The 61,843-nt window shown below is 33.2% G+C and overlaps 7 protein-coding genes, 1 long non-coding RNA gene and 1 pseudogene across 9 annotated transcripts; 8 read left to right on the plus strand and 1 right to left on the minus strand.

The window, feature by feature from the left end:
• Positions 1-4,238: 4,238 nt before the first annotated feature.
• LOC107472720 (subtilisin-like protease SBT5.4) lies at positions 4,239-7,509 on the plus strand. Its single transcript, XM_016092242.3, has 9 exons — positions 4,239-4,334; positions 4,472-4,581; positions 4,678-4,775; positions 4,865-5,032; positions 5,262-5,367; positions 5,487-6,033; positions 6,110-6,204; positions 6,291-6,865; positions 6,968-7,509. The coding sequence occupies exons 1-9, from the start codon at positions 4,239-4,241 to the stop codon at positions 7,507-7,509; spliced, it is 2,337 nt and encodes a 778-aa protein (XP_015947728.1).
• Positions 7,510-12,638: 5,129 nt separating this feature from the next.
• On the plus strand, positions 12,639-16,262 carry LOC127744796 (putative disease resistance protein At3g14460). Its single transcript, XM_052257204.1, has one exon. It carries the CDS (start codon positions 12,789-12,791, stop codon positions 16,260-16,262), a length of 3,474 nt encoding a protein of 1,157 aa, XP_052113164.1. The 5' UTR covers positions 12,639-12,788.
• A 3,949-nt stretch (positions 16,263-20,211) lies between these two features.
• Positions 20,212-22,174, plus strand: LOC127744727 (pentatricopeptide repeat-containing protein At2g46050, mitochondrial-like; annotated as a pseudogene).
• Positions 22,175-23,129: 955 nt separating this feature from the next.
• On the plus strand, positions 23,130-24,671 carry LOC127744797 (putative disease resistance RPP13-like protein 1). Its single transcript, XM_052257205.1, has 2 exons — positions 23,130-24,372; positions 24,457-24,671. Exons 1-2 carry the CDS (start codon positions 23,469-23,471, stop codon positions 24,669-24,671), a joined length of 1,119 nt encoding a protein of 372 aa, XP_052113165.1. The 5' UTR covers positions 23,130-23,468.
• A 127-nt stretch (positions 24,672-24,798) lies between these two features.
• LOC127739706 (putative disease resistance protein At3g14460) lies at positions 24,799-26,988 on the plus strand. The gene has a single exon (XM_052257206.1). It carries the CDS (start codon positions 24,799-24,801, stop codon positions 26,986-26,988), a length of 2,190 nt encoding a protein of 729 aa, XP_052113166.1.
• Positions 26,989-30,028: 3,040 nt separating this feature from the next.
• On the plus strand, positions 30,029-33,266 carry LOC107472721 (calmodulin-binding receptor-like cytoplasmic kinase 2). Its single transcript, XM_016092243.3, has 6 exons — positions 30,029-30,378; positions 31,031-31,260; positions 31,359-31,527; positions 31,644-31,733; positions 31,820-32,121; positions 32,558-33,266. The coding sequence occupies exons 1-6, from the start codon at positions 30,126-30,128 to the stop codon at positions 32,816-32,818; spliced, it is 1,305 nt and encodes a 434-aa protein (XP_015947729.1). The 5' UTR covers positions 30,029-30,125; the 3' UTR covers positions 32,819-33,266.
• A 3,628-nt stretch (positions 33,267-36,894) lies between these two features.
• LOC107472719 (uncharacterized) lies at positions 36,895-43,337 on the minus strand. Its single transcript, XM_016092241.3, has 14 exons — positions 43,075-43,337; positions 42,002-42,060; positions 41,638-41,755; positions 41,309-41,382; positions 41,103-41,171; positions 40,225-40,836; positions 39,430-39,965; positions 39,182-39,246; positions 38,773-38,852; positions 38,515-38,619; positions 38,121-38,260; positions 37,865-37,993; positions 37,483-37,635; positions 36,895-37,400 (listed from the first exon to the last, which is right to left on the minus strand). Exons 1-14 carry the CDS (start codon positions 43,274-43,276, stop codon positions 37,256-37,258), a joined length of 2,487 nt encoding a protein of 828 aa, XP_015947727.1. The 5' UTR covers positions 43,277-43,337; the 3' UTR covers positions 36,895-37,255.
• A 3,131-nt stretch (positions 43,338-46,468) lies between these two features.
• Positions 46,469-49,840, plus strand: LOC107472882 (uncharacterized). 2 transcript variants are annotated; one of them, XR_008005702.1, is made up of 5 exons: positions 46,469-46,619; positions 46,711-46,765; positions 46,856-46,984; positions 48,467-49,409; positions 49,527-49,840. It is a non-coding gene; the product is annotated as an uncharacterized LOC107472882 (long non-coding RNA). The 2 variants fall into 2 exon arrangements; XR_001588854.3 differs by having other exon boundaries at positions 48,467-49,840.
• Positions 49,841-57,376: 7,536 nt separating this feature from the next.
• LOC107472724 (uncharacterized) lies at positions 57,377-58,609 on the plus strand. The gene is made up of 2 exons (XM_016092245.3): positions 57,377-58,191; positions 58,309-58,609. The coding sequence occupies exons 1-2, from the start codon at positions 57,835-57,837 to the stop codon at positions 58,354-58,356; spliced, it is 405 nt and encodes a 134-aa protein (XP_015947731.1). The 5' UTR covers positions 57,377-57,834; the 3' UTR covers positions 58,357-58,609.
• The last annotated feature ends 3,234 nt before the right edge of the window (positions 58,610-61,843 follow it).

Genomic DNA, 61,843 nt, shown 5'->3' on the forward strand with positions numbered 1-61,843 from the left:
GCTTTTTTTTTTTTAAGCTTTGTGTAGTAGAAATTCTTGCTGATTTGATTGTCTGCTTTGATATTTTGATGAAAGTTTTTTTATGTTTGAGTTCTCTCAATACCTGTTTAAGGATCATGTTGAGAAGAAAACTATATAAAGAAAAAAGAAACTGTTAAACGTATAATCTTTATAAACTCCGATGCTAAACTCTCAAATTTGGGGACTAATATGGTCACTTTAAAAAAGTTGGTTTGGATATTTACATAAGTGTATTAATAGTCATATTTTTTTAAAAAAAAATGATTTTGATTAATCATAATTACAAATGATTTACATCTTAAGATTAAAAATTAAAATATTAATATATAATTTTATGAATTTAATTTTAATATATAAATAATATAAATCAAATTTATGTATTTATATAATTTTTTAATAATATTTTTTAAATAGTAAATTTAAAAATTCATTATCTTTACTGATGTAATAATGTATAATAATATATAAAAATTAAATTCATATTTTTGCGTAAAAATTAGAATTTTTTTGTTTTTGTCTGGTATATATGGACATGGATTTTGTCACTTTAAACTTGTGAATTAATATTGAGATATTGAACCATTACCGTTCAACTAAACTAAAGTAGGTAAATAGTTAAGGCACGCTTTGTTCTTTGTATGTATTTTCTAAAGAGGAGTGTTAGGGGTCAGTAAGTTGTGTGATTTGTAGTTATTAATTAGTTATTATTGATGATTTGAATGGTGTGAGATTTTATCTAAGGGTAAGAGATTATTCACTTTACTTTTACTGGTTAATTGCCGGCCAAATTTCAATAAAACTGCTGGCAACTTTTCTTTTTTTAAAACCTAATTGACTGAGAATCAGGTTTTACCTTGGCAAATAAATCATCTAATAACTCTTAAACCATCAAAGAGATAACTACATAATATTAAACATATAATTAAATAAGAAAAAATGATCAAACTTAATACTTTTTTTAAGTTTTGAAAGATCAAATTGCTATATTGATTAGTATATAAATAGTTTTTGAAGTCATTGCCATCCATTTGCTGCTTGAAAAGTTAGGACACTTGAATTTTGAAATGTTTGCTTTAAAAGTTAGTTTATTCTTAATCACTCTTAACTAATGGTTCTTATTAGGTACTATTTACACTTATTAATATTCTAAATAAACTAACATTTTAAGCAGATATACATTCCACAACCCCGCCCCATCTCTAATTTTGGAACAAAATACAACTAGTATAAATTTTTATTTTAGTATAATTTTTTTATGCTTTACTTTTCCTTTACTAAAATACCCTTTATTAAGAGTTATATACCTTTTTTATGCAAGAAATATGATATTGATTAATTATAACTGAAAACTAATAAATTCAAATTAATTTCTCTCTTTAGATAACCGATAAAAAAATATTATTTTGTTCTTAACTATTAATTTTAAAATATTAATGTATAGTTTTACGCTAAAACTGAAATTTTTTTCTGAAATACTATATTGTTGTGTAGTCACTCATATGACTTTGATAATTAAAAAACATTATTACGTCATCAAAGTTATCATATTTTTTTTATTGTCCAATTCAAGATTATATCCCTTGGACTTGCTTTGACGAGTATTCGGTCCATCTCCTCCAAGTATATTTTATTAATAAGGGGAGGTAATATTTCATATCATAATTTTATTGTACTTCGTATCTAGAAGAATAAGTCTTTTCTATTTTGAATTTTTTAACTTTTTAAGTGACACAATAAACAACTAACTTTTAAAACAAAAAACAGAAATATTTTTTTTGCAAGAATGAATTTAAATATCAGTTGTGTAACTTATAATCTATAAAACAAACATTTTAAGGCTTTGTTTGGTAAAGATTTTATTTTTTAAAAATAGCTTATAAAAATTAATTTTTAAAAGAAAGACTTTTAAAAAAGTGTAGTATGTATATTTAGTAAATCAAATTAAAAATGACTTTTAATAAACATAAACAACAATAATTATGTTTGATAAAATAATTTTTAAAATTTAAAAATACTATAAAAGACATAAATTTAAATATTATATTTAAAAATTAGTTAATATATGATGTTATATCAAACTTTTAAATTTTGAAAAGTACAGATTAATTTTAAAAGCTTTATTTTAAATGTTTTTAAAAATACCCCAATCTTTTAAAAATTGTAAACACAAGTACAATGACATCTTATTATTTATAAATTTCGGTTTCATGACGAAGGGAAAAATATAGGGCTAATAAAAAAAAATGCATCTAATTAACTAGTCATCTTGATCATATATAAACCTAACAAGATCAAACTGCATTGAGAATTCACTCATTGACTGTATTCAGAAGCTTTGACCATGGAAAACATGATAAAGATTTCACAAAGCGAGGTTAGTTTGGTGACCTGGTTGAAACGACGGTTTTCGATAGCGTCAACGATCCTATTGAGATCGAAACCGCCTCTAGAAGTTTCGAGGACGGTGCCACCTCTCTTTTATGCTAGTACTTGCTAACCTCTTAGAATCTTGCATGCATGCATGGATACACCTTACACCTACATTTTTCTAAATTTCTTCTTCCTTTACCTTTTTTTTTTAATGAATAACATTGTATATATATTAAACTACTCTTTCACCTTAACTCATGACAACAATAAAAAAGTTTCATAAATTCAGCCCAACAGAATACATAAATTCAATTATAATTTTAATTTTTATTATCTTATCTTATCTTTGTTTTTATCTTTCATAGTATAATGTTTTATATATATTTAATTTTATCCTCATAGTTTACAACACACTTCAATACAATTCAATCATTCAATCAATCAATAAAAATTCACATTCTTTTCTTTTCTTATTCTTTCACAATTTTATCAATATATTTACGCAAATAGTCGTCACTATTGGGTTCAGCCGTTCAGGTGCATTCCTTCGATGGCAAGAGCAACAACAACATTAACAATAACAATAGCGCAATAGTAACAGAACAACAGAATTAACAACATCAACCATAGAGCAACAAAGCAAATTAATGACAATAACAATTGTTTAATTAATAAAGACTGATTACTTCTTACTTGGTAAGAATAAATCCATGATTTGTATCCGGTTCAAAAAATAGAGATAGGAAAAAATAAAGGAAAGCAAATTTTGGTAATTTAATAAAAAGAAGTAAATAGTCCTACATACTAAATTAGAGTTTGATTTAGATAGTTTTCTTATTTTTTATTTTCCCAAGAAGGAACTTTGACGCATGAAAGGAATTCCTTTCTTGTTTGTAAAAGAACTTGTTCTAAGTCTAGAAAAGGTAAATTTTAAGAAAGAAACCACATATGAAGTATAATTAGAGTAGTAGAATGACAATGAAAAGTATCTTCATTCACACCAGTGCTAGCATGTATATTTCGCATGTGTATTTCGGGCAATCAACCATATCTCATACTATTATTATTAACTTAGCCAAATTTAGAAGGATATCAACAGATTTTGTAATTTATAACCATTAATTAGTCATCAATAGTATTTTTAATAGTGTAAGATTAGATTTAACAATAAAGAATTACTCATTTTTTTATTAGTTGAATGATGATCAAATTTTAATAAAAATGCTAATTCCTTAAACTTTTTTTATTCAACTGTAGTTTAATTTTAGGGAATACCCTTGTATTCATCCATTAAGATATTTAGACAAATTAGTTCAATTATAACTTAATTTTAGAGAATACTTTTATATTCATCTACTAAGATATTTGATACATCATTCACATCCTCATCAGCTTATGGATCCTATTATGATTATCACTATTTCTATTAATATCAATACTGACACAATTTGAAAATAAAAAACTAAAAATTAATTTTTTAATTTAAATGCTTAACATAAAAGTTGGTTGAAAAAAAATAATTACTAACAAAATAGTTTTTTTAATATTCAAAGTTTACAATTTTGTTTTAAAAATAAAACAAAACAATCTAATCACACAATCCTGACTACCTTCTTGTATAATCTCAACCACTTTTCAAAATTCAATCCATTCATATCTATATTTTTCTTAACATTCAAAGTTTAAAATTTTCTTAACTGATCAATCTGTTAAAATTTTCTTTAACAGTTTTTCAAAATTCAATCTATTCATATCTATATCTGTATCTATAAATACACACCATCACTCTCTGTCTATTATTTATTATTTTTTCAAAGGGAGAGATTGAAAACAGCATAACAGAAAAAATGTGGCCCAAAAAGTATTCATTTTTTCTGTTATCAGCTTTAATTTTCTTTTCTCTTTTCCAAGTCCCTACCGGTGCTGCTCTTGAACCCAAGAAGGTTAGCATGCTTTTATGTCCCTCCTTACTCATTCACTCTTCTATTATATGTTTTCGTTTTTTGTTTTGTTACAATGACGTGTTACATTTATTTATTGGTTTTTTCACTTTCTTTTTTATTCATGACAAAAATAAAAGTCATACATAGTGTACTTGGGATCACATGAACACGGTGAAGAAGCCACAGATGCTGATTTCGAACGAGTCACCCAAACTCATTATGATTTTCTTGGATCCTATTTGGGAAGGTACTTAGTATTTATTAATCAATGTTTAATACTGTTTGAACGTACTAATACTGAATATTATGCGTGAAAATTTGACTTGTATTCATTGCTATGCAGTTCTGAGAAAGCAAAAGAAGCAATGATTTATTCTTATACAAGGTATATTAATGGCTTTGCTGCAATGCTCCGAGATGAAGAGGCTGTTGAAATTGAAAGTAAGATCTCAATAAAATAGTTGACGGCGAATAGAAAAATATTCAAATTCTAATTTTTTTTTTCAAAATTACTGTGATTTTTTATGTAGAACATCCAAAGGTTGTGTCGGTGTTCTTGAACAGAGGATTGAAGTTACACACTACACGGTCGTGGGAGTTTATGTCAATGGAGCACCAGAGTGGTGTGATTAGCCCTGCTTCGTTGTTTAGCAAAGCCAGGTTTGGTGAAGATACCATAATTGGGAACTTTGACACCGGTAAATTTTACATCTTTCTGCCATTATTTTCTTTTAGCACGTCAATTTCAAAAGTGACTAATAAAAGTACCGTATACTCTGTCCTTGTTCCATTGGCAATCTGGCTGTCTTTAAATAAAATATAAAGACAAAAAAATGTGCAATCACAATCCATTTTGTGAAATGCGCTGTGATTTCTTTCATTATTCTACATGCTTTTTATGAAAGTTTGATTAAAATTTACGTGTAGGTGTATGGCCAGAATCTCCTAGCTTTAGTGATGAGGGCATAGGTCCTATTCCTTCAAGATGGAAGGGATCCTGTGAGGATGGTGGTCCTGGCATTCGTTGCAACAGGTGAGATTTTAACTTCTTTCTTTCTCGCCTTTTATTCACTCTTGTTTTATTCTCTCTATAAAGAACAGTAGTAGAAATCTTAAAACAGTAACAGAAATTTAACCATATCCTGATTACAGGAAGCTGATAGGAGCAAGGTACTTCAACAAAGGGTATGCTGCATATGCAGGGCCTGGTACGCTGAAGAACGCTACTCTTAACACGGTACGAGATTATCAAGGCCATGGAACACACACACTATCAACGTTAGGTGGAAACTTTGTCCCCGGCGCTAACGTCTTCGGCTTTGGCAATGGAACCGCGGAAGGCGGCTCTCCCAAGGCTCGAGTGGTTTCTTACAAGGTTTGCTGGCCGCCAATTTTTGGCGACGCTAGTTGCTTTGCAGCTGATATCATGGCGGCTTTCGACATGGCTATACATGATGGTGTGGACATTCTTTCCCTCTCCATTGGAGGGGTACCCATTCCATACTTCAAAGATGGTGTTGCTATTGGCGCATTCCATGCTTTCAGAAAGGGAATCACCGTCGTGATTTCTGCTGGTAACCAGGGACCAGATAGTGGATCTGTCTCTAACGTTGCGCCTTGGATGCTCAACGTCGCTGCAAGTACCTTGGACAGGGAGTTTAATGCTGTTGTTGAACTCGAGAATGAAGAGCGCTTCAAGGTAACAAAAACTTTCAAAAGGTTCAATCTTTTACTTAGACGAGGATATCAATTCTAACCTTGTATATACTCTCAAGGGTGAAAGCCTTGCTCCTGGTATGGCGCAAAAGAAATTTTACCCACTCATCAGTGGTTTAGATGCAAAATTGGCGAATGCAACTGACCAAGACGCGTAAGAATCCAATAACCTACTTCTTGAATTTAATTTTTCCAATTTCGAAGACATAATAAACTGTTTCTTGTTTGGTTGTGGTACAGTCTTATGTGCAAGATAGGAACAATTGATCCAGAGAAGGCGAAGGGGAAAATATTGGTTTGTAAGAGAGGCGATACGGCGAGAGTGAAGAAGAGCCTTGCGGCTATGGAGGCTGGTGCAGTTGGAATGATTCTTTGCAACGATAAGCTCAGCGGTAATGAGCTCATCGCCGATCTTCATTTCCTTCCATCATCACATATCACTTATGAAGATGGCCTGCAAGTCTTTGCATACCTAAATTCTACAAAGAATCCGATGGGATATATTGTTCCACCCGAGACCAAGTTGCATGCCAAGCCTGCTCCATACATGTCATCATTCTCCTCCAGAGGGCCCAACACAATCACCCATGAGATCCTTAAGCCTGACGTCACGGCCCCGGGAATCAACATCATTGCTGCCTTCTCGGAAGCAGCTAGCCCCACACAAATGTCCTTTGATAAGCGCAGGGCTCCATTTGTCGCACTGTCCGGAACATCTATGTCTTGCCCTCACGTCGCTGGAATCGCCGGCCTTCTCAAAACACTCCACCCTGAATGGAGTCCATCAGCTATCAAGTCCGCCATCTTGACATCCGGTAACACAATAACCGTATTCATCTAAATAAGTCGACATTTTTCAAAATAACTAATTATCAATTGATTATTTAATTTAATTTTCTGTGGTGTACGATTTTCAGCTGGGACAAGGGACAACAAGGGTGAGCCAATACTTGATGGGGATTTTAAATCAGCAACACCATTTGAATATGGTTTTGGTCACGTGAGACCAAATCGTGCCATGGACCCTGGCTTGGTCTACGATACAACCATAGATGATTACCTCAACTTCTTGTGTGCCATTGGTTACGACCAGAAACGGATCAAGGTGTTCTCCGGGGCTCTTCATCATGAGTGCCCTCATGGAATGAGTGTCTTGGATTTCAATTATCCTTCAATAACGGTTCCGGTGCTGTACGGTCGGGTTACTGTGACACGCAGGGTGAGAAATGTGGGTTCGCCAGGGACTTACGTTGCAAGCTTCCACAACATTCCTTCGGGGCTTTCTTTGTCCGTGAATCCCAATGTGTTGAAGTTTGAGAGCGTGGGTGAAGAGAAGAGCTTTAAGGTCACAATAGAGGTCGCTAAGCCAGGTCGCGCTATAGTCTTTGGGGACCTGATTTGGTCCGATGGAAAGCATTATGTCAAGACTCCAATCACCGTTGGTGGAATCAAGGCTTAATTAGATTAGATTTTAGTAAAGCAAATAGCTTATTAGGATGACATTTTTATTTTTATTTCCATTTTTTCTTTTTTATTAGCTTAGTTCTCAGCAATAATCCGGAGGTTGGAATAAGAAATTAGAAATAATGGAATTTCTAATGTTATTATTTTATTACTGCGCTCTTCGTCTATTAAAGTATGCATTAAGTTAAACTAGTTTAGTACAGAGAAAAAGTAAACAATCCTATTAATTATAACTTCATCTAAAAAATACATCTAATAATTAATTGGGAAAGTATAAGGAGCCAATGAAATATTTGTACAATGTACACAATGAAGGTTTATGGAGTATTATAGATATATATAATCATTAGTGTTTCTAAGTTTTTGGGATGAGTAGTATCATGACATGGTATTAGAGCGCTAAATCCAAAAGGTCAAGAGTTCGAATCTTGGATGGTTATTCTAGATGGTATGGAGGATGTTCATTTTGTAACTTAATAGCCCATTATACAAATAGTTCATTATCTCTCTAATGAGATCCATATTAATTATATATTTATGGATTAAAGATACGTAAGTTTAAGTTTAACATTAAAAAAAGTCTACTACAAAAATAATCAAATTATAAAAGTTAATCGTACAGTAAAAATATTTAATTAAAAAATCATACATCAAATCCTAAACAATATATAGGTAATGAAAATATATTTATTTATTATAAATATTAAGTCTCAGAAATTAAATATGACCCAAACAAATAGATATCATTAAACATTAATAAAAAAAATCACATACCAATCAAATGTTAATAAATAAGCATTCGACAAATACCGATGATTATTTTACATATAAATTATAATATAAGATACAAAAGATAGAATTTAGTATTTCAATTAAAATTTATAAGACAAAACAGTGATAAATAAGAAAATAAATAAACTTCAACAAATATAAGATTAATTATGAAATTAACAAAACTACAAAAGTAAAAATAAAATAAATAAGAACGAAAAAACCAAACAAAAAATATTTGAAAGAGTTTAAATAAATAATGGACAAAACGTAAACAAAAAAAACCAACCGCACCAATTAAAAAAGAGGATATAGCTTGTATTTACGATTGATGAGTAAAAAGAAAAGTTTATAGTATTGGTGAGTTAGTCTCGAAAGTTTTTTAACCGATGGATAAGAAATTGACCGTTTATAGAAAATAGTCCTCTAATTCGGAGAAAACCTTTCAAGTGATCTAATTGTATTCAAGAAATGCATATCAAATTAAATACGTAGATACTAAAGTCGGGGTTAAATATATCAATGAAAAATATTTAAAACAGTATTGATGTTTTTAAAATAGGACTTAACTCCAAACTAAAGTCAAAATTTAGAGTCAAAATTTAAAGCATTACAAACCAAAGTGAGCAAGAACAAATTAGTTACAAAAGAACTTGGTATTCCAAGCTTTTAAATGTCGGGTTCTAGTAATTCTTCCAACTCACATAAAAGACGCACACTTTTTTCATAAAAATAACTATAGGGGCCAATTTTTTCGTGCTCTTCAAGTTGCAATTTCTCATATTTTTTTTAGAGCAATGTTAGGGCCAGCAGTTTTATTGAATTTTGGCCAGCATGTAACCAGCAGAGGAAGGTGAGCCATTGGATGAAATTTCATACCAATCTCACACCATCAAATCATCATTGATGGCTAGTTGATGGCTAACAATCACAAAAATTACTGGCTCCCTAGACTTTTCCTTTTTTTTTATGTCAGCTTAAGTGTTTTCTATCTCATAGAGATCTTGAAACAAGTTTTTTTTCCTTTCTTTAGCTTTTAAGTAAGAGTCTTCCAACATAGCTTCTTCTTCTTCTCGAATTTTGGCGAGTTTTCTTTCGAGTTTTTCTTTATGTCGAGCTAGTTGTATTCGAATATTGGCAGCATGAGCGACATTGACTTCGTATTTTCTATAAATTTTTTCTGTCGAGGCATAAGAAGTTTTTAGTTGTGCACCTTCTATTTTGAATTCTGCCATGTTCTTCTTGAGATCACCAAGTTTATTGTGAGAAATAAATAAATTGTTGGCGATCTTCTCCAATTATTTTCTGGGATAACTACTTATTCTAACTCGGGCACGAGAAGGAAAACCACTTGTGTTGTACCTCGCAGTAGGAAATCGGACAATAACCTCAGCACTGGTCAGAGAGGACGAAAGTGGACAACAACCTATATACTTCATCAGCAAAGCACTACAAGGGTCCGAACTGAACTACCAAAAAATAGAAAAATTCGCCTATGCTCTCATACTAACGTTTCGACGACTTCGCCCATATTTCCAAGCCCACATCATCAAGGTTCGGACCAACCAGCCTATAAAAGGCATCTTGCAGAAAACAGATTTAGCAGGAAGAATCTTACACTAGGTAGTCGAGTTGTCCGAATTCGACCTTCAATATGAAGTTTGGACAGCCATCAAATCACAGTATCTGGCCGACTTCATTGCAGAGTTTACTGACACCCCGAAAATCCCTACAGAATGGAATCTCTACGTAAACGGCTCCTCGAACAAAATCGGAAGTGGCGCAGGCGTGATACTAGAAAGCGACCAGGGAACCCAGATCGAACTTTCCCTCAAATTTGGGTTCCCTGCTTCAAACAACCAAGCGGAATATGAGGCATTACTAGCTGGTTTGAAGCTGGCTAAGGAGGTCGGAGCTAAAAAACTTATCATCTTTAGCGACTCGCAAGTAGTCACCTCCCAAATAACAGGGAGCTACCAAGCCAAGGATCCCACCATGAAAAAGTACTTGGACAAAACCAGGGAACATCTCGGACAACTCGGGGAATATAAGGTCCGCCACATACCTCGGGAACAAAATGCTCGAGCTGGCGCACTCTCAAAACTAGCCAGCACCAAACCAGGGGGCAACAATAGAAGCCTCATCCAGGAGATACTACAGAACCCGTCAATCTCGGAAGAAGAAAAGGTCCTAGCCATAACAGGTCTGGATCAAGGGTGGATGACCCCTATAATTAACTACCTCAAGACAGAAACACTCCTCACAGATAAGAAGGAGGCGAAGAGCTTAAAACGGGAGGCACAATACTATACCATCATAAACAATACTCTATACAAGAGAGGGATTTCAACACCCTTGTTAAAATGTGTGCCAGCTTCCAACACAAAGGAAGTTTTAGAAGAAATACACAGTGGCATCTGTGGCAACCATCTCAGAGCACAAGCTCTCACCAAAAAAGTACTTCGAGCCGGATTCTATTGGCCGACTTTACAAAAAGAAGCAACAAAATTTGAGGGAGTCTATCTATCTATCTATTATTAATATATTAAAACAAAATACAAGGTAGTCTCTAGATGCATTGTTAGCCTCCTTTGAGAAATATCCTCAGTTATTCTCAAAAAAGGTCATTCTTATAAATTGGAAGATAGGGAATATATATGTGCATCTTTGATATTCCCTTGGAATTATATGACACAAAACATAAAGATTTCATTAAGAGAATGGTATACTTTTAATAAATTGATCATTTAAACTTTACAATTTTGTGATCATATTTTTGTTGACTTGCTGTGTTCTATGGTTCATGCCAAACAAAAAGCTTAGAATTATTTTTTGTTGATTAAAACATGCAATTATTTACAAAAATATCATATTAAATGAAGTGTAGATCCTATACTAACTCTTTCTAATATGAAATTCTATGCTGCCATGTGGTTACTATGTAATAGTTTGACTGATATAATAAGATATTCTTTGCAACCCTAATTTTGGATTCATTGGCATATTATCGTTCTCTTACTAGTTATTTTTTGTAAAATAAATGTCAGCCTCAACTTCCGTTGCAGTATTGTTATATTGATGTCAAATTTTTCTCAAGCTGAATTTGTGCCTTTCAAGTTTCAATTCTGTTTTTGAATCTAAAAAGGAAGCCAATAATGTTGAAGAAGTGCTCTTTCTCCATTTACTAAATTGCTCATATGATTGTGTATTTATCATGTAGGTTCTGGTCATTTTCCTGTGTGGTAGGCCCAAGCCAAAACTTTCTGAAGTGTGTCTACATTCCCGTTAGTGTATGAACCTAATCAGATTTGGATTAACTTGAGTGGACACGACCAATTGAGCAAAGAGAAGAAAAGTTGAGAGGAGATGCTAATTTTGCAGGGGCAGTAACTTGTTTTCATCAAGTGAAAGATCGGACTGTCAAATCTTATTGAGCTGATTCTTTAACTAGAGATTCTTCATCCATAGTTCTTCAATTTGGAAGGATTGATTTGAAATCTGAGCTCTGTAATATATATAACAGCCAGAAATCATGAACAGCAGCTGCTTTTCTTGTTGATGCATTTAGGTAACCATTTGCTCAGTGTAGAAGAGATTATGAGTACAATAGTATGATGAGGTTGTTGCCAAACCAACCTATGTACTGAATATTATTAATGCTGTTAGTTTATTGGTTATTATTTTGTACGATGATCCACCAAAATTCATGGTCTTTATTATTAGTTGGTTTACTAAAAATGATATATCATTCATACTAATAAACAAATATATACATAAGTTCTCATTGTTTTTCTAGGCTGACCTAACCTTACAGTTCACACTAATAAATTCTTATTACTATGATGCATATATGTGCAGAACCAGCAAAAAAATATAATACAATTGACATTTGCAAAATGAAAGACCAAAATGTCATGATCATGTTTCTATGATTCAATAAAATAAAATTGGTTCATCTTACTAATCACCTAATATGACTTGGATATGCCTTGCATATTCCCAAGTCATGACTCATGCAACAGTTGAAACCTGCCTCAACTTGCAGTTTTGTTGCATCACTCAGATTTAAAAACACAAATTAAAAGCTCCAAGCAAACTATTAAACTAAGACATAGACATTAGCAACGTACAAATTATTAAAATAAGACAACAACATGCATTATTGTTATTAATAACCTCATAATATGTTACCATGATATCCATACAAAAATGTGGCGCCAAAACGTTCCTAGTTTTATATAGTTACACGGAAACAGCGTCACTTGCAAGAAAGAATTAGAAAATGAAAAGTTAGAGCAAATCCAATTAAGCACTCCAAGCTATGAATTTTCTAAGTTATCTCGGAGACCGATACCATGTCTTGTTGCTAAGGAATCATTGACTCCTCCTTGGCATACACTACTTGATTGAGAAAAACTTAGTAGTTCACTACACTGCAAACCATTGTTCTCTTACCTTTCTCTGAAAATCCATTCACTTTGCTGTTGTTGAGATCATATCATCATGGCTGGTGCACTTGTTGGTGGAGCTTTCCTTTCTGGCTTCATTAACGTTGTCTTTGACAGGTTGCTCACAATGGATACGGTCAACTGGGTCTTGGGCAAGAAACTTGGCCCTGACTTGGTTGAGAGGCTGAAAATTTCTCTGCATGCTGCTGAAACTGTGCTTGATGATGCTGAGTACAAGCAACTGGGCGACGAACGTGTGAGGGATTGGCTCAACAGTCTCAGGGATGCTGTTTATGACGCTGATGACTTTCTGGACTCTGTACACACCAAAGCCGCCACTCAAAAGGAGGTACGTTCTTCCAAGCTTAGTTTCTTCCTCAACCGACATAGGAAGATGGTAGATTACATGGAAGGGGTGGTTTCAAGAATAGAATTTCTTGTAAGGCAAAAAGATATCCTTGGTCTTCAAAAGACTACCAAGGATAATAACTTGTCATCATCATCATCGTCATCATGGCGAGAAACCACATGTCTGATGGAAGGAAACATATATGGCAGGGAGGATGAGCAACAAGCTTTAATCAAAACAATAAATGACAAGAGTGAATCTCAGTTATCTGTGATTCCTATTGTTGGCATGGGTGGGGTTGGTAAAACAACCTTAGCCAAATGGGTGTACAGTGTCGTGGAAGAATTTGATCTCAAAGCATGGGTCTGCATCTCTGAAACATTTCATGTTGCTGAGATTACAAAGAAAACCATTGAGGAAATTACAAAAACTACTTGTAGCCTTGGGAGTTTAAATTTGCTTCAAAATGAATTGCAGAAAATCTTGTCAGGAAAGAAGTTCTTTATTGTTCTAGACGATGTCTGGAGCGATGATGCCGATAAGTGGAAGCAATTTATAACTCCTTTTCACTGTGGGGCTAAGGGTAGTACAGGTCTTCTTACAACTCGCAATCAAGAGGTTGCTTCAGTAGTTCAAACATGTCCCTCTTGCACTCTTAATGAGTTGTCGGAAGAGTCTTGTTGGTTATTGTTTGCAGCCAATGCATGTTTTCCAGAGTCAAACGGGAACCCAGCACTAGAGGATGTCGGTAGAAAGATTGTGAAGAGGTGTAAGGGGTTGCCCTTAGCTGTAGAAACGGTTGGGCGTTTGTTGCGAGGAAAGGATGATGTTAAAGAATGGAATGTTGTTTTAATGAATGACATTTGGGAATTGAAAAATAGTAAAATTATTCCAGCATTGTTAATAAGCTACTTCCAGCTACCTCCTTACTTGAAGCGTTGTTTCGTTTATTGTTCCTTGTTTCCCAAAGATCATGAGTTTGAGAAAAATGAACTAGTTTTGCTGTGGATGGCTGAAGATCTTTTAAGGCTACCAAAGAGAGGAGAGAGTTTAGAAGAGGTTGGTTCTCAGTGTTTTGAAGAATTAGCTTCAAGGTTATTTTTTAAACCAGCTGAGTATCCTCGTGACACGTACGTGATGCACGATCTCTTGCATGACTTGGCAATATTCCTTGCTGGAGACTTCTATTGTAGAATAGAAGAGCTTGGTGAACAACAAAAGAAGAAGGTTCTCACTCGTCATTTGTCACATTTGCCATATGGAAGCTTAGATCATCCAATCTCAAAAGTCTTTAAGTCCGTTGTGAAAGCAGAATCTTTGAGGACATCGTTGTATATCAATGATTTGTTAAGCATGGAAAGCAGAGCATCAAAGTTGAAATACTTGAGAGTTTTATCCTTTCGTGGACTTGGTGCATTACCTGATTCAATAGGTAAATTGATTCATCTACGCTATTTGAATCTCTCTTGGACCTATGTGAAGACATTACCAGAGTCATTATGCAACTTGTATAATCTACAAACATTAATATTGTATAAATGTTCTAAGCTGACCATGTTGCCCAATGGCATGCATAAACTTGTGAATTTACGGCATCTTGATCTTAGGGGAACTTCTTTGAAAGAAATGCCTAGAGGAATAAGTAAATTGAAAATGCCTGTTTTAGATTACGTTGTGGTGGGCAAGCACAAAGACAATGGAATCCAAAAACTAGGAGGGCTCTCAAATCTCGAAGGATCATTTGAGATTAAGAAGTTGGAGAATGTTGCTGATGTCAGACAAGCAAGGAGTGCAAGGATGTCGGAGAAGAACCACATTGACATGTTATTGTTGGAATGGTCTTGGGATCGTGAGATGGTTTCAAACACAGAGACTGAGAGAGATATACTCGACGGCTTGCAACCGCACACTGGCTTGAAAGTGTTGTGGATCGAGCGATATATGGGCAAAAGATTTCCAGATTGGGTGGGACACTCTTCTTACAACAATATAACATGGGTAACACTAGCATTTTGCAACAATTGCTGCATGCTGCCTTCACTTGGACAACTGCCATCTCTCAAGTCCCTGTTCATTGAAGGTTTTGACCAGCTCAAGCGTATTGGTGATGAGTTTTACAAGAGTGACAACGATCATCATTCCTCGCCTATTGCACCCTTTCATTCACTCGAGGAATTGGTGTTTGATAACATGCCATGCTGGGAGGAGTGGCACGTACCTCACCCAGAAGCTTTTCCTCGGCTTAGGACACTTGAAATAAGAAATTGTCCAATGTTAACCGGAGATATGCTTAACAACATATTGTGGAGAAGGGTTTGTTGTTTGCGGGAAGATGAAGAAGGAAGGTGTGATGAGATGGTAGGTGGTGGGGATGCTTTATCAACAAGGCCATCTCAATCATTTAATGCAACCACCATCAACCATCTACGTATTTCAGGGTGTCCGTCTATTGTATCCTTGTCGTTGGATGTCTTTCCCAATCTCAACAATTTGGAGATAAGAGAGTGTGAGAATCTGGAATCAGTGTCAATGTCAGAGGCACCACACGCTGCTCTTCAACAGCTCTCCATATCTGAATGTCCCGAATTAGTGTCATTAGCAGGAGAAGGACTGGCTGCACCCAACTTGATTCATCTTCAAGTCACAGTTTGTGAGAAGTTGGAGGCATTACCACGTGACATGAAGAGTCTACTCCAAAGTTTACAGACTCTCGAGATATCTGGTTGCTCAGACATGTGCAGGTTGGCAGAGGGTGATTTGCCGCCTAACTTGAAATCCCTTGAAGTGGGAATTTGCGAGCAACAAATGAGGGATCTATCATGGATGCCCAACTTGCACGTCCTCACTCATCTTTCCATTAATGGGAGGGAGTGTAAGAACATAAAGTCATACCCAGAGGTGGGTTCGCTGCCTCACCTTCCCTCCCTTACCACTCTCAACATATGGGGGTTTGATAATCTGGAGACATTGGAGTGCAACGAGCTTCTCCGCCTCACCTCCCTTCAACAACTATACATTTATTGTTGTCCAAAGCTGGAGAATATAGAAGGAGAAAAGCTGCCTCCCTCTCTCTTCCTACTGAGAATTGAATACAGTGGTTTGCTGGAAGAACACTGCAAGAACAAGCATCAACTAATCTGGCCCAAAATTTCCCACATCCCCACCATTCAAGTCGATTGAGCAGGTACTTATCTAACTTCACGGTTCTCATACAAACACAACTAAATTATACATGCATAAATTTCCTTTTCCTCAAAAGAAAATACCTCCCTCTTTCTTTACACATTATTAACTAGTTGGACTGATATAAATTTGCATTCTTTTTTTTGTGTTTTTCATTCATTGGGAAACCTCTCACTTTGTAGTTGTACTCAAAAGAAGTATCCTCTGTTATTCTCACAAAAGGTCACTCTTACAAATTCAAAGACACAGAATATATATATTGTGCATCCAACATTTGAGAATTTCTTTACATACATCGATATATGAAATTTACTGTTTTCATCCATCTTCTGCAGGTACATTATTATGAAGTAAAAGTGCCCAAACGGCAGAGATTTCATCAAATATAATATTATACAGATATTTTAGCTTCAGGTTGGTAAATTTACTCTACTTCATTCCATTCTAGAATTTACTTTTCCTCTTCTGTTGGGAAAAAGAAAAATGTTATCAAAACTTGATTTTAGAAGAATTAGATATTTACCCTTAATGGTAAAATTGTGTCTCTGCCTTTTCCACTATTTGATGTTTATGGCTTTATGCTGAACTAATTGGTACTGCCATGTAGTAACTTCAATTTTGATACATTAACTGTTTTTGGAATCTATAAATTGTGCTTTTTGTTACGATTCTATTATTGTCGTTCATTTATAATTTTAGTATTGAGATCAATTGAAATCTTTTAAAATATTCGAAGTAAAATTAAAACTTTCACCAAACACTAGGGACATTTAATATAGTTATCCTTGTTTCCTTTTCTTCTATTCAAAAATCTTCTTTTAAAATTTTTTACAATACAACGACATGATGCGGTTTGTGACTTAGAGTGATAGGCTAAAAGAAAATAAAGCTTATTGTCTTGCCTGAAATGGAAAGTGAAGCTTAAAAATAATTTAACATTTTTTCCCTTCTGTTTTTGCCATCTTTTGCAGGTTTTCATTGCACATGTATATCTATATATATATATGGCGATGTGAACTGGATCACTGTGTTGGGAAGCAGTAGTGTTTTCTGATTTCAGCTTTCATTTTAATTGGTATCTATACTAGTTTAAATTAATGACTGATGTGTATCATATCCACACTACATGTGGACTTGCTTGGATTATTCAATTCAATGCTTGCTTCAAAGATGGGAACCATAGATGGTTGTTTGGTTATCAATAGCAGTCATGTTTGAACTTTGAACCAATATGCTAAAAAAATGAGTTTCAATATCTAATGCAGGGTTGTATCAAACTTGAATTGTAGGCTTTTTCTTCTTTTAATTTACAACTAGAATGAGACCCGCGCGATGCACGGGACGGTAAATTAATGATAGTATATAATAAATATTAAAAATTATTATGTTTTGTAGAAATAAATTAAATATGTGTAAATTAAAATTAAATTTAAAATGTGTTTTATTTTAAATAATTTGTAATACAAAAGATTTGGATGTTGAAGTTATACAAAATAACATTTTTATTTGGTGGTTTGATTTTTACATTTGTTTTAGTTGATGGACTTAATCATCTTATGTGGCGCTCGTTCTCCTTTTTTTTTTGTTGTTTGTTAGAATTGCTGCTTTCTTCTTTTTGTCGTAGGTTCTTGTGAAGACATGTTCTTGATGAATTGTTGAGTTTGATGCACTTTCTATTGTGTTATTTGGTTCCATCTTTGTATGTATGTTCTTCTTTCGAAGATGTGTCTTGAATTTGTATAGTTTTCTTTCTCCTTAATCTCTTGATGGGGTGATGCTTCAATGTCATTATTTTTTTGAAATGTCATTAGATTTGAAGCAGTTGTGCCCAATAAATTTTTTGCGTTGCCATCAAATAGTACAAAAGTTGTTGTAACACTTTGATCTGAAACCTTTAATTGAATTCTGAACCTAAAATAAGTATTGGGTTAGCAACTAATAATTTGATAGATGAGATTATGAAAAGTATATAGAGTTACCTTATTATTGGATATTGTGGTGTTTGCTTACATGTGCCACAAATGTAAGTTGTTTCTTTTTTTTATATGCTTTCTTCTAACACTTTTTACATTTAACATCCTAATTTGTTATCAATTTCGTTTATAGTTGCTAAAATTGTGAAGATCTTTTCCTATTCCAATATTCAATTTATGTTATCATTAGGTATATGGTATTTGAGTAAGTATGAATGTATGATGCATATTGTGATTTTTTTTTGTCATACCTAATCATCAGATTCTTATTGCATGGCCATTAAATCTTGGATAGTTATTCGATTTCTAATCGTTCTGCTCTAAAAGAATGATGCTCTATTGAGTAAGTTTGAGATGTGCAATTCGGAAATAAATTTTTTGTGCTAAATTTGATGTTATGTGAAGGAATAGTGATAAGAGACTTATATATGTAGTTTAAATGATATGGGATTTGAATACTTATAATGTAAAATTTATTATAATTAATAATATTATTATGACATTTGTAATATGAATGTTTATTAACTTTAGTAAGTTATTTATAAACATTAATAAATTAATTGTTACGGTTATAAATTTATTGTATTGTTTATAACGGTAAGATATAATAAATATATGAATATGAATTCAATTAATTTGTAGGTTACAAATTTATTGGATTCTATTTTTTAGTTTTTTATTTGTATATTTAATTTTTTGCTGATTTGGAAATAATAGTTGATTTGGCAAGAATCGAGTGGTTGATTCTAAAGTTGTGCCAAGTAAGCAATATTATTGATATGACATTAATAAAAGGAAAAAAATGTCTCAAAAGTAATGTGGTGCATGCTTATGTATCTACTTTTATATATTAAGAATAGATTCAAAGACATGATGATGATTACATCATTATTGAACCTAGCCGCAGTAGTGTTACTTATATGTTAAAGTTATGATAATCTTCATCTTACCAAGCATGAAGTAGTTAAATTAATTAACTTCTAATCAAAGGTAGGTGCAACAGCTTTCATAATCCCTTGGAAACATACATTGAACCAAAAAAAAAAAGCATGCCAAACCAAAATGATTATATCATCCCAGGAGAAATGAATATAGAAAAATGCTTTAGATATTTATTTTTGTCTCGTATGTCAAACAGGTATATAATTAGAGTACAAAATAAAATAATTACAAATAAAATATTAAATTTTTACTTTTTATTGTTGCTATTGGATTAACAATAGTATTTTTTCGGATTGTAGACGGTTGGGGCGTTAATCTCAAATGTGAAACGGTTTAATTTAGAGTAAATGATGAAATTAGTTCCTAAAAGATCATTCATTCTCCAAATTCGTTTTAGAAAGATTTTTTTAATCAAATTCATCCTTTAAAGATTTTAAATTAATCATGTTAGTCTTTCTGTCATTTTTTTTTGTTGATGGTTTCAAAATTTGCTAATGTAACAATTTAAGTGACACCTCAACAGAGTCTTAATTAACTATTAACATAATAAATTTATGAAATTATATCAAATCAAGATCTAATTGAGGTGATAACTTGAGGCATTGGAATTCCTCAATTTATAATTAATTTGATCTAATTTTATAAGCTAATCATGTTAATAGTCAATTAGGACTACTAGGTGTGTGTTGTGATGTTACTTAACGTACCACATCAACACACTCTAATGTTATTAGTAATAAAAGTGACAGAAGGATTAACAAGACTAATTTAAATGACAAATTTAATTAAAAAAAAAATTGGAGACCAATTCAGAGAACGAGTGATTTTTCAAGAACTAATTTGACCATTTACTCGTTTAATTTGAGACGTAGAAATCAGATCTTCCAATTTTCGGGAGATGAGAAATCGAATTCTCCGATTGAAAGATTAAAAAAATTTGAGGAACACAAATGACTTTCACTTTAGTACTTTTGGTAGTTTTAGAAAAAATATATATATATATATATATAATGTTTTTATCTTTTTATCCTATGATCTTCAAATCCCATTTCAAAAAACAGTTCCTTTTCCCTCCAACACTTTTCTCATTTGTAACTCAATGCTTCAGCAACTATTCTCATGAACCACATCCATGTAATCATTCCCTTAGCAGACTCAAAGCTTTTGTTCCAATTCCTAATGAACCCAACTTCAGGGACCCTGAAATTGTTCATTTGTTTTGTGCTAAAGCCCTCAAAGTTGCTGCTATAAGGGCTTTTCTCCCTGAAGGGAAACAGTTGCATGCCCATTTGATAAAGTTTGGTTTTTGTCATGTTCTGTCATTGCAAAATCAGATCTTGAGTATATACCTTAAATGCAACGAAACCAAAGATGCACTGAAACTGTTTGATGAATTGCCTGGGAGAAATGTGATCTCGTGGAATATCGTGATCCGTGGCGTTGTTGGATGTGGAAATGAAAATTTCTTGAATCCTTATCTGGGGTTTTCTTATTTCAAGCGGATGTTGTTCGAAAAGGTGGCTCCGGATGATATAACATTGAATGCTTTGATTGGTGTATGTGCAAAGCTTCATGATATCGAAATTGGAGTACAACTGCACTGTTTTGCAATGAAAAGAGGACTTGATTTGGATTGTTTTGTAGGTAGTGCTTTGGTTGATTTTTATGCAAAATTTGGTTTGGTTGAGAATTCAAGGATGGTTTTTTGTGCTGTTACACGTAGAGATTTGGTTATGTTGATTGTCATGATTTCTTGTTATGCCCTGAATTGTTTACCAGAAGAGGCCTTTAGCATTTTCAACTCAATGAGATCGGATGGTGCTAATGGCGACGAATTCACTTTTAGCAGCCTGCTAAGTATATGTGATATTTTCGAATATTATGATTTTGGAAAGCAAGCTCATAGTCTTATTCTGAAACTGTCATTTGAATCCGATATTCTAGTGGCGAGTGCATTAATCAATATGTACGCAAAAAATGAAGATGTAATTGATGCAAAGAGAGTATTTGACAGGATGGCGATTCGAAATGTTGTGGCATGGAATACCGTGATTGTTGGGTGTGGAAATTGTGGTGAAGTGATTGATGTTATGAAGATTCTCAGAGATATGTTACTCGAAGGATTTTTCCCGGATGAACTCACTATTTCCAGCGTTCTTAGCTCGTGTGGCTATGCTTCTGCCATAACTGAAACTCAGCAAGCTCATGCCTTAGCAGTTAAGCTATCATTTCAAGAATTTGTATCTGTTTCCAATTCTTTGATTACTGCATACTCCAAGTGTGGTAACATAACCAATGCATTCAAATGCTTCAGATTGATGTTAGAACCTGATCTTGTTACATACACTTCACTGATAAATGCATATGCATTCCATGGTCTTGGCAAAAAAGCAACTGAGATGTTTGAGAAGATGCTATCTTGCAGCATAAAACCTGACCGGATTTCTTTTCTTGGCATTCTCTCTGCTTGTGTGCATTGTGGATTCGTGAACGCAGGACTGCACTACTTCAAATTAATGACAGATGTGTATCATATTATTCCTGATTCAGATCACTATACTTGCCTTATTGATCTCCTTGGAAGACATGGTTTCATAAACGAAGCCTTTGAATTCTTGAAATCAATTCCAATTCAAGCTGAATCAAACATGTTTGGAGCATTCATTGGGTCTTGTAAACTGCATGAAAATATAGAACTGGCTAAATTGGCAGCAGGAAAGCTTTTTGCCATAGAGCCAGAGAAGATTGTGAAACTATGCTGTCATGGCTAACATCTATGCTTCTCATAATCACTGGCTTGATGCTGAAAGAGTTCGAAAAACCATGAGGGACAAGAATGTTGCTAAATTCCCAGGTTGTAGCTGGATACAGGTTGGTAATCAAGTTCATTCATTTGTGTCTAGTGATAAGGCACACCCCAAAGTTTTTCAGATTTATGCTACTGTAAAAATGTTGCTTAGTCCATTGAAAGAAGAAAACGGTTTGAATTTGTAAATGGTATATAGATCATGATCTACAACTTATTGGGCATATTTTACAACTCCTCAATTTTGGGAAATACTTTTGATTTTTCTAGAGTTGTATCAACAAGGATTTTATTAAAAACTTTTTGTTGTGCTTTGTACACAAAATGAGTTTATCCAAACACAATTCTACTAAAAATTTATCAATCAATGTGTAATGCCAGAGTAATACCTCCTTAACTCCTTTTATAATCCCTATTAAACCAACTAACCAATCATTTAGGTAAGTTATCTCTTATTTTTACCCCCAAACCAAACAAATCCTTTGTTGTTTCTTCATTGAATATGTAGCTGTTCTACAGTATTAAGAAAGTTAACTTTATATTTCAGCATGAGCATCATTATTTTAGCATGAGCGACAAACAGCTCATGAATCATGGTGATGTTTTTTGTAATACAAAATTTCCACAAAGACTACATTTCCATTGGTTGTTAAAAAGTTTGCTAGGACACGATTAAAGGTATTATGCAATTACTTTGCACCTTCCAAAACAACAATTAAAAACTAAAAGTATAGTGTTATAATTAAGAGCCAGCAAGACACTCCACTAACACAATTTTTTTATGGTACCATACGGAGACCCTGAGTCAACTGCCTTCGTCTTTTTGGTAACAAATTATGGCGTGAAACCAATGTCTTTGAATAATGAACCTTAAATTATTTTATTACCAAGGTGTGCAGGGGAATGTTCCTTCTTTTTTTCGAATAATTGATTAATATTAAATATAATAAATGTATAATTACTAAGTTGAACAAAATAAAAGGAACTATATAGAATTGAGTTAGAAATGGAGATCACAACGATTTGTTAGCCTCTCTCCAATTACCGTTTTGGTTTCTTTATGAGAAAAATACAAATAAAGAAATTGTTCATTTCGATTATTAAGATTTAAAGCAAAAACCATTATTATGAAACTAAATAATTTAAGAAAACAAAAATTTAAAGTTGCAAACAAAGTAAGCATAAGACATTCAACAAGGTCCGAATAATTCTATTGCCAAGTAATCTGTTGCATCTTTCAAACAAGAATTTAAAAATGAAGAGTTAGTACAAAGCCAGCTAGGAACTCCACTACTTAGAATTATTTTAAGTTATCTCGGAGACCGATACCATGTCTTGTTGCTAAGGAATCTTTGACACCTCCTTTTCATACACTACATGATTGAGAAAAACTCTTAAAAGTTCACTATCCTGCAACCATTGTTCTCTTGCCTTTCTCTGAACAAAATCCATTCACTTTGCTGTTGTTGAGATCATATCATCATGGCTGGTAAAGTTGTTGGTGGAGCTTTGCTCTCTGGATTCATTAGCATTGTCATTAACAAGTCCCTTAGAGAGGATGTGGTCAACTTGGTTTTGGGAAAGAAGCTTGGCTCTGACTTAGTTGAAAGGCTGAAGATTTCTCTGCTCGCTGCTGAAGTTGTGCTTGATGATGCTGAGTACAAGCAAGTGGGCGACGATCGTGTGAGGGATTGGCTCAACTGTCTGAGAGATGCTGTTTATGATGCTGATGACTTTCTGGACGCGCTACTCACCAAAGCCGCCACTGAAAAGGAGGTACATTCTTTGTTGCCTAGTTTCTTCCTCAACCGACATAGGAAGATGGTAGATAACATGGAAGGGGTGGTTTCAAGAATAGAATTTCTTGTAAGGCAAAAAGATATCCTTGGTCTTCAAAAGACTACCAAGGATAATAACTTGTCATCATCATCATCGTCATCATGGCGAGAAACCACATGTCTGATGAAAGGGAAGATATATGGCAGGGAGGATGATCAACAATCTTTAATCAAAATAATAAATGACAACAGTGAATCTAAGTTATCTGTGATTCCTATTGTTGGTTTGGGTGGGGTTGGTAAAACAACCTTAGCCAAATGGGCGTACAGTGTCGTGGAAGGAATTGATCTCATCAAAGCATGGGTCTGCATCTCTGAAACATTTGATGTTGCTGATATTACAAAGAAAACCATTGAGGAGATTACTAAAACACCTTGTACCCTTGGGAGTTTAAATTCGCTTCAAAATGAATTGAAGAACAACTTGTCGGGAAAGAAGTTCTTTATTGTTCTAGACGATGTCTGGAGCGAAGATGCCGATAAGTGGGAGCAATTTATAACTCCTTTTCACTATGGGGCTAAGGGTAGTACAATTCTTCTAACAACCCGCAATCAAAAGGTTGCTTCAGTAGTTCAAACATGTCCCTCCTACTTTCTTAATGAGTTGTCGCAAGATTCTTGTTGGTTATTGTTTGCAGCCAATGCATGTTTTCCGGAGTCAAATGGGAACCCAATGCTAGAGGATATCGGTAGACAGATTGTCAACAAGTGTAAGGGCTTGCCATTAGCTGTAGAAACACTTGGGCGCTTGTTGCAAGGAAAGAACGATGCTGAAGAATGGAAAGCTGTTTTAAGGAGTGCCATCTGGGACTTTCCTATGAAAAATAGTTTTTCCCATGAAAGATAGTAAAATTATTCCAGCATTGTTAATAAGCTACTTCCAGCTACCTCCTTACTTGAAGCGTTGTTTCGTTTATTGTTCCTTGTTTCCCAAAGATCATGAGTTTGAGAAAAATGAACTAGTTTTGCTGTGGATGGCTGAAGATCTTTTAAGGCTGCCAAAGAGAGGAGAGAGTTTAGAAGAGGTCGGTTCTGAGTGTTTTGAAGAATTAGCTTCAAGGTTATTTTTTAAACCAGCTGAGTATCGTCGTGATAGGTACGTGATGCATGATCTCTTGCATGACTTGGCAATATTCCTTGCTGGAGACTTCTATTGTAGACTAGAAGAGCTTGGTGAACAAGAAAAGAAGAAGGCTCTCACTCGTCATTTGTCACATGTGCCATATCGATGGTTTGATCATACAAGCTCAAAAGTCTTTAAGTCCGATATGAAACCAGAATATTTGAGGACATCTTTGTATATCGATGATTTGTTAAGCAAGAAAAGCAGAGCATCAAAGTTGAAATACTTGAGAGTTTTATCCTTTGGTCAACTTTATGTATTACCTGATTCAATAGGTAAATTGATTCATCTACGCTATTTGAATCTCTCAGGGTGTAGCATTGGTAGGTTGCCGGAATCGTTGTGCAACTTGTATAATCTACAAACATTAATCTTGTATCAATGTCGTTTCCTGACCATGTTGCCCAATGGCATGCATAAACTTGTGAATTTACAGCATCTTGATCTTAGAAAAACTTCTTTGGAAGAAATGCCTAGAGGAATAAGCAAATTGAAACACATGCCTATTTTAGATTACTTTGCGGTGGGCAAGCACGAAGACAATGGAATACAGGAATTCGGAGGGCTCCCAAATCTTGAAGGATCATTTGAGATTAAGAAGTTGGAGAATGTTGTTGATGTGAGCCAAGCAAGGAGTGCAAGGATGTTGGAGAAGAACCACATTGACAAGTTATTGTTGGAATGGTCTTCAGGTAATAAAATGGTTTCAAAGATAGAGACTTTGAGGGATATACTCCATAACTTGCAACCGCACAATGGCTTGAAAGAGTTGACAATAAAGGGATACAAGGGCGAAAGATTTCCAGATTGGGTGGGGCACTATTCTTACAACAATATGACAAAAGTATCTCTAATGTCTTGCAAGAATTGCTTCATGCTGCCTTCACTTGGACAACTGCCATCTCTAAAGTCCCTGCGCATTGAAGGTTTTGATCAGCTCAAGCGTATTGGTGATGAGTTTTACAAGAATGACAGCGATCATCATTCCTCGCCTATTGCACCGTTTCCTTCACTCGAGGAATTGGTGTTTGATAACATGCCATGCTGGGAGGAGTGGCACGTACCTCACCCAGAAGCTTTTCCTCGGCTTAGGACACTTGAAATAAGAAATTGTCCAATGTTAACCGGAGATATGCTTAACAACATATTGTGGAGAAGGGTTTGTTGTTTGCGGGAAGATGAAGAAGGAAGGTGTGATGAGATGGTAGGTGGTGGGGATGCTTTATCAGTAAGGCCATCTCAATCATTTAATGCAACCACCATCAACCATCTACGTATTTCAGGGTGTCCGTCTATTGTATCCTTGTCGTTGGATGTCTTTCCCAATCTCAACAATTTGGAGATAAGAGAGTGTGAGAATCTGGAATCAGTGTCAATGTCAGAGGCACCACACGCTGCTCTTCAAAGTCTCACCATATCTGAATGTCCCGAATTAGTGTCATTAGCAGGAGAAGGACTGGCTGCACCCAACTTGACTCATCTCAACCTCGTATTCTGCTCAAAGTTGGAGGCATTACCACGTGATATGAAGAGTCGACTCCCAAGTTTACACTCTCTCCTGATATATCATTGCCCAAACATTTGCAGGTTGGCAGAGGGTGGTTTGCCGCCTAACTTGAAAGGGCTTCGTGTGGGAATTGGCGAGCAACAAATGAGGGATCTATCATGGATGGGCAACTTGCACGCCCTCACTCATCTTACCATTAAAGGGAGGGAGTGTAAGAACATAAAGTCATACCCAGAGGTGGGTTCGCTGCCTCACCTTCCCTCCCTTACCACTCTTCAGATATGCTTCTTCCATAATCTGGAGACATTGGAGTGCAACGAGCTTCTCCGCCTCACCTCCCTCCAACAACTACACATTGATTGGTGTCCGAGGCTGGAGCATATTGAAGGAGAAACACTGCCTCTCTCTCTCTTGCTACTTCAAATTGAACAATGTGGTTTGCTGGGAGAACACTGCGAGAACAAGCATAAACTAATCTGGCCCAAAATTTCCCACATCCCAACCATTGAAGTCAATCGCAAGAAACTTTCCTGAATAGAGATTTCTGAGCAGGTAATTATCTAACTTCACGGTTCTTATGCCACCACAATTCAATTATACATGCATCAATTTCCTTTTCCTCAAAAGAAAATACCTCCCTCTTTCTTTACACATTATTAACTACTTGGACTGATATAAATTTGCATTTTTTTTTTCACTCATTGGGAAACCTCTCACTTTGTAGTTGTACTCAAAAGAAATATCCTCTGTTATTCTCAAAAAAGGTCATTCTTATATATATATACAGTGTATCCGACATTTGAGAATTTCTTTACATAATCGATAAATGAAATTTACTGTTTTTATCCATCTTCTGCAGGTAGATTGTAATGAAGTAAAAGTGCCCAATGGTGGAGATTTCATCTTATACAATATTTTTGCTTCAGGTTGGTAAATTTACACCACTCCATTCCATTCTAGAATTTACTTTTCCTGTTCTATTGGAAAAAAGAAAAATGCTATGAATGCTTGATTTAGTTATAGGCTTAAAATTGTGTTTCTACCTTTGTCACTATTTGAGACTTATGATGAACTTATTGCTATTGCCATATAGTAACTCCAATTTGATTCTTTTTCTGTTTTTCAAATCTATAGATTCCACTTTCTGTTAAGATGCTATTTACCATCAATCATTCAAAATTTTAGCAAAGAGATAAATTGAAATCCTTTGAAAATATTTTAGGTAAAATTAAAACTTTTGCCAAACAGTAGAGACATTCTTTAATATGGTTTTCCTGGTTTCCTTTTCTTCTATTCTTTAATCTTCTTTTAATTTTTTTTTACAATATAACAGAACATGATGCGGTTTTCAGCCTTGAGTAATAGGCTAAAAGAAAATAAAGCTTATTGTCTTGCCTGAAATGAAAAGTGAAGCTTCAAAATAATTTAACAATTTTTTCCCTTCTGTTTTTGCCATCTTTTGCAGGTAAAAAGTTCACAGATGTTAGAGATTTCATTGCACATGTATATCTATATATATATATATATATATATATGGAGATGTAAACTGGATTAATGTGTTGGGAAGCAGTAGTATTTTCTGATTTCAGCTTTCATTTTAATTGGTATCTACACTGGTTTAAATTAATGACTGATGTGTAACATATCCACACTACATGTGGAGTTGTTGGATTATTCAATTCAATGTTTTGCTTCAAAGATAGGAACATAAGATGGTTGTTTGGTTATCAATGGCAGTCATGTTTGAACTTTGAAATTTGAACCAACATGCTAAACAAATGAGTTTCAATATCTAATGCAAGGGTTGTATCAAACTCGAATTGTAGGCTTTTTCTTTTTCTTTTCTTTTTTTCTTTTGTTAAATTTACAATTCAAACTTCAAAGGCATGATAATGATTAACATCATTATTGAAGCTAGCTGAAGTAGTGTTACTTATATGTTAAAGCTATGATAATCTACATCTTACCAAGCATGAAACAGTTAATTTAGTTAACTTCTAATCAAAGGTAGGTGCAACAGCTTTCATAATCCCTTGGAAACATATATGACACAAAAATAAAGTAATTTCCATTGTTAGTAACACAAGTTTTTTCATTTATATAAATATAAATCTATGTTTTTTGTTTTTTTATGTCTAATAAAAAAATCCATTATTTTTTTGCTTAGAGTTTGTGCGCATCCGTGCAAAATCATAAAATGCATATGACATAAAATAATTAATAAAAATGAGACTCAAATGTGTTGGTTATTTCTCTAACTCTTAAATATAATGTAACTACTATATTTGTTTAAAAAAATTTTTTTTCTTATTATATTATTTAAAATGTTTAGACATTGGATAAGTATATATCTTATTTATGTCATTGGCTACATTTTTCACCTTAGTGTACTCTTCTATTCATATATAATCAACCCAAAAAATTTAAAAAAAAAAACATTGAATGTTTTCTAGTCAATTATATGATGGATTCTCTTAGTCTGCGAAAAGTATATCATGTGATCTTGTCATTTATAATTTAATATTGTTTTACTTTTATTGTCTTCCAATTTCCGTTGATTTTTTTTAAGTTTATACCAATATAAAAATAAGGTGTGAAATCAGTCAAATTATTCAACTTGTATACTAATTATCACACTGAAAGAATCTAGAATTACAAGATTTTTGCATTTTAAAAACAAGTTAAGGTTTTTGACTTTGAATACTAGACTAGCACAATGAAATGAAGAATATATGTTCATTTTTAAATCCGCAAAGTCTAATTTAAAATTCTTCAAACTCTTTAATATTTAATGCCCCGGCACTTTTTGTTAACAACCTAGAAAATGAGAGGGTTGAACACTAGCAAAAACCATTAATCGTTCATATTGTTTTAATAAATGCATAAAAAATTCTATCATCACGGCATGGAAATTTCTTATTAACTTGGTTTATTTATAAAAAAGTATATTTTGTTCTTTGTATTCTTGAAAGACCAAAATAGACACTCATCAAAGGTTTGTCTCTATAGTTTATAGCATATACAGTTCATCACTTTATATATTTGATGCATGAAAAGTTGCTTTACTTTACTTTTCAATTATTGTGATATATTCTTGACTTTTCAATCATTGTCGACTTTTTAAAATTGAAATTTTCTCAAACACTAACAAATTTCAATTCATACTTTAATTTAATTTTAGATACATTCAGAATAAAATTAGTCAAACTTATAATAAGTACTTATTCATTATATTTAATAAAATGATAAAAAAAAATATTGTAAATTTCTCTAAATATAAGGTGTTAAATAGTTGACAGCAAAAATATCTCTATCTATGTAAAATTATTTTTTGGAACACATTCCTTCTCTAATTCTTCCAACCACACCCAATCAAGAAAAAGATAGCTTTAAGTTTTGAGATATATCCCTTTCATTTCTAAGCATATATAGACTCAACCGTGCATAATAATATTATTATATTTATATATTTTCTATATAATAAATATACAATTCAAAAATGCTATAAATAGAAAGCAGAAAATTTTCCACGGCGCACGATAGCGTCAACTACCTTTTAAATTCTAAAAGACGCTAAGTCGTTGATACGTTAAAATTTCTCTCTTTCACTTTCTCTCTCTAAAAGTCTTCAGCTGCGCGCCCATTTTCTCTCCCTCTAACAAACACACGCCATGAAAGGTCGCCGGAACTCCAGCTCCGACTACCGGAGCACGCCGGACCGCGGTGGATATTCTCCCGGATACGCGTCTTCTGAGGTCAGCGCCAAGTCAACCTCTTCCTCCACCGCCTCCGGTGGCCGGAATTCGGTCTCCTCCGCCGCTAGGTCTGTAGCAGGAATCTTCACCGCCTGCTTCGCGCCGCCGGAAGCCACCATCAGAAGCTCCAAGAGCTTCGGGGATTCTGAAGAGTTCAAAGCTCCATCTGGTAGTAGTTTGATTTTTTCTTACTCAATTTTGCTGCCATTTAATTTGTTGGAAAAATTCATTTTCTTTTTTGTTTAGCAAAGAATCTGATATTTTCGGTAATGGAAATTGGTAGTGTTTTGTTTTGGATCTGGTGCGATGAAAATTTTTCCCTTTTTTTGTTGTGGATAGTGTTTGGATGCTGAGAAAATGTTAAAGAAAACTTGTTAAAATTTGGATTTTTAGTGCTGATTTTTGTTTCCATAATTTTAATTTCAGGTTGCAGTTAGAATTGTGTTGTAATAACTGTGAATTTGTATCACAGTTGATAACCAAAAACAAAAATGATTGATATGGTCGCAATTGTTGTTACACTGCAAAATCTTGCTTTCAGTTGAGACTTCACAATGGCAGTTTGGTTCAGCTATTTTAATTTGATAAGAGACTGAAAATTTATTGAAGTTCAATTTCTCAAATTCAGGGCTTTTCTGTATTTAGAGAATATAGATTCTGCAATCCCAATCTCTTTTTCTTTTGTTTGCATCAATGTATGGTTAAGATTGCAAGGAAGTGATTGGTTAAATTTATGTTTAGTAAGTTCTATATTATCATCAACATTGTGGATTTTGAGTGTAGCAAGTGAATTATTATAAGCTGTTCAATGTGTTTCTTAGTTGCATCGGATGTTTCGAGAGCTAGTAGTCAGAAAGGGCGTGGCTCGAATCGAGGCATCAACATCAGCATAAATAAAGAGCCTGGCACTGTAAAATTCACCATGGAGGAAATCCAGAAAGCCACAAGAAACTTCTCCTCTTCTTTCAAGATTGGCCAAGGTGGTTTTGGTACTGTCTACAAGGCCAAACTCTTGGATGGAACAGTGGTTGCAGTAAAGCGCGCAAAGAAGGTTGTTTAGATGTTGTTTTCATAGCCTAATCATCTGATTGGTTAATGTCTGATCATGTAACCATCTGACAGTTAATGATTAATTGCATTGCTTTGTAGAGTCTATATGAGAAGCATTTGGGTGTAGAGTTCCAGAGTGAGATACAAACACTATCAAGGGTTGAACATTTGAACTTGGTCAAGTTCTATGGATATTTAGAGGAAGGGGATGAAAGAATTGTTGTTGTGGAGCATGTTCCAAATGGAAACCTAAGAGAACATTTGGATTGTACGTTTATTTAGCCTCCTTTTATTATTATTATTAATTTTTTGTTGTTGTTGCTATTTTGTGCGTTTGGGATTTTAAGATTTAGGATTTAACTCGATTAGAGATGATCATTGCAGGCATTCACGGAAAAGTTCTTGACCTTCCTACACGTCTAGACATTGCAATTGATGTAGCTCATGCCATCACCTATCTTCATATGTATATAGGTACATTGTTTTGACATCATTCAAATCATTTTCAGTCTTGGCAAACTGCATTGTGGTTAGTCCTTGATGACAGAGGTTTTATGCAGATCATCCTATCATTCATAGAGACGTTAAGTCTTCCAACATTCTGCTGACCGAAAATTTTCGAGCTAAGATAGCAGATTTTGGTTTTGCAAAACAAGCACCAGATAGTGACTCCGGCATGACTCATGTATCCACCCAAGTTAAAGGAACAGCGGGCTACTTGGACCCTGAATACCTGAAAACATATCAACTGACTGAAAAGAGTGATGTGTATTCATTTGGTGTTTTGCTTGTTGAACTCATCACTGGGAGACGTCCCATTGAACCGAAATTCGAACTCAGAGAGCGAATAACTGCAAAATGGGTGTGTCATACTTATATCCTTCATCCACCTCTTCTTTTCTGCATTTGAATCTTCTTAAGTGATATCTTTTCTTAAGTAAGAAAGTAATGGCTTATTAATTCTTCAATCTGATATATTACATGAATCCTACCATATTTTTTCAGGATGAATAATCTTTCACTTCCTCACTTTAAGATTATCCGAATTCTTTTTTCTTAAAACTTCTCAACATTGTTCATAACTGCATAAAAAGCAATCACTTCTATGCTAATCCAATAATAAGTGTCAAATTAACAAAATTGGTAAAACCAAACATTACTGTATCTGAACATAATTTATATACAAATATATGAATTTTAGATGCGTCACTTTTATCAGTTTGTCACTTGTACTTATTATTGGACAGAGAGATTAATTAATTGATTCTTCAATGCTAACTAGTTTGCCATAAGTGCAGGCTATGAAGAAATTTGTGGATGGAGAAGCTACCACTGTCTTGGATCCAAGACTTGATCAAACTGCGGCAAATACACTTGCACTTGAAAAGATTCTTGAACTAGCATTGCAGTGTTTGGCACCTCGGAGACAAAACAGGCCTAACATGAAGAGATGCGCCGAGATCCTTTGGACGATCCGCAAGGATTACAGGGAGCTATCAGCCTCAGATTTTCGCTCGTTTTCTTCTACTTCCCAGAGGAGCTCTTCAATAAGAGACTGAGAATGCTAAATATTCATCTCAGGCATGATGAGGCTACAGAAACAACATGAAGCACTTGCATCAGAGAGTGCAAGTTAATGCCAAATCATATAACCAGAGGGGAAAACCATTCTTTTGTGTTATGATCTAGCAATTTCAGCATCTTTGGGAAGGTCCCTTTTGGACCACAGTGGCATGTGTAGTTAGAGTTCATATTTTGTCAAATCTGTTCATAAGAATTTTTGTTTCTGTATATAGGAACTAGGAAGCACACTCAGACAAAAAGTTGCCTCCCTCCTTGATTGATTGTGTATTATTATTACTATTTTTTTTTGGGGTGGATATTTTCTATTATTATTTTGAATTAAATATATTTCTTTATCTTAGCTTCTATTGCTGGTGGGAGATTTGATTGTTGCATTTTCACATAGGATATAATTCCATTTACAATTAAATATGTCTATTGTAATTCTTCTAAGTTCCTTTTATTTGTCATTGCGAATATTAAATAGATCTTTATATCAATGAGCAATACTACATGATAAATAAAATTTATTATTTTTTATTAATATTTAGCTAATTCTGATATTATAAATTAAATTTTAAAGTAAGAGCTCAACACTAAAGTGGAGCATTGTAGTCAGTTACAGGAGCGACAACAAACATAATAACTCATATGTCATCTCTGACATAGCCATCAACAACATGAGTTATTTACAACACCATTCATTAGCACATGAGAATGATTGCTCCACACAGTCACCAATCCTTGTTGTCTTACTCTAAAATATGGCATCGTTCCTGCGTAACTAGATAATCCATATAACTGAGAAGAACCCAACTAGCCAATTCTTGGGCCTCTCTTTTTTCATTGGCACGGATCTCCAACTTTCAAAGTGCTCCTTCAACGTATCAGGGACAATCCATGTTTGTCCAAACACACCACACTTGCCAAGAGAACTCACATGTAATAAACAAATGTTGTATATTTTCAACATCTTTCTTGCACAGCACGCACATCACATCATTTTGTTGTAGGATTCTCAGTCTACTTAGTCTGTCCTTTGTGTTGACCTGGCCTACCAAAACAAACCATGCAAACAGCTCCACACGAGGCGGAACTAGACCTTTCCATACCTCCTTGGTAAACTTGAATCGCAGAAGCTCCTCATTCAAATTCTCTTCCTGCAAAACTTGAATAAACGAATTAGTTGAATAAACGCCTTCAAATAAAACTTGAACAAAAAATATTGGTTAATATTAATAAAAGATGTTAGCAGTAGTTAGCCCCTAATATTTTTCTAATATATTTTTATTTCTCTAATATATTTCAATGTAATTTATATATAAATATTGATTGAACGAATTTATCATTTTAAAGTGATAGATAAAAGAAATAGGAAATAGTTATATCTAAGTCAAATAGAACTCTTCTAACATTTTTTTTCATCATTTAAGATTCTCATGCGAGATTTTCTTGTCTGAAGAGAACAAGTTCCAAACACTTTGTCTTAGTTAAGTGTTGGTTGTACTATCATTCTTCCTTTAATTTTCTATCCTAATATAATGGAGTATATTAACAAGAAATTGTGAGAATTATTATTTTCACAGTTTCATAAAATGAAGCATTTCATTAACCTATATCTTGATCTTTACAAGAGATTAATCGTTTATTTTATTTCTATTTTATTATAGTGTTTTTAATTTTATAAAAAATAAAAGAAATTATTTATTTTTATTGTTTTTCCTTTTTATTCATAAAATATAAAAAATACTAATCAACAATAATAAAAATACAAACAAAACTAACATCAGTACATGATCTTAAGATACTTTTGGTTTGCGTTTTTATTTTTAATATTTTCTATTTTTTGAATTTGGCATTTTTTGTTTTCACCTTTTTTATTTTTTTCATCACAAAATCCAAAAAAAAAATAAAAATAAAAATAAAAAATAAAAAAATAAAAACGCAAACCAAATACACACTTACCACTTACCCATGAATTCCTTGCTCTTCTATGGGATCAAGGAAGAAATAAATAATGGGTTACATTAATGGCATTTATATTCTTCAGAAACAAATTGGCCACTTGCTCGTACCAACACCAAGTACATGGTGCATTGACTAACATGGTTGTATTATCACATTTCTATTGTATTTGTGTGGCAGAAAATGAACGCTATCAATCTATCATGTTTTTCATTTATATCACCCTCTCTTATTCATTAATGATATAAAGAAAGAAACATTGCTAAGCAACTTGTACTTCCAAGTTCCAACTCTAAATTTTAAAATAAATCTCATTCAACTTAGTGTTGAACCTTGTTGGTTTTGCTAAGTCTTAATAGGGTTATTGTTAGTTAATTATTCAGTTCAATTTAGTTAATCCTAACTTTTACTAATTAATTATTGGATCTTTCTAACATATGTCCTAGGAACACATCTTAAGAATATTATAAAAAGAAATAATTTACTAAAAATTTTAATACATTGAATAAACTAAGAATTCAAAATATTTTTATTATTATGTTCTTAAAATATGCTTCATTAGTTGGATAAAAGCTTCATTCAATGTTAGGTCATTACTCATTAGTGTCATTTCAACATATCTTATCTCTCAAAAAATAAAACAAAATAAAATAAAGATAAAATGGCTAGCTAAAATTGGTCAAGTGATAAACAAATTCATCTTTTCTCAATTATTCAGTTCAAATTCTTAGAATAAAAAATATTTTTGTTGAGAGAAATTACAACCACAGGTCTTAAACATGGATTATTAATAAGCATATGTGGAAAGATAAAAAGAAAAAAAGAAGAATATAGTTAAAATTAAATTTTGTAAAGTTCTTAGATAATAAGTAATAGAGAAGTACTACATGACTAATAAAAATTTATCTTTGTTAACAATTGGTTAACAAAAATATTTTTATACTAAATTATAAATTGTAAATCCTAGTTTAAAAATAAAGTGATAACTCAAAATATTAATTAATATTGATAAAAAGATATTATTCTCCTAACACTTTTTAATTGCCCTTAAATTATGTAACAATACCAATAGGGTGAGCACGGGTCGGTTTGGTTCGGATTTATGATAAAATTAGAAGCAAACCGATCAAAATGTAATTGGTTTGGTTTGGTTTGAATTTGTGTTTTTTTTGTATATGTATCCGAACAAAACCAAACCGATTAACCAAATCGATTAAAAACGGATTGGTTCGATTCGGATAATTGGGTACCCGATGACATTGACATTTATAAAAAAAAATCAAATTTTCATCTTAAAAATTCAACAAGTACAATAAACATGTAACATCAATAAAAATAATCCAAGCATGTTAAACACCAAATACATTAAAAACTAAACTCATTAAAATCCAAAAATATTAACAATGAATAATCATTATCTAATAGAAAAGTCATATATATTTTTTAATTTTTTTATTTAATTAATATATGATCAAGTTTGCGGGTTAGTTCGAGTTCCGTACCCCTAAAACCGATACCCGAACCAATCACTAACAAAAGTCATCAGTTTGGTTTGGGTTGGACCCAATTACCCGTTGGTTTTAGTACCAATTTAATTAGTTCGATTCGGTTCGGACAGGTAATCGGGTACCCGCTATCCGTGCTCACCCCTAAATACCAATGAAAACTAGTATATAAAAAGCATATTAAAATTCTTCTCAATGCCATGCTTGTACTCTATTTTTAATTTTTTATAGGACAAGAAAACAAGTCTCTATCAACTTGGTCGTGTTACTTTAAGCATACCTACTTTGATACTTAAGTACCATCCAACAACTTTCAAAGAATAGGATTTATTATCATTAATTCAGTATTTTGTATATTATATTATTATCTACTCAATCAATAATGGTTATAAAAATGAACTCCTATTTATATAAAATTTAACTCCTTTCATAATGGATTGGTTAAAAATAATACAAGTCAATGCTAGAAATCAAAGTAAACAATCTAATAATGTAATAGAAGCATAGTGTATATTTTAAGACCCAACATTTGGTTTGTCTTAGAGTTTTTCATTGAGAATGCTTAAGCATAAATGTTAAATAGAAGTATCTTCCAATATGAAAATGGAATATTTCACTATACAAACTCATGCCTTAAGCCTCAAATATTTACTGCTATGAAAAAATATATATAAAAATTCTAAATTCCTAATGGTAAGTGTCATATGAGGGGTAAAAATCAAAACTAAAAAAATATATATCTAAGATTAGTTCTCTATACAATTTTTCCAATAAACCTTATACATGAATTTTAAATCCTAAGATTTAATCTCATGATAAACTCAAAACTTTGTTGTGAGGTAAAGAATTTACAAGAGGCTATGACCTGTTGTTGATAACTTGCTCTCATTTTTTGCCTCAATGTTCACTTCAGTTTTGATTTCTGATTCCAATTCCCCTATCATGTTTGTGTCAACCAAAATTTTAAGACTCGCTTCTCGAAAACGAGTCCCGGCGAGCCAGCGCATAGTTTTCCGTCGTAGGTAGCTGATCCTCCTCTGCATCCACATTACTTGCTTTTGAGCAAAGAAAGAAGAAAGATGATGTGTATATTGTGACATGCCAAAAGCTGCAAAAACGGTTATAAAGCGCGAATGTTAGTTGGCGAAGAGCAGAGAAACAACGACGAAAAGAAGGTTGAAAATAAGTACCTATGCCATATCCAGTAGGTTGAACTGGTTTCAAGTACCCAGCTTGTTGCTGCCATGGCTAATGCGATGAAACCGGCCAATGCGAAACCCCAATGGAACCGCCTCCAAAGCGACATGACAAGCTTATAGAGCCAATCCTTTATAGTTAACAAGCTGCAACAGAACCTCACTGTTACAGTTTTTCAATAACGATTATGTGAATAGACAAATATACCATCTAGGATACACAAATACGTTTTTACTCGCGAATATCTGCATTAATTACTGCTACTTCAAACATTTTAACCTTGTGAGAAATTTTCATAGAATGGCTGTACTTATGAATCGTATCGTATCGTATTATACTCAATACTAGTATTTGTATTTGTAGTTTTGTTCTCACCTTTGAGGGAAACTTGGTGAGAATCTGAAAGAAAATGAAAGGGACCTATACTTTGATGAGACCTCTATCAACCAGCCGATTAGAAGACCAATAGCTCCGAGCACAAACACAAGAACAATATTCGAAGATCTGTCGCAATCGAAATCACAATCAATGTAAGATAAACATGAACAAACTAAAAAGAGCTTAAAAGCTTCGATCAGCAAATGCATGCACGCGTCAAAGTCGAAGTTGTTTTCGTCAACATTGAGAGTACCTGGTTGCCTTGGTTGCGGCCATGAGTGCAGTAAAGATAGCAACAGCTGTGTGGATTGCCCTCTTATGTGTTTCATTGATCGAGGCTAAGTACACGAAAGTGCTAACCACGGCCATGAAAGAAAGCCAAAAGTCCATGAACTGAAATAACAATGTTTAAAACAGCGAAAAATTTAAGCTCGGACAGCATAATTCATCCAATTAGGAACACAAATCCTATCAGAAACTCAGATGTCAGATTGTATAGGATTATTGAAGCTCAAAACGATTACATAGGAGACTTAAATGTTATGTTTGTCAATCCAATCTAATAACATCGTTTGCTTTCATGGTTTGAAAACAAAACTAAAATTTAAGAAAATGAGGAAAAGAGAGAATGAAGGCAGAGCAGTAACCTGAAGAACATTATAGGTCAAGGGACACCAAGTGCCTACATCACATGCATGATAAATCGCACTCGAAATTCCACTCGAAGTGAACAAAATCCATTCTGCATATGCCTGCATAAAGGGTCGCATCATCGTCCATACAATAAGTCACTTTATTCGTCGAAAATTTAGATGAAATGCTCTCTCATTCAACAATACGAGTACTAACGGTGAATCAAAGCTGTGTCTACGTTAGTTTAAATAAAGTAAAGAATAAAGAACCACCTTCTGCCGAAGGGCCCAATAGGCAGGAAGCATTGCTGCTGCATTCGATGCAATGAGAAAAATCGATTGCACTATGTGCCCTGCAAAAATTTTAGTAACTAAGTTTTAAGAACAAAAATATATAACAAACTGAATTGAAACTCAACAGGAAATTTATATTTAACAAACTGAATTGGAAACAAGCAAGAAAAACATTCTCAAGCTTTAGATTAATATATTTGGAATGAAGTTTCCAAACTAAACTACTCAACGAATAAAAAATACATTTACATAATATGTTAAATAAACATTCATGTCAATCTCGGTGAATAGAAAAGTAAACAAAAAAGATGATTGACCAGAAATATGTTTATTAACTACATGGTTTGAACTAATACACTTACAAGAAGCACCACTTAGAATGATTTACCTTTATGCGATACAATTTCAACGCTACAGTCAAAGCCCCCGTGGTTCCGATCACAAGAGCAGAAGCTGAGGACAAGAAGTAAAAACAATTTGTAAGAAAAATATCAAGGAAATTGGAAACCAGAACAAAACAATCAATCCAATAAACTATGAAACTTAGCATCTGATTCTTTGCACAAAATTTAGCAAAACAAATGAGAGGTAAATAGGGATGATAAATTAGATAAACAGAAAGGGTTTAACATATACCTATATGATGTCAATCCGCTAGCATCAAAAGAATATCTACAATCACCATGAGAAGAGCAATGTTTCGGGCATCCTTCAAGTGAAATAGACATGGCAGTTTGTGCTTTCAAAGAATTGCCACTTGCATTAAGATGTCTTAAACCAAAACCCCATGTTCCTTCTCTAGCATAAATAATGTAAAAATCAACATTGTCATCTTTTGAACTATATAGCATGAAAAACGCCGATTCATCGCTCTTCCTTGTCTTGTTAGCATAATAATAGTCCCAACTCTCAAGAGAAGGTAATCCACCAAATCGAGCATAAAATTCATAATTAATCTTCACATCTGAGGATAGCCGTACATGAATATTTCGTCCGGCTGCACCACGAGGAATGTCCAAAATAAAGTAAGTCCAAATGTTATCAGTTCCTCCTTGGTTCATTGTGTTGTTTGAAAGTGGCTCAAGAGGAAAATTTGCCGACTCTGCCATTTCTACCTCACCAACTGGTAAATAATATGATTCGAATGGCATTGGAATTCTACTTAGGACTGTCTGCAGACAACCAATATTATTTTTTCAATAAACTATTCACGCAAGAAAATACATTCAAGCATTAAGATATAGAACTGATTCTGTTGCAAGATGTTCTTGAATTAAATATTTGAAAAACTTCAACTGTTTAGCTTCATGGTATTCTTCTGACATGATTTGGAATTAATCTTTAATTTCTTGGAAAAAAGAAAAAGAAATACTTTAAGGGACAACAAAAAAGGAATTATATCAAAGAGTAACATCTTGCAATTAATACTACCTGAAGTGTGTAGCTATCCATTGTGCAATTCGGTCCAGCTTTACCAAGAGGGCACTGAACCACTTGTGTTTCCATTGAATAGCAAACTCTGGCATTGCCATCCTGAGTTCCATCTAATGTTTTTGCCAGATTAACCGGTAATATACTAATGTATAGACGACCAATCTGTGGAGCACGAATAACAAGAGGGGATTTACTCAAATCACTGGAATAATCATGTGAAGTCTCTGAAGGAATTGCACCATGGCGAGCATAACACATTAACTTCAAATCATCTGCACTAGAAGTGCTATTTGAAGATGTAGAGTTGAATCTGATATTTGCTGCTGTAATGGTCAATTCTTCTGCCATATTTGTTATATCCAAAGAATAGAACTGTGGTACGCCTTCCTGAACACACGAAGTTTCGAAGTTATTTTTGCAGGTCAGAGCATTTTCCATCATCGGCTTCTTCACCTCTGTAGCATCCAAATCATAATATTTAAAGACATTGGACGATGTGCATGAAAGTGGATAGACTGTACTATTACAGAACACCCCCTTCATCATTGAATTCGTGCATGCTTCCACACTTATATTAGCAATGAAGGAGTATGATGAGCCTCGGTTAATCTGCAAAGACAAAGAAGTAATATTATTCATACATATGCAGCCAGTGGATTGGTACTTTGATAGGAATAGAATGAGTCAAGCATAGAGGAGTTAGGAAGTATGTATTGACAATTTGACATAATTCTTATTTGACTAAAGATGACAACTAAATTCAACTCAACAAGGCAGAACCGAAAGGAAAAGAAATATGGCAGCAAGTAACAAGGTATACTCGAAATATTCAGAGTTCTTCATGATAAAAGTAATATTTGAATAATAAACTGTACCATCTTTGATTGTGTTCTTGTCGCTCCAATGCCATTGAATAGACCAATGTACCAAGCGCCTGCAGATATCTAAACAATAATTCGTGTTTACGGTCTATACATCAATAAGTAAAATCACTTGTGAGCTTTATAGGATGCAGGAAAGAAAACACCGACCTTGAAGGTATAATACCAACATAAGAGAATAAAGAAATGAATGAAAATACCTGTTCATTTGTCAATCTCATAGTGATATTCTTCTGCATAGGAAAGCACTGCTCCACATCAAGATCATTTATTCCTGAAGAAACAACAAAAACAAGATGTAATTATAACGTGGAACTAATTATTTTACAGGTAGAAAGAGTACTTGATCCTTTTTCGTGGTCAAGAATACGGAGAACAAGAACAATTGCTGTTGATCGTATTGTAGGATAGAAAATCTTCTAACAATTTGAAAAACATCCCTCAAACAAATTTTACATAGAACTTATATACTCAAATTTTAACCTTAGAAAACAGATTTATTAGAATATGTTTCGATATGGGCTTCTACCTGAGACAACTGAATCTTTCAGAGTTGTGTTTAAGGCATCTGGCAGAGGAGGGCTGCCATCTCTGAAACATATTATTGGCAGTGAGCTTTTTGGAATTCGATCGACCCTTGAAAGATCCTGAAACAATAATTAAGAACATCTGAGTTTCATCAGAACTAAACCATTAGCATCTCCGGATCATGCCATATGAGGCAGAATAAGACTAAAATCAATGTCAAAATAGAAGCAAATGACATTAATTTAATCTAAAAGAAATGGCTCCCCAGCAAGATCCACCAATACTGAATACCAATGCTAGGGTTCTAAGGTGCTCCTATGTAAAACATCTAAAAAAATAAATAAATAAGTTACAGATACACTTACAAGATCTACATCTGAGTTCAATGCTATGGACACAGCAGAAAACGATGGCGGTATATCAACTGCAACATAAGAAACCATCAAGAGACAAGTCAGTCAGATCATCGATAAGTCTAACAAAGATTTTATTCCTCCAAATTAACAGTGCTTAGTATCTTATACCAAATTGAATCACTAAAACATTAGAATTGAAAAATGTTACAGAAGTTAGATATAAACACAACATTATAAGAAGTGCCAGTGGTTTTAAACCTATCCATACATACATTTGATTCTTGAATAACTAAGCAATGGTAGGTAGGTAAAGAGAAAGAGGCACAAAAATGAGGCAGCACAATGATCACAAATCAACTATCACAAACTTACAATCAGAACTATATCAACAAATCATCAAGGCAAAAATTGACTCAATGGCCCCACAATGATAGGCTATTGCCATCAAAATATTCATCTACTTCTTCAATGTCAACTTACACAAAAGTTACCAGAAAACCAAAACACTCATATGATCAAAAGGGTTTAACTTTTACCTTAAACCCTTGTCATAGAAAGATCAAACATGAAAATTGCATAATTAAACAACTACCCAATTCCTCAGAGTTCAAAACCAACAACAATTTGAAGACTAGGAACTATATACCACTATAAAACATCAACAGAAAAGAAAGATGAACTTAAAGAGAAAATACTATCACACAAATTCAAGTATACTTCAAAAGTCCAATTTCGACCCATCATAATTTACACTAGCAAACACTTCATGAGCAACAACAACAACAACACAGAAATTCATAGCATAAAAGAGAAACTTTTGTCACACAGAAAGAAAGTATCAAAGTATAGTTAAAAATCCAATTTTGACACATCAAAATTCACACTGGAACAATGCTTCTTAAGGAGAAACAACACCACCACCACAGAAATTCATATAGCATAAAAGAGAAGCTTTTTATTTCACAAAGTGAAAGTATAGTTCAAAAAACCAATTTTGACCCATCAAAAAGCTTCATGAGTAACAAAAACATAACAATTCATAGCATATGAACAAAAGGGTCAATGCCAATTGATTCATAAACCTCGGATATAGCGCAAATCAAAGGGCTTGATAGTCGTCTCAGGGTAGCTGAAGCTGGAAACGGTGAAGAAGTTGCCACCAGAAACCGTTGTTCCAACAAGTTCACCTTCACTTGCAGAAGTGCAGAGAGAAGAAGCAAACAGTAACAAAGCAGTGAGAAGAATCAGTTTTGGATGACACCACAGAATCGAATTGAAAGACATTTTTTTGTGATTCCGAGGTGGTTCTCTCAGAAGTCAGAACATGGAATTGCAGAAAGTGTGAAAGCTGAATAATATTGTTTAAAAGACCAATTAAATAAGTAGGGTACAAGGGTATTAGAAATTTGTGAACAAACTTAGATTAAAAATAAAATCTTTGTTGACTTTGACTTAATTTGAATAGGGAAAGTTTTTATTTTTTAAAATTAACCACTTTGACCTAGTTGAATTTGGTAAATTTTTATTTTTTAAAAATAATTTATAAAAAATAATTTTTAAAAGATAATTTTTTAAATATTATAGTATTTATATTGAATAAATTGAATTAAAAATGATTTTAATAAATGAAAATAATAAATATATTTAGTAAAATAATTTTTAAAAATTAAAAATATTATAATAAATATTAATATAAAAAATTATGCTTTTAAAAAATACAAACACCTTTTTAAATAATAAGATCTTTGTTTATTAAACGAGAAAATTGGTTGTATTTCATAGTGTTATTATCTTTTCTTTTTTGTTGTTAATCTACCAAAAAAGATATATATATTACCTTTTTGTGCTTCTATTTTAAAAATCAATTTAATTTGAATAATGTATAGCTCAAATGTGGTATAGATAAGATCAAGTTCATCTAAAATAATAGTATATATGTATAGGTAAAATAGTTAAATAACATAAAAGTAAATATAAATTAGCTAACGAGTTATAACTCAAATGACATAGTCTCTACATATTCATTTAGAAGTTGCAAGTTTAAGTCTTATTTCGAACTTAAAAAAATATATAAATTGAATCTTATTATTGTGTAAGTCAATTTAGACAATTTAGATACAATTTGTTTTTTTAGTAATTTTTTTATTTTTAAATGAGAAGAATTATATTTCGATCGTAGAAAAATAAAAAAAAAGTAAATTCTTAATTATACAAAGTCTTTCGATACTTAAATTGATACGTGAAATAATAATATTAAAGCTAAATAAATAAAATAAATATTTGTTTGTATCTTTATTTTTTATATCTTTTATTATTTTATAGGCAAAACATATCTCATTATCGTTTTTATCAGTTATGATTATGCTAACAATGTGAATAATGATATTTTCTTTGTTTTAATGATTTTGTAATGTAGTAGTTGCAATAACTGAGTTATAATGTAATGTTGTAATGGATATATATGAAAAAAAATATATACGTGAATAATAACATGTGTATAATATAGAATAAATTAATTTATTATAAGTAAAAGTATATATTATAATAAATTTCATATATTTCTACTCAGTTGAAATTGAATTTGTTTTTGGTACATAAGTTGGAATTGATTGGATCAATTTTATATTTTTATTAATCCAATTCGAATTAACCAGTCATGGATAGTCCGTGAGCACATGCTAATTGATAAATAATTTTTAATATCTAAAAATAAAAAAAGCATAATTAACTTATTTTCCCCTGGTATAATTTATTTAAATGATTATTTAAGCATGTATTTATTAATTTTTAATCATTATAATCGTTGCCTTTTGACCAAAATAAAAGCAGGCAAAGTTGAATGGCAATGCAATGGTCCAGAGACAATTCAAGGTGTTTAGGTATGAACTTTGTGTGTAATACGTGTTCAGAGGGTATTTTTGTCGTTTTGGAGTTAAGAGACAGAATAATAATTTTATCATATTCAATGATTTGAATAATAGAAGAATTGTACTATGTCAGTTTTGGACATCAAGAAGATCAAGAGTCCGTCTCAAAAACAGTAGTACTGAAAGGGCGACAACTTATATGGCCCATTGAGCTAAGTCAGGATAGCAAGAAGTCCAATAATGCTTTTCAAATTATGTGGGAGGCATAAATTATTATTATTGAATTTCTTAATAATTTATTTTAATTTATTTTGCTGTTAAAATTTGTTGGAAGATTTGATTTACTTCCAATTTGCTTAGTAGTATTTTTAGGAATTTTAAATTTAAATCAAATCTGATCTAATCAATTAAGATCAAATCTGATTTAAATTAGTTATCATATCTTTAGAATGTTAAAATTTAAATCAAATCTGATCTAATCCAATAAGATCAAATTTGATTTAAATTAGTTATCTTATCTTTTAGTTAGTTTGTTAGGGGTCTATTTAAACACCTTTGGCGAGACAATTTGGAATAACTTTTGATGAATAAAATTTTCTTAGTGCAAGTTTTTATTGTATGATTAAGTGAGGTGAGTGATTTGCTTCGCTTATTACATAAAAAAAATTGAGTGATTCAATTTTCATCCCTCTGATTTAGATTGTCAAAAACAGGTTCTTTAAAGGTCTAATAAAAAAAACCCTTCCAATAAACTAGATTGCTAAGAATATATTTCTTAGACGTCTAATAAAAAAACCCTCCCCTTTATCTATCTTGTTGTTTTTCCTTTATCGGTATTTTTTTTTCCTTATTAGGGTGGGTCAGAAATGGTGCTAGAATTTATATGGAAAAAAAAATTGATAACAAAGTTGGAATATTAAGAAACAAAAGAAAGAATAATTTCGCCAAAGGAAGTGATGGAAACAAAAAAATAAAAAAAAGCCAAGCCTTATTAGGGGTCGTTTTCTTTTGTAAACGCAATAAACTCTTACATTACTTTATAATTTGTAGTAATTTGTTATATACATCAAAATATTTATAATTTTTAGTAATTTTTTTTATATACATATCAAAATCAATATATATAATATCTACAAAATATCGTAACCATATCAAGCTTGCACAAGACTCTTATAATTAATCAAGTGGTATATATATTTGTATGAAAATAATATTTACACCGAACTCAAAATACTTGAACGAAGAGATCAATTTATCTTCCATTTTGATTAATTTGGAGAAGGTAAAAAAATAAGGCCTATTTTAATAAAGATGCTAAAAATATTTTTTATAAAAAAAATTGTATTAACTGTAAACCCCGATTAATTAGTAGATAATTAGTCAATAAATTAATTTTTAATAAGAAGGATTAGAAATGTGAATATTATATCAAATTAGGATAGAGCTCATCGAAACGAGAATTTTGACACCAATTTTAAAGAAAACGGTCCAAAATTGGACCGAACGGGCCGAACCGGTTAAACCGGGCCTAAACCGGACCGTGGGCCCAACCGGACCAGCTTTTAAAAAGGACCCACGTCCTCATCTTCCCCATTTCAGCAACGTTGAAGTTGCAGGGGAAAGGAGAGAAAGGAATCCCGTAACCCTTACGGTGAACTCCGAACGCCGTATCTCCTCCGTCCGAGCTCCGATCGTCGCACCGTTTGTGGCCACGCGACTACCGCATCGAGCTCTACGTTTCTACCGGAACAATTTCATAGGTAACTTGTTTTTTAATTCTCAGCTTCTTCTTCCCCAATTTTTGGGAATTTGAGTGGAGGTATTGAATTTCTTTAATTTTTGATGTTTTAGGATCCAATTAGCTTGAGGAAAACGTTTACTCTTGCTTATGTGAAGCTTGGGTAAGGTGAGAATATGATAATTCTATTTTAATTTCATTGAATTTGAGCTTTGAGTATTAAATTGGATATATATGTGTTATGAATGTGTATTATAGGTTGTGAATAAATAATTGGAGCTTGAAATTGTGAATACTGGAACTTGGAGGAAGCGGATTAGTTGAGTTTTGAGGGGCTGTCTTGGTTTTGAATAAATAACTTTGGTCGTTACGTGAAAATCGGCCAAGGTATGGTTTAGGTTTCTTGCATTTAATATATAATGTTCTGTGAAAACTTAGGCTAGATGACCATAGGATAAGTTGGAATGCAGGTGTATGTTTAATGTTTAGTAATTTGTCGATGAATATAATTGGTTATTAATTTTGGATGTTGAATGTTGTTATGTTAATTTGGAGAGAATTATAGTTGAATGTTATTGTTGATGAACATGGTTGGTTTGGTGCTTGTTGATTAACTAATAATTTGGTGAATTATTGATTTAAGGTATTTTGTGTTAGAAGCCTAGGATTAGTGAACTAAGATCCTTAGTTGAATTTTGGTTGTTGAATTTGAATATTGTATGAGTATAATTGTTGATATAAGGTAGATTTATTATGGTGACTGTTATGATGATGAGAAAGGGTAGGTTGAATTGAAAAGAAAGCTGGTTTGGACCCGAAAAGGGTGGCAAAGTCCGAGTTTTAGAGGAGATGCTGCCGAAATTTTATAAAAATTAGAGATTTTGTTTATATGATTATTTAAAAAGATTTAGATTCAAAGGTTATATGGTTTGATTTAGAGTTATTAAGAAAATGAGCATGTTTTAAGTGTGATTCATTTAGAAAAGAATGAATTAAGTTTTGAGTTGGAACTATTGATGGACGGAATGGGAGGTGTGATAATGAAGGATAAGGATTGAATATGATTGATGTATGATGATGAATGAAATGCGATTGAGAATGATGTTGAAGTTGATGAATTATTTATATGGCTTATGAATTTGAATAATCTGAGATACGAGATTCCCTGGATTAAGTACCGTGGCTTGCCACCACGTGTACCAGGTTGAAAACTCGATACTCTGTTGACCCTACGACGTAAGTGTGTGACCGGGCACTATATAAATTCCCGGGAATATTACCCCCATTGAGTATTATTGATTATTTGAGAAAAAACTATGCATAGACTCTTGGGGATGCACGTCGAGGGACAGTCTAAGTACAATTCAGACTTGTCGGGTTGGCTGGATAACCGACAGATGAGCCTCATCAGCCATAGGACAGGCATGCATCATATGCATATTACTTGAATTACTTGCTTGTGCATTAGTTGGATGTGCCTAACTGTATTTGCCATGTTAAATGTGTAATTGTTACCTGCTGTATTTGTAACCTTCTTGTGCTTGCTTTTATCTGTTTAACTATCTGTGAAATACAGATGGAAATGGAGGTATGGAAGAAAGGCAATATGGGGTTTAGATTTAAGGTTAAGTTAAGTCAAGTTTAGGTACTCTTAGAAAACTACTTTTATGACTTCTATTTAATACTTTTAGCTCTATAATCTGAGCCACCTTTTATGGCTTCTATTTAATACTTTAAGCTCTACAATCTGAGTGTCGGTGTTCTAGGATTGCCTCTGGCATTCCCAGGACCTTATATATTATGTGTGTGGCACCTTTACCATACTGAGAACCTCCGGTTCTCATTCCATACTATGTTGTTGTTTTTTAGACGCAGGTCGAGAGGCATCTCGTTAGGCGTCTGGACTCTTGAGGCGGAGTGGTTACTGGATATTTTGTTATGATATGATGTATATATATGTACTTAGCTTTCTCTCCGCATGACTTATTCTTTTTGATCCTCTTAGAGGTTTATGGAGAGGCAGGATTGTATATATGTACTTTTGGGTTTTGGATATATATGTACATATGTGTAAATATTCTCCGGCCAGTCTTGTAATGTCCCAAGCTTCTTTTTTTTTTCTATTATTACTATCCTATACCCTTTAATTTTATCAAAATTCCTACAGTACCCTTATTCCTCCTACCCAACCCTAACCCTAAATTACTAAACAACTTCCACTCTTCCTCATCAACCACAGCCCCCCTTCTTTTCAAAACTCACACCATAGACATACACCCACGCAGAAAAAAAAAAGGCGAGAACGGCAGAAGGGGCTGCAGCCTCCACGCCTCGCCGCCAAAGTCCTGCTGCTGCCAAGTCGCCATCGACGTCAACCCTAGAGAAAGAGGGAGTCTGCGAGTTGAAGGAAGCTGGAGGAGTGTCGCTGCCGTTAGCATTTTGCAGTGCCGTCATCATGGTTGCCGAGAAGGAGGAGGACCCGCGAGGAAGAGAGGGATGCGGTCAGTCTCATCGTCATCAGATCCGTCTTTGCCGATGGAGACCCCGTCGCCAAGCTGCTGCGCCGCCGCTGCCACCGTTGGGTTTCTGGGAAGAGGAGCTCGAACGGGAGAGAGAGAACGAGAGAGAGAGAACGAGAGAGTTCGCAGAAAGAGAAACATCACCATACACGAACAGAGGGGGGAGGAGGAACTCACCGGAGGAGAAGGAGACTCGTCACCGTGCCTCTAGTCGCCAGGAACGGCGCTATCGTCGCCGGAAAACACGCCGGAGCTTCCAAACTCACCGGCAACACTACCTTGCCACTGTTCTGGTCTAGCTTCTTCCCTTAGTCTGTTTTGTTTTCACCTTATCTCTGCCACCATTTCATTTTTCTACCTTGTTCTTGTTTTGATATATTTTTATCTTTGTTCTGTTTTGGATCTTCCAGAATTTTATCTGCCTTTGTCTTTGTATTCGATTTGAAATGACTGCCTAGTGTTGTGGTCATTGTCGCTGTCGTGAGACGCACTCTGGGTTTGGTCTCTTCGGTCTGTTAGGACCATGCTGTGAGTAGGCTTTACATTTATAATTGTTTGATTTTGCATCTATAATTATTCTGATATATATCTATTATGATCTTTGAATTATACTCACTATATTTGCCTTGAACGATTTTACATTGATTAGAATAATTGATTTATTAGAATTAAATAATTTATTTTTATGAAGTTTATATTTTTGGAACTATACATGAGACTATATATATTTTATGAAGTTTTGCATTATTCCACAATATTTGATTTTACTTGAATATATGTTTTTGAAGCATTAAAGTATTTGTTGGTACTCATTTACTTTAAAAAAAATTGTGAAATATATTTGAATTCTTTTATATGATTGAAAAATATTTCTGGTAAGAAAGTATTATCTAATTTGATTTGATTTGATACCTTATATATTTGAAAGATCAAATATTTGATGTATTTGAAATTATATGTTTTTGAATTGGTTTGGGAGGCTCGTATTAGAAAACCGTAGTTAACGGCGGTTATGACGTTAACCTAGATGCATCTGGCTCAGACCTCAGCTAGCAGGGGCGTTGCTAGCCTAACGTGTAGGCCACACGTTGGATCTGTTATTCCGTACGGACACACTAGAGGAAAGGGCTACCCATAGAGGTGGAGCCGCTTAAGTGTGGACTTTGATTTGATTTCTGTATGAGAACTCCCTTATTGATTCACCTATTATTATCAACTATTACTTTCTAATTAATATTACTCTGATAATAATATTTATGTGGTCTCATGTCGATATAAATGTATTGTCTAGTCACTGAGTTGCAAAACTCACCCCTTTTTTTTTAAAAATATTTTTTTCAGGATCAAATATTTGACTATGTGAGACTTTCTATTCAAGAGTAATGGTATGCAATGAGTAGCTATTCTTTGTCGAATTCCTAGAAGTTTATGCTCCATATGTCACAGGCAGGATTCAACCATTCTTAGTTATTTTAATTTTTGTTAAAAATATATAACTATTTATTTTAGAACTTGTAAAATATTTGTAACTTGCTTATTCAACTTATATTTGAGTATATGTTAGGCTTGCTATAGGATTATTTTCCTGAGCGCCGGTCATGACTCATTTTGGGTCGTGACAAGTCTTGACTTCGCAGGCTGAGTTAGGAGCTTGATATTATGTATCTTTGGCACTCTATTCCCACTTCTGTTATCTTGTGTTAAATAGTTATGGTTTTCTTAGCACGTAAGCTAACTCGTTCCTTGAGCGTAGCGCCTTTATTGTGCGATTTTTATTTCCCCCCTTTTCTTCAAGGCTCCTAGCATACTATAATTCTTCTGCTATTATATGTACTCATTTTATTTTAGAGGTCGTAATACCTCACCACCTTCGTTTTACGACTTAAGCGTAAAGATATGGAGATAGAGGATCGCCATGGCGAAGACCCCTGTTTGGTCTGAAAAAACCAAAAGGCTGTCCTTTCACAACTACAGAGTAAGAAACAGACGTTACTAGTTCTTTTGTCCAGTTAATCCATTTTGAATCAAAGCCTAGCTTTTTCATAATAAACCAAAGAAATTACCATTCAACCCTATCATATGCCTTGCTCATATCAAGATTAATAGCCATTTCAGAGTCCAAACCACTTTTTTTATTTTTCAAATAATGCATGCATTCATGTGCAATAAGGATATTGTCTGAAATAAGTCTCCCCTTTAAAAAAGCACTCTGATTGGGACTAATGACTTTATTCATAATGCTCTTATAATATCCCATGGTTTTTTTTGAAACGTTTTACATTTACCCTCTAATTTTATGAAAATACCCATTCTACTATTATCCCTTTTATCAAACCCTAACCCTAATCTCAAAATAAAACTCACACCCTCCTTCTTACACGCATACACACACATTTCAGAGAGAGGGAGAAGGAATGGAAGCAAAGAAAAGAGAAAGGGGAGAGTGACAGAACAGAGAAGAGAAGATAATGGGAGGCTGTCCGCCGTCACTGCCGTCGCCTTGGAGCACGCTGACGTCGTGCCTCACTGCCGTGGAGCCGCTGTCCCACGCGTCTCCGTCGGCGCTAACGAAAAGGGGAGAGAGTGAGACGTTGAGGCAAAGAGCTGCCGCTGCGGGAAACGCAATGGAGGAGAGGACGCCGCCAGCTCTGTCGCGCCTGGTTGCTGCTTAGCACGCTGTCGGAGACCGCCGTTCCCTCACTACTGCTGCGTCACCATTGATGAAGCTGTTGCCGCTACCGTGAGCCGCGAATAGATGAGGGAGAAGGAGGAAAGTTTGTGAGGGAAAAGAAGCAGCGCTGCAACCTTGCCGCCGTACCTCCTTGCTGCCATCGAGCTGTCCGTTGCCATTGTTGCCATTCTGGTTCGCTCTTTTTCCTTGAATCTGTTTCACTTCAGTATTCTGCCATTCTGATTCTATTGAACCTCTGCTTTACCTTGGATTTTCCAGCACTATTTCTTGTTGTCTTCCATTCAATTTGAATCCAATATTTTCTCTGGGTGCTATGGTCATTGACGTTGCAATAAGAAATGGATGCTGCTGTTGTTACAGCCGCAACTTTCCGCTGCCCCGGTCCAAATCCTGTGTCTTTTCATTTCATTCTACATTGATCCTCCTCACCCGTTAATTCCACACTTCGTGTTTGGTCTCTTCGATCCCTTAGGACCACGTTGTGAGTAGGCTTTACATTTATAATTATTTGGCTTTACATCTATAATTATTTTGATATATGCTGCTTAAATTTATGACTATACTTAAGCTATTAACCAAGGATTTGAATTTGATTTTAATAATGGATTTATTAGAACTAAATATTTATTTTTGTGAAATTTAAATTTTTAATCTGCATATAAGACTGTATATATGTTTGATGAAGTTTTGTATTGTTTCAGAATATTCGATTTTATTTGAATATGTGTTTTTGTAACATTAAAGTATTATGGATACTCACTTATATGCTTTGAATTTGTAAAGTATATTCGACATTTCATATGATTGAAAAAGATTTTTTATTAGAAAGTATTATTGATTTGATTTGATATTGTATATATTTGAGAGATCAAAGATTAGTTGTATTTGAAATTATATGTTTTGAATTGGTTTGGGAGGCTCATATTAGAAAACCGTAGTTAACGGCGGTTATGACGTTAACCTAGATGCATCTGGCTCAGACCTCAGCTAGCAGGGGCGTTGCTAGCCTAACGTGTAGGCCACACGTTGGATCTGTTATTCCGTACGGACACACTAGAGGAAAGGGCTACCCATAGAGGTGGAGCCGCTTAAGTGTGGACTTTGATTTGATTTCTGTATGAGAACTCCCTTATTGATTCACCTATTATTATCAACTATTACTTTCTAATTAATATTACTCTGATAATAATATTTATGTGGTCTCATGTCGATATAAATGTATTGTCTAGTCACTGAGTTGCAAAACTCACCCCTTTTTTTTAAAAAATATTTTTTTCAGGATCAAATATTTGACTATGTGAGACTTTCTATTCAAGAGTAATGGTATGCAATGAGTAGCTATTCTTTGTCGAATTCCTAGAAGTTTATGCTCCATATGTCACAGGCAGGATTCAACCATTCTTAGTTATTTTAATTTTTGTTAAAAATATATAACTATTTATTTTAGAACTTGTAAAATATTTGTAACTTGCTTATTCAACTTATATTTGAGTATATGTTAGGCTTGCTATAGGATTATTTTCCTGAGCGCCGGTCATGACTCATTTTGGGTCGTGACAAAGTGGTATCAGAGCTTAGGTTTAATCTGTGTAATATGGAGCAAGTGTCCTATGGTAGGATTACAATTGTATAAATAGTAGCGCGCCTATTTGTACAAATTGTGGCACTATCAGAGGCCTATAGGAATGTCATCCTTCTCTTTTTGTCATTCTTGTCTTTTGATTCTTGTCATCATGAGTCATCTGTCGATTCTTAACACCTCTTTTCTCTTCTTTGTACCATCCTTGAGTTATTATTTGGTAACTTTTCTTGAACTTGCTTTTGCAATGACTTTAGTTTCGATTCCGGTTCGCAATTCCTGCCTTGTAGCGAGTTCTAATCTTCCTCGCTTTTGTGAATATTTGCATTAATCTTCTTCATCTTCATGTTGTTTTCTATGGTTTCTGATTTCAAGATTTCATCCATTATCTAGAAAATTTGATATGTTTTTGCTGTGAATTATCTTATTCCTCTCATAGAACAGTATTTGGATTTGTGGATTGTGGATTCACTTAGCTGCTAATTGAGACGCTTTGTTTTGAATTTCGATAAAAACAAGTTTGTTCTTTTTATGTTGATGATCTTTGAAGTTAACATAATTTTGAACCACTCGTGATTCTTTCTTTTGAATCAATAATTTAAAAAAAAATTGTTATTCGGTTGCTTAAGTAGAAGAACTACATGACGAATATATGCATGGAGTGTTATTCTTGTTTGCTAGATTGGAATTATAATATTCTCTGTTTAGGTGTGGCAAAATTTTTTTGATCTGTTAGTTGAATTGAAGATCTTTTCCGATCTGAAAGTTTAGTTGAATTTTTTCGTTTGATAATCTGTTCTGCTATCGCTTTGTTTGTTGAACGTGGCTTTTCTTTCAAGGGCACTATTTCTTCTAGGAACCTTCAAGTTCTTCCCTTTTCAATCTTAGGGTTCCTTTGATTTTAAAATTTTTAGATTTCAATTTTTGACTCATTTTGTTTCTGCCCAGTTACACACTTCATATTTTTCATGGTAAAATGACTCAAAATAGCACGCAAATTAGGGGGCATGAATTTTTGTGAACAGAAATTTCTATGTAGTAATCACTTTTTCAAAACCCATGCTTTCTTTTTTTTTTCTTTTCCTTTTTCGTTTTTCTACTGGTTAATGCTGCTTTGGATTAATACTCTTACCTTGTTGTGAAAAATAACTCAAACCAATTTAGTTTATTGTATACTGAATATTGCATTGAATTCTGAAGAATGGTCTTTCTTTCCTCCTTCATTTGTTTTTCAATCATGTTATGAAATCTAAGATTCTTTGTTATTTTTCAACACCCAAGTTGAGCATTATTTTCAATACCTTTCAAAAGTTTTGAATTTATACTTGTTGATTAGTTCTCTCTTTTTGTGCATTTTATTTGTTTGATTTTTTTTATACTGTAACATTATTTATTGTATAGGAAAGTGCTTTGAATGTTCAAGCTTCCTTCCTTTATAGACCTTTGTTTTAAACTTTTAATCAATGCAAGTTTTACCCTCGCACTTCTGCAATGCTTTGCTTGTTTGGATTTTCATTGAAGACTCTTTACTCACAAGTTCCTAATCCATTTACTGATTTTCAACTGTTTTTTAGTTCCAAATTTATGATCCAAAAAGCATTTTTGTTTGGAGTTACTTTACCTTGTGCAAGTTAACCATGTTCTGGTTTAAACCTTGAATTGTTGCATATGTAGGGGGTTTAATTAAATCGTTTTAATTTAAGAATGCCTACAAGGTTTATTGAGTAAATTGCAAATAGCTTTACTTGTTGTGAGTGATTAATTGATGATATGAATGCTGAATTGTGCTTGTGAAGTGTGACTGGAATTATTGATTAGTGATATTAATTGATTATGCGAATTGTGAATTGTTTGACCAATAATTGCTGTGATTGTTGAATCCTGATGGATTATATTGGTTGATTACTGTTGAGCTGGTTATTGTAACGGACTTAGTTGGTAAATTGATTGGAGTTGGATTTAGAGGATAAGTTGGAGAGCTGAATTTTGAAAAGTTGAACTAATTTGTTGGAAATCTGAATTTTGAATTCAACGGCAAATTTGGAAAGTGAACCAGTTACTCAATAGTGATTGAAAGGATAAGAGATTAAAAGCCAAGTAAAGTATAATAAGTAAAATTGTTAAGATTTAATTTTGAAGGTTTCGTATAACTGGAACATTAGTTATGATTTTTTCAAAGTTAAATCGTGAAACCTGATTTTTTGCATTATTTTAAATGAAGCTAGAAACTTTGAAAATCTATAACTAATTTTGTGATGATCGAAATTGTATAGGACCAAGTCTGGATTAAGCTTGGGAATATAGGGAGCTGGACTGGTGAATTTGAGACTTTTTTTATTAAGTTTATGATTTATGGTGAATTTTTGAATTATGGATGTCAAACCTGATTTTTCTGCAGAATGCTTAACACAACAGCAACTTGTTTCCTCTATTGGAAATTCTCCATTTTGAATTTTGAAATGAAACCAATTTTAAATGAAACTTTAGTCTTATCACTTCAATTTCATAAAAATTCAGAATTTGTGGAGTTGTGGTTTTAAAGATGGATTTTTGAAATAAGATGCATTATGCAGTAAAAAAAAAATCAGGTTCTATTTTCTAAGTCAGTAACTTTGAGACTTTATAATTTTAATTCTGAAGTGATATCGAGATGCAATCAATTGGAAGTGAAATTTGAGTATGTTTAGTATATATAATTTAAATTTCAGGGTTTTCCATGTTTTAATGAGTGAGCTATGGGACTTTGAAGAGGATATATTCATTGGCTTTTAGACAGAATTCTGCAGGAAACTACCCAACTTTCAAGTTACATAACTCCTTTATTGAAAATGATATTGACTTGGAACCAATTGGAAAAGAAACTTGGATGAGTAAAGTTGAACCATGTTAATTTTTAAGGTCATTGGATTTAACTTGGATTTTTATAATGAATTTTGAATATCACAGGCTGCTGCTGTTTTCTGGTTTTTAAGGCACTGCAGACCAGTCACGGTTTTGCTTCTATTCCCGAAGTTAGAGTAAGCGAAAAATTATGATTTTTGGTTATTTAGAAAGCTTAATCTGAGACGGTCGTTTGGGCATAAAGCTTGTGCAATTCCGAAATCATTTGATATTTTAAAAACAAATTTGAGATTGGGCTGCCGATGTTGCTTTGGTGATTATGTTGGATATGAAATTTAAGAAATAGATTTTCTATACTATTATCAAATGTTTTTGAAAATGTTTATTGTTATGGCAATTGCTGATAAGAGGTTAGTGAGATGTGGAAATAAAGGAAACCTAAAATTACGTTTAAAGATTAGACAAAATAAAAAGTAGCAGTTATTATAACTAATGTTAGTTTAAGTTAATTGCAATCACGTCAAATTTTAGTTTTATTTCATTTATCTTACATGGGCTTTATTTGTAAATTAAGTCAACTGTGTGATCATATGAAAATATTTTAGTGTATTTTACAATGATAATAAGTTAGATGTACATGTAAATGAGATGATTGCTTATATTCTTCCGTCATGTTTTACATAATCTATCTATTAATGACATAGTTACTTAATATCCAAGGTCATGATAATAATCTAAAGGTACTTAGTCAAAGGTTTCTATAGAAAGGGAAAAGAAGCATACTGGTTTTGTGATAGTTACTGTTAAGTCGCCTATTCTAGAATGTGTTGTTCTATTTTAATTTATGTTTTGCTTGCTTTTTCTGTTGTCGATTTTGTCTTTCTGTGTATACATACCCTTGCTTGGTTGGGTACTTAGGTATTCTCTAAGATTTTTGATGGAAAAACATTTGCCCCTGATCCCTATTACTCTAATTCATAAAGTTTGAATCTTTTGTTTCAATTTAAATTTGTTTAACGTGATAGTATTTATGCTTGAAATGTTTGTCTCATATCTTTTATTTGAGATTGTGAATTGATTCTCTCTTAGTTGCATCCATTATTGATGGATATCTTACCTGATTGTGTTCTGAAACATTCTCTTAAATCTTTGAAAGAAAAAAAAAATTGTCGTTGACTTTGGTTACCTTCTTTTATAAACTGTATTAATTTTCGAGGGCGAAAATTTTTGTAAGGAGGGTAGAATGTAATGTCCCAAGCTTCTTTTTTTTTCTATTATTACTATCCTATACCCTTTAATTTTATCAAAATTCCTACAGTACCCTTATTCCTCCTACCCAACCCTAACCCTAAATTACTAAACAACTTCCACTCTTCCTCATCAACCACAGCCCCCCTTCTTTTCAAAACTCACACCATAGACATACACCCACGCAGAAAAAAAAAGGGCGAGAACGGCAGAAGGGGCTGCAGCCTCCACGCCTCGCCGCCAAAGTCCTGCTGCTGCCAAGTCGCCATCGACGTCAACCCTAGAGAAAGAGGGAGTCTGCGAGTTGAAGGAAGCTGGAGGAGTGTCGCTGCCGTTAGCATTTTGCAGTGCCATCATCATGGTTGCCGAGAAGGAGGAGGACCCGCGAGGAAGAGAGGGATGCGGTCAGTCTCATCGTCATCAGATCCGTCTTTGCCGATGGAGACCCCGTCGCCAAGCTGCTGCGCCGCCGCTGCCACCGTTGGGTTTCTGGGAAGAGGAGCTCGAACGGGAGAGAGAGAACGAGAGAGAGAGAACGAGAGAGTTCGCAGAAAGAGAAACATCACCATACACGAACAGAGGGGGGAGGAGGAACTCACCGGAGGAGAAGGAGACTCGTCACCGTGCCTCTAGTCGCCAGGAACGGCGCTATCGTCGCCGGAAAACACGCCGGAGCTTCCAAACTCACCGGCAACACTACCTTGCCACTGTTCTGGTCTAGCTTCTTCCCTTAGTCTGTTTTGTTTTCACCTTATCTCTGCCACCATTTCATTTTTCTACCTTGTTCTTGTTTTGATATATTTTTATCTTTGTTCTGTTTTGGATCTTCCAGAATTTTATCTGCCTTTGTCTTTGTATTCGATTTGAAATGACTGCCTAGTGTTGTGGTCATTGTCGCTGTCGTGAGACGCACTCTGGGTTTGGTCTCTTCGGTCTGTTAGGACCATGCTGTGAGTAGGCTTTACATTTATAATTGTTTGATTTTGCATCTATAATTATTCTGATATATATCTATTATGATCTTTGAATTATACTCACTATATTTGCCTTGAACGATTTTACATTGATTAGAATAATTGATTTATTAGAATTAAATAATTTATTTTTATGAAGTTTATATTTTTGGAACTATACATGAGACTATATATATTTTATGAAGTTTTGCATTATTCCACAATATTTGATTTTACTTGAATATATGTTTTTGAAGCATTAAAGTATTTGTTGGTACTCATTTACTTTAAAAAAAATTGTGAAATATATTTGAATTCTTTTATATGATTGAAAAATATTTCTGGTAAGAAAGTATTATCTAATTTGATTTGATTTGATACCTTATATATTTGAAAGATCAAATATTTGATGTATTTGAAATTATATATTTTTGAATTGGTTTGGGAGGCTCGTATTAGAAAACCGTAGTTAACGGCGGTTATGACGTTAACCTAGATGCATCTGGCTCAGACCTCAGCTAGCAGGGGCGTTGCTAGCCTAACGTGTAGGCCACACGTTGGATCTGTTATTCCGTACGGACACACTAGAGGAAAGGGCTACCCATAGAGGTGGAGCCGCTTAAGTGTGGACTTTGATTTGATTTCTGTATGAGAACTCCCTTATTGATTCACCTATTATTATCAACTATTACTTTCTAATTAATATTACTCTGATAATAATATTTATGTGGTCTCATGTCGATATAAATGTATTGTCTAGTCACTGAGTTGTAAAACTCACCCCTTTTTTTAAAAAAATATTTTTTTCAGGATCAAATATTTGACTATGTGAGACTTTCTATTCAAGAGTAATGGTATGCAATGAGTAGCTATTCTTTGTCGAATTCCTAGAAGTTTATGCTCCATATGTCACAGGCAGGATTCAACCATTCTTAGTTATTTTAATTTTTGTTAAAAATATATAACTATTTATTTTAGAACTTGTAAAATATTTGTAACTTGCTTATTCAACTTATATTTGAGTATATGTTAGGCTTGCTATAGGATTATTTTCCTGAGCGTCGGTCATGACTCATTTTGGGTCGTGACAAGTCTTGACTTCGCAGGCTGAGTTAGGAGCTTGATATTATGTATCTTTGGCACTCTATTCCCACTTCTGTTATCTTGTGTTAAATAGTTATGGTTTTCTTAGCACGTAAGCTAACTCGTTCCTTGAGCGTAGCGCCTTTATTGTGCGATTTTTATTTCCCCCCTTTTCTTCAAGGCTCCTAGCATACTATAATTCTTCTGCTATTATATGTACTCATTTTATTTTAGAGGTCGTAATACCTCACCACCTTCGTTTTACGACTTAAGCGTAAATATGACTTAAGCGTAAAGCTTAGTGTGGTAGGGTGTTACATTAACAGTATGATTTATTTGTTTAATTATATTTTGGATAAAAGTAATACTTTTATTATATATCAAAATTAAATCATATGATTTATTATCTAATAATAATAAAAAAAATTTGACATAAAGACAATTATAAATTTTTTATTGAATTATCTAAAAAAAAGTATACATATAGTTTAGACTTTAGACAAAACTTAACTAGAAAGCAAGGAAAATGTAAGTGGTGTCATTTAAAACCTAGAAATGTTGGTGCCTTAAAAGGAAGGGTTTCTCAATTTGGAAAGAAAAGAAAAAAAAAGTGTGTGAAATTGAAAGGAACCCTGTGTGATTGGTAATAATAATATAACACTGTAATCATGTAATATTTGTGAATAGTGAGCAGTACTTAATTAGGAGTGTATAATAAAGATTTATTTTTATATTCCTATTAAACTATATTAATATGTGTTAATGTATTTCATATTTATAATTTTTACTTTTTAAATTAAAGTATTATAAATAAAGTTAAGTAATTATAAATAGAGTATACATTAAATAATGCATTTAAAAATACATGATGAAGACTTTTCTTTGCAATTAGTTGATTTTGAAATTGATAAAAGTATACTTTTGTTCCTAATATTTGTTAAAATATTTTTAATATTAATTAGATTTATTTTATTTCGAATATTTAAAATGAAATTAACTTTACCATTTTATTTTTTTTATAATTAACTATTAGCTAAAATATTTTATTTTTTCAATATTACTCCTCGAAACCACATCACCACCCTCATCATGAACATCACCATCACCATCACTCATCAAGAATTCATATAAAAAAGCCAGAAATCATGGCTGGGAATATATAGATTGAATTGAAGCCTGAAAAAATATTGTACTCTCCAACAAGAGTAACAATCTTATGCATGAATTCATATAAAAGACACTGCAGACATAGCTTCTAAATTAAAATCTTTTATTTTGATGTAACATCACTCCTAGAAATTATAATAGAGTGGCCCACAATATAGGTAGATATATTAAAAATAGAAAAATAATATGTGTGGTTTAATTTATTTTTAATGTGTATTTGTATTTTAATATGTATTTTATACTGGTGGTTGATTTTGGTGACTGATTTTAATGTACACGTAGTATAACCCAAAAAAATAATATGGGTCATTTTAGCAGGAATTATTTTTAATATGGAAGTGAAGATGGTATTTTGGTTGAATATTGATATTTGAAATATATTACAATATTATGAAAATATTCAACACGTCCCTCACATGTTGCCACACGCCTCCTACGTATTAACTTTTCACCTACAAAATCTATCCACCTGTAATTACATCAAATAATTCCATTTCTAACAAAAATACCAATATTTTTTTCATATAAAAAAATAATCTCATTTTAGTATGATTATATTTATAGTAATTATCAGAATGATTATAGTATTGTTAAACGTGTAGTTAAAATTAAAATAATATTTTTATTATTATACAACATTTTTTCAAAAAGTATTACTTAAAAAAATATTACTAAAATATAAAAAAATATATGATTTTAATTTTAACAAATACTTATATAGTCATTTACTAAAATTCATCAAATAATATATCTATTATTTTTAATATGTTAGAATTTTTAGATTTTTTAATTAAAAATTATTTATATTAAATCATTAAAAAAATGTATGAGCGAAAGTATATTTAAATTTGCGATAACTTCCCATTTCATTAAGATACTTCTAGTTTAAATTGTTTAATTTAAAAGCATAAAATAGGAACTTAAATGTTGAAAGAAAATTAGAAATATTATTATAACAGTAATAATTAAGTGAGTGTTGAATTATGATATATAAAAGGTTAGTTGTAAAAAATAATTTCTCTTTGGCTTTTGCACATTACTTTATGATTAAGTTGTTCATCACTAACCACTCACATCACAAGTCACAGGTACTATCACTTATTTATTGTAGGCTCTAGCATCTTCCTTATGATACCATACTTTAATTTAACTTATTTCATGTAC

This window comes from Arachis duranensis, chromosome 2, assembly GCF_000817695.3.
Source record: "Arachis duranensis cultivar V14167 chromosome 2, aradu.V14167.gnm2.J7QH, whole genome shotgun sequence".
NCBI classification, from domain to species: Eukaryota; Viridiplantae; Streptophyta; class Magnoliopsida; order Fabales; family Fabaceae; genus Arachis; species Arachis duranensis.

What these genes read in the sequence shown, in the direction of transcription:
- LOC107472720 (XM_016092242.3), top strand. Translation starts at nt 4,239, where the DNA reads ATGTGGCCCAAAAAGTATTCATTTTTTCTGTTATCAGCTTTAATTTTC. An exon ending in CCTGGCATTCGTTGCAACAG is followed by an intron (nt 5,368 to 5,486) that starts GTGAGATTTTAA and finishes TCCTGATTACAG; the next exon opens with GAAGCTGATAGGAGCAAGGT. An exon ending in AATGCAACTGACCAAGACGC is followed by an intron (nt 6,205 to 6,290) that starts GTAAGAATCCAA and finishes GTTGTGGTACAG; the next exon opens with TCTTATGTGCAAGATAGGAA.
- LOC127744796 (XM_052257204.1), top strand. Translation starts at nt 12,789, where the DNA reads ATGGCTGGTGCACTTGTTGGTGGAGCTTTCCTTTCTGGCTTCATTAAC.
- LOC127744797 (XM_052257205.1), top strand. Translation starts at nt 23,469, where the DNA reads ATGGCTGGTAAAGTTGTTGGTGGAGCTTTGCTCTCTGGATTCATTAGC. An exon ending in TACAATTCTTCTAACAACCC is followed by an intron (nt 24,373 to 24,456) that starts GCAATCAAAAGG and finishes GTTGGTTATTGT; the next exon opens with TTGCAGCCAATGCATGTTTT.
- LOC127739706 (XM_052257206.1), top strand. Translation starts at nt 24,799, where the DNA reads ATGGCTGAAGATCTTTTAAGGCTGCCAAAGAGAGGAGAGAGTTTAGAA.
- LOC107472721 (XM_016092243.3), top strand. Translation starts at nt 30,126, where the DNA reads ATGAAAGGTCGCCGGAACTCCAGCTCCGACTACCGGAGCACGCCGGAC. An exon ending in CAGTAAAGCGCGCAAAGAAG is followed by an intron (nt 31,261 to 31,358) that starts GTTGTTTAGATG and finishes ATTGCTTTGTAG; the next exon opens with AGTCTATATGAGAAGCATTT. An exon ending in CCTAAGAGAACATTTGGATT is followed by an intron (nt 31,528 to 31,643) that starts GTACGTTTATTT and finishes TGATCATTGCAG; the next exon opens with GCATTCACGGAAAAGTTCTT.
- LOC107472719 (XM_016092241.3), bottom strand. Translation starts at nt 43,276, where the DNA reads ATGTCTTTCAATTCGATTCTGTGGTGTCATCCAAAACTGATTCTTCTC. An exon ending in CAAGAACACAATCAAAGATG is followed by an intron (nt 40,837 to 41,102) that starts GTACAGTTTATT and finishes TTGTCTTTGCAG; the next exon opens with ATTAACCGAGGCTCATCATA. An exon ending in ATTGGGCCCTTCGGCAGAAG is followed by an intron (nt 38,620 to 38,772) that starts GTGGTTCTTTAT and finishes CCCTTTATGCAG; the next exon opens with GCATATGCAGAATGGATTTT.
- LOC107472724 (XM_016092245.3), top strand. Translation starts at nt 57,835, where the DNA reads ATGGTTGCCGAGAAGGAGGAGGACCCGCGAGGAAGAGAGGGATGCGGT. An exon ending in ACTACCTTGCCACTGTTCTG is followed by an intron (nt 58,192 to 58,308) that starts GTCTAGCTTCTT and finishes TGGATCTTCCAG; the next exon opens with AATTTTATCTGCCTTTGTCT.